Below are 72089 nucleotides of genomic sequence, written 5' to 3'. Positions count from 1 at the left end.
ACCTACAAACGGTCAAGTTATCTACCCTGAACATATCTCAAATACAAGGTTAAGATAATTGCCATAAATACTCCATTCAGAAAAGGAGAAATAAGAACAAAGTTGTCACTGGCCCATAGCAATACTAAAGTCCACTTGGGCACATGTTGCCAGTTCTTTAATTATGGCTTAGTCGTTGTACCTAGAAATAATGCTCCACAGCTCTTTGCTTTATTCCCTAAGCTCTCAATTCCACTCTCTGTATTATTCTTGCTTTTTCATAACTAACTTGGATTTGCAGATAAGTTATTTTCTCAGCTTGCTTCTGGCCCATGGTAGTTTGGGCATGCAGAGTTCTCTCTTAATTTTTTGCTTTCTCTGTCTCTTTTTTAACAAGCTTATAAAATTCCATTAAAATTTTGTGGATTTCTATGTATCAGTTTGTACTGGAATCCATTCCATTGAGCTAAGTCTCCCTACATTGGGCTCCCAGTATGCCTGCTGTGGAAAATACCCTTAAGCTTCTTGGACACTGTTTTTTAATGGAGAGGATCTATGGGGCAGACCATTAAGATTCTTAGAGGGACTCGTGATTATTTTAAATGGTCTATGAGGCACCACATTAGATCTTTCTGAATTCTTAAAAAAAGGTTTAAAGTTACACTTTTGACTTCTTTTGTTGACAATCTCTTCCTAAAAGAACCCTTGATTAGATTTCTTCCAAGAAGCTATTTCTTACTTTGGCATCATTTGCTGTCTGGAGAGACAAGGAATGAAAAACTGTTTTGTCTTTTTTTAATCCAGCAAGTCCTGGCTCTTCCTTTATGTTACAGATCTTTCTTTAGCTTATCTCTCTCCTCTCACATTTTACTAAGGCACCTAGAAAAAGCCATGGGTCACATCTATCACTCTGCCTGGAAATTTTCTTAGCTAGATAATCCAGTCAATTATGTAAATTCCCTCTGTTCTACTTTACTCCAGTCAACAGTGTTGCTAAATTTTTTGCCTTCACATGAAAAGAGTCTATTTTCCTCTAACTTCCGATAACATTTTCCTCGCTTTCTTTTAATCTTTATCAATAAGCTTTTTGAGCATCGCAAATTTCCACTAAGTGTCTTCAAGACTCTTTAGACTTCAGCTCTCTTCATTGTCCTTTCACCTTCTGCCTGCCACTTGGTCTGAAAGCTGTCACCTTGTGTTTTGAGTTTTGTTACAATCCCACTCCACTCACGGGTACAAAAATATGTTCAGTTATCTTTTGCTCTGTAAGAAATTTCCCTAATATGTAGTGACATAAAACAATAATTTGTTATGCTGATGGGTTCTATGGGTCAGGAATTTGGGCAGGATACAGTTGAGATGTATCTGGTCTGTGTTGTCTAGGATATCAGCTGGAAGGCCTGAGGTCCTATTTTAGCTGGAAGGCCTGATGTCCTACATCTGGTCTATGTAGGACATCTGGTCTATGTTTTCTGGTCTATGTTGTCTAGGACATCAGCTGTAAGGCCCAAAGGTTAGCAGTAACTTGATGACTAGGAAATTAGCTGAAAGCTTATTGACTCACACATCTGATGACTGATTCTCTTGATGTCAGCCTGCACTTAAGCCACAACTTACAATGACTTCAGATACCAACTACTCAAAGTTGAACAAACCTCAGAGGTTAAGGGCATAGTCTTCCATAAGACTATACTCACTTCAGATACCAGTCGTAAGCTTGGGACTCTCCAGATCATCTTCACTTCTGACCAGCTGGCTACAAATTCATAGGTTCCCATTAACACCCCCAGAATGGATAATTAACTTGTATGACTCACAGAGCTCAGGAAAGTGCTATACCTATAATTAAATTAAAGGATACAAATCAGAACCAGCCAAAGCAAGAGACACATAGGTGAGGCTTAGGAGAGTCCCAGATGTGAACATTTCATTGTTCTCTCCCTACGGAGTTAGGACATGTCACTCTGCCAGCACGTCCATGTGTGAAAACATGCAGAGTATTGCCAAGTGTAGAAGTTCACCCAAACTTCAGTGTCCAGAGTTTTTATTAGGATACCACTATCGAGGCATGAGTAATTAAATTGCTGGCCATGTGACTCAAGCTCCAGCTCCCATCCACTCCCCATAAGTTGACGTTGTGTGTGTGTGCTTAATTGTTCAGTCGTGTCTGACTCTTTGTGACCCCATGGACTGTAGCCCACCAGGATCCTCTGTCCATGGGGATTCTCCAGGCAAGAATCTTGGGGTTGGGTTGCCATGCCCTCATCCAGGGGATCTTCCCAACCCAGGGGTCGAACCCAGGTTTCCCACATTGCAGGCAGATTCTTTACTGTCTGAGCTACCAGGGAAGCCCGTAGGTTGGCATAATATCACCCAGTTCAAAACTCCAACCTCCTTATCACATGGTTGTTTTTTCTGAAGGGTCAGCTTCCATCCTGAGTCATCTGATTTATTCAAACTATCTAAGAGCCCACCATTAGTCACTTCATTAGCATAAGATATCAAGGAACATGATGAATAACAAAAACTGTCCTATCACTTGAGAAATTCCAAGGTTTTAGAGACTGCTTCCTAGGAATGAGGAACAAAGGCCAAATTCTTTTTTATATAAGCCATCAGCTAGAACACCTACACGTGGCCTCTCCAGGTTACCTGGGCTCCTTTACAACATGGCCATGTGGTTCTAAGGGTAAACACGCTGAAAAAGAGAGAACTAAGTAGAAACTGTATTGCATTTTAAGACCTAGCCTTGGAAGCAATGCAGTGTCACTTCAATCACATCCTATTTGTTGGGGCAGGTGTAAAGACCACCCAAGATCTTGATGGGAGAACAGCAAGACCTGGAAGAGGAGAAATAGAACTTTTTTCAAACGAATAAATATAAGGGCCTTTTATGAAAAACAAGTCTGACATAACCATCAAGTCTAAAGTCCTCCTGAAAATCAAAAGTGTTAGTCGCTCAGTCATGTCTGACTCTTTGCAACCCCATGGACTGTAGTCCACCAGGCTCCTCTATCCATGGAATTCTCCAGGCAAGAATCCCAGAAGGAGCAGCCATTCCCTTTTCCAGGGTATCTTCCTGACCCAAAGACTGAACCTGGGTCTCCTGCATTGCAGGCAGATTCTTTGCTGTCTGAGCCACCGGGGAAGCCCATTAAATCCTCCTAGAGGTTTTCAAAATCTTTGACAAATTGGCCTCCTATTACTTTTCCTTTGAGATATCTAATTGCTTTGCTTCCAGTTCAGGTAAGAGAGTCATTCCCATCTCAAGGATTCTGGACATAGCTTTTTCCTCACTGAAAAGTATCCTCACAATGAAAATCTAACCCATCCTTCAAGGATTACCTTTATCATGACATTTGTGAACCAGTTGACAGAAACCTCCTATTAAACGAGCTTAACAGAACAGAGAATTTATTGCCTCAAGAAACTGAATGCTCCAGGAAAAGGAGCTGGCTTGGGTCATGCCCCTGGACACTCCAAACTCTCCTCATCATTACTTCTAGCAATCGCAGAGAAATAGTGTCTTTCCTCTGTCTCCCAAACAATTCCTGAGATTTGCTCTAACTGTTCCACCTCGGTCATATACACAGACTGGCACTAGATTCTGAGGTCAGAGGAAGGAGTTATACTGAGAAAGGAAGAGATTTTGTTGTTGCTGTTCAGTGGCTAAGTAGTTGCTGACTCTTCGTGACCCCATGGACTGCAGCACACCAGGCTTCCTTGTCCTTCATTATCTCCAGGAGTTTGCCCAAATTCACATCCATTGAGTCAGTAATGCCGTCCAACCATCTTATCCTCTGCCACCTTGAGATTCTGAGGTCAGAGGAAGGAATTATACTGAGAGGGGAGGAGATGGTCTTTTCTAAAGAAATATGGATTACTGTTACCAGTCTGGGGAAATGAACTTCCATTTGTAGAGTGACGGTTTTTTTCTTGCTGGAGTGCTGGAAGGGACTGCAAAGATTATTTTGTTCCCCACCTTTATTTTACACATGTGGAAACTTGAAATTCAAAAAGATGGGATGACTTTCTTGAGTTGTACACAGTGAAATAGCATCAAAGTCAAGACTAAACCCTGTGTTCTGTTTTCCCAAGCCAGAGGTTCTTTGTATAACTTGATGTCTGAATAGACACCAACATTATATGCTAGCTTTCAGTTTTGCATTATAAAAAAAATAGCAAAAAAAAAAAATGCAATCACATAGGGTTCAAATTTGAGAATTTGGACAAGTGATTTAATTCCTCTAAGCCTCCATTTCTCATTTGTAAAATATAGTAAAAACAGCTATCTTGAGGAGATATTGTCAGGATTATAGACATAAAGATTCTAGAAAACCAAGTGCTCAATTAATGGTAGATAGTATTTGTATCTCTTGCCATATATAATAGGGTTTACCACATACTATGTTTTTATTCTGTACTTGGTGTTTGACTAACGTAATTCTTTTCATAGGTGGTAGATTATGATTTACACAATAAATTTATTTTGTTGAGAAGGTCAGTGAAAGTTCTAGCCCTTAATGGGCTTCAAGCAAATATTAAATAATCAAGACGGATCTAACTAATCCAAATTAGGGATAGAATTACAACCTTGGGCTTTTAAATACCCTTTTGCAACATTGCCTTTGGGAATCTAAGTGTAGACAGCAGAAATTTTATATGTTGTCAATTCCATGCGTTTCTGGATTTTAGCTTTTGCTTTTGAATTCAGGCAGGACTGACATGTGATGAGTTTAGTGATGACAGTCTAAATAGTTTGACTGCCTTTAAGCCAGTGTTTATGGGTACATAACCCAGATATGATACACATGACTCACCAGGCCATATAAGTCACTGGTATTTTATATCAAGCCAAGATTTTTCTTTAGGCATCCCATGTTTCAAGTACTCACATTGTTCCCTTTAACCTTTCCATCCTTTTGTTGTGATTAACAACACAAAAAGAGTTTTGTATGTCTTGCCTGCTTGGATAAAGGTCAGTACTTTTACTGACCCCCGAGAGATGTACACCCAGTGCTTTAAAAGTAGAGGGTCATGTATTTTATTAATTATTTCTTTCAAGAGCTTATAATTGTCATAAAATGTAACTTGAACAGCAAATTATTTCTAATTGACATTTTTAATAAAACTGATATGTTGTATTTAAAAGGCTGGCGAGTAGGAAATTTGTAATATATTACAACAGTGATTATCTATATCCTTTTCCATGTTCAATGGAGTTTGACACATAGTAGGTTTTTGACCAGTACTTGGTTTGGAATGATGGATTATTCTTTCCAGTGGTAGGTGCTTATACCATTTAGTACCAGGCTCAATTTGGCACTGTAGGCAGAAATTATCTGGCACATCAATGTGGCAACTACAGATTCTACAAATGCAATATATAATATATGTAATGTATGATATGTAATAACTATTTACAATATGTAATAACAATAATAATTTTTATTATGAAGTTATTTTTGGATATCTATTTGTTGTTGTTGTTCTTGTTTAGTAGCTACATTGTACAACCCCATGGACTGTATGTAGCCTGCCAGGCCTCTCTGTTTATGGGATTTCCCAGGCAAGCAAACTGGCATAGGTTGGCGTTTCCTTCTCCAGGGAATCTTCTTGACCAAGGGGTTGAACACGTGCCACCTGCATTGGCATATGGATTCTTTACTGCTAAGCCACCAGGGAAGCCCTGGATATCTATAATGCACTAGTCATAATATTAACCATAAAATTAGTCATGGTCCTTTCCCAAAGGCCTATTCTAAGTTTACTTGGAAAACTACTAATACATGGCCATTAAGTTAAATGAAGAAAACCTAGTAGCCAATAAGAAGACTAAACATGGGTATGTCTTTCACAGCTCCCTGAGCAAGATCAAACCTGGGTATAGTTGTAGAAGGAGAATTCATCTTTGGTGTAATTGAGGAAAATCCCTTCTTAAATTTCTTTTACCCTAGTTCACCAGTATGTGTCAAGGCAACTTTCCTCTAGAGTATTAAGACTTTACTCTGCGAAAGATGTAAAAACTTTCACATTAAGATGTAAATGTCTGCCTTAAGTTAAGGGACACCTAAACTATCATCCCCACTGGATAGCACAAGGCATAAATTAACTAGCAGAATTTTATTCTTCAGCTTTCAGGTGTGTGTTGGGAGTGGAGACGGGGAGAGTACTGAGGTTCTTAGAGGATATTTTTTAGGTCAGTAAGTATTCACCTGAAACTGAACCACTTAAAAGAGGGTCTATTTTACCTACTCTTAATGTGGCTTTTCCTACAAGGTACTCTTTGCTACATTTCACTGAACTTACCAAGTAAGGTTACTTGATGAGTCATTTGTAAAAATATCTAAGTATAGCTCCCAGGGAATGAAAACATGAGCCCCAGTAACAAGAACTCTCTAAAAGACACTCCTACCACCAAAATGTAATCACTCTGGGCCACTTAAAGCTGAAAGCTAATTTTACTTCCTCTTTAAGGATTTATGAAACTGAGATGAAAGGATTTTTCTACTTCCACTTTTGCTTTTCTGAATCTCTTTTCCATACTGTGACAAGAGCAGAACAAATTAGATCACATCACTCCCCTGCATAAAAACCACCAGTGGTTTTCCATCACACTTAAAATCAAAATCCTTACTGTGGCCTAGAGGCACCCTCTTACATAGCACTCCCTCCATGACCATGCCCCAGACATCCCAGAGTTTTGTCTGGTCCTTAACATGCCAAGCTCACTTCCACCCCCAGAGCCTTTGCTTTTATATGGGACACTCTTCCCCGAGATTTTCACATGGTGGCTTCTTCCTGTCACTCAGGCCTGGCCAACCGCCACATCCACTAAGAGGCTCTCTCTGGTCGACTGGTGTACCATCCTGCTTGCCCACATCATACTCTTCTTTACCTCCCTCATGGTATTTATCCCTCTACAACGACCTTATTTGTTTTTTATTGACCCCAGGTAAGCTGCACGAAAACTGCCTTTCTTTATCACCCCACTGTCCCCAGGATCGAGAGTAATGCCTAGCATATTCCAGGTGTTTTATTGATCAAATAAAATATATGACCTAAGTATATAATATAAAAATTAGAAATACTATAACACAAAAAATACATAGGGCTTGGAGTCCTTTTGAAGCACTATAAGAAGAACAATCTAGGGCTTCTCTGGTGGTCCAATGTTAAGAAACCACTTTGCAATGCAGGAGAGATTTCAATCCCTGTTTCAGAAAGATCTCACATGCTGCGGACCAACTAAGCCCATGAAACCACAACTACTGAGCCCATGTAAAACTTTAGGGTAAGTGATTTTTCATGGAACTTGGAAATATTTTGCCATGTAATATGTAATATAACTCCTCTCCCATCTCACCAAGACATCTTCAGTTAGAACATCATTGTTGAAATTGTTCTGTTTTCCTGGATAAGAAAATGCAATGGAAAGGACCTCAAGGAGAAGGCCCAGTCTGCTTCTATAACAGAAAAAGCAGGACTGTGGAATTAGAGGGTCCTAGGTCTGTGAACAATCACTTTTCTTAGCCATAGTTTCCTCTTTTATAAAATGGAAAAAAGGTATCTCCTTTGCAAAGTTATTGTGAGAATTAAATGACACTCACAAGGGGACTTGTATGGAGTTTGGCACATTCTAGGCCAAGATCTGTATGCAAGTCAAGAGGCAACAGTTAGAACTGGACGATTGACTGGTTTACCTTTGGGAAAGGAGTACATCAAGGCTATATATTGTCACTCTGCTTATTTAACTTATATGCAGAATACATCATGAGAAATGCCAGGCTGGATGAATCACAAGCTGGAATCAAGATTGCCAGGAGAAATATCAACAACCTTATATATGCAGATGATACCACTCTAATGGCAGAAAGTGAAGAGGAATTAAAGATCCTCTTGATGAGGGTAAAAGAGAGTGGAAAAGCTGGCTTGAAACTCAACATTCAAAAAACTGAGATCATGGCATCCAGTCCCTTCATGGCAAATAGATGGGGAAAAAGTGGAAGCAGGGCAGACTTTATTTTCTTGGGCTCCAAAATCACTGATGAAGGTGACTGCAGCCATGAAATTAAAAGACACTTGCTCCTTGGAAGGAAAGCTATGACAAGCCTAGACAGTGTATTAAAAATAAGAGACATCACTTTGCCAACAAAGGTTGGCAAAGCTATGGTTTTTCCAGTAGTCATGTACAGATGTGAGAGTTGCAGCATAATGAAGGTTGAGCACCGAAGAATTAATGCTTTTGAACTGTGGTGTGGCAGGACACTCTTCCTGAGAGTCCCATGGACTGCAAGGAGATCAAATAAGTCAATCCTAAAGGAAATTAATCCTGAATATGCATTGAAAGGACTGATGCTGAAGCCAAAGCTCCAATACTTTGGCTACCTGATGTGAAGAGCTGACTCGTTGGAAAAGACCCTGATACTGGGAAAGATTGAAGGCAGGAGGAGAAGGGGACGACAGAGGAAGACAGTTGGATGGCATCACTGACTCAATGTACATGAATTTGAGCAAATTCTGAGAGATAATGGAGGACTGAGGAGCCTTCGTGCTGCAGTCCATGGGTTCCCAAAGAGTCGGACACGGCTGAGTGACTGAACAACAACAACAAAGCCAAGTTTATTCCCCTGATACTGAGCTAAAATTGTCTTCTCTGTAATTCCCAAGCACTGGTTCTAGGACTGCTCTGCAGAACATGAGAGGATTATGTCATCTTTCAGGCAACCGAGCTCTAGTTTCCAAGATCCTTCAAGAAAAAAAAATTCATAACAACATCTCTGTGTCTAGCTGCTCTCAAGCTTTAAATGACTTCATTTCTCAATTACTGCTTTTAGTACCCAATTTAATACATGTTTAAGCAAGAATCAGAATACACTTTAAAGGTGAACCGTAAGTAGTGAACAAATCCCTCAAATGTTTAGAGAATAAGTTTACAGCTGACCATGCAGTTTTTCTACAGGCCCAGGATTCAGTCTGGTTATTAGACAACCTTACTGAACACTCACTGGGTGTTGAGGACGTACCAGCTCTTCTAGAGTATTTGGGTGCTTGTGCTTTCAGCTACAATGCATGCGTGATAAGTTGCCTCAATCATGTCTGACTCTTTGCAACCCCATGGACTGTAGCCTGCCAGGTTCCTCTGTCCATGGGATTCTCCAGGCAAGAATACTGGAGTGGGTTACCATGCCCTTCTCCAAGGGATCTTCCCAACCCAGAGATCAAACCCGCGTTTCTTGCATCTGCTGCATTGACAGGCAGGTTCTTTACCACTAGCACCACGTGGGAAGCCCTTTAGCTACAAGCCTCCGAGGAAACCCCAAATACAAAAAGGAAAGTGGCTTAAACAAGGAGGAAAATTAATATTCCCCTTAAGTAAAAATTTATAGTATGCAACTGCTGTGATGCCTCAATGGCTCAACAAGGTGCAGCATCCAGACTTCTGCCATCATTCCCCTTCTCCTCATCAGTTGGTCCTTTGCAAGACGGCCCAGAGGTTCCAGGCTCACCTATAGAGGTAACAACACACCTAAGGGTACTTTCTCTTGTTCGACTCTTTTTATTAGGGAGGAAAATCAGTCTGAGATCCATCCCTCCAAGACTTTTCCTCAGGTTCCATTGGTCGAAATTCCGTCGCATATCCCTGCCTTAAGCCAGCCCTACCCAGCTCTTTTACAGTGACAGAAATAAAGAAAGCAATGTTTTTACGACATAGAGAGTGCCTGAGTGGAATTGCTTTTAGCCAGATGGGACCATCTCAGGTTTCAGCAGCTGAGCCTCACTCAAATGTTCTGAAGGCTTAAGGGATCAATATCTTGTCACATCTGTAACCTATTTGAAATATAGCAGTGTGCACTGACATACAGGCTGGGGTGCCGCCCTAGGCCACATGGGAGACTGTGAACAAATGTATCTATATGTATCTAGAATGTATCTAGAGTTTGTATCTATATACAAACTCTAGTGAGAGAAGGGTCTGCCAGGGAGGAGGAAGAAGAATGTGGTGGTCAAGAACACCTCATCTGTTTTAAATATCACAATACATCCTGAGAGGAAGTATTTTGTGAAGAATGAAACCAAGGCTAATAGTGTAAGTGACAAGCTTAAGGTCACCAAATCTATAAGTGGCCCAGCTGGCATAGGGCAGCAGACCCAGTGGTATGCTGGTAAATGTTTAACAACCAGCTCTCCCTTATATCCTATAGAGCACCCAAATGTAGTTCTGACATCAGACAGTTCAGCTCAGTCTCCCAGTTGTGTCTGACTCTTTGCAACTTCATGGACTGCAGCACGCCAGGCTTCCCTGTCCATTACCAACTCCTGGAGCTTGCTCAAACACAAGTCCATTGAGTAGGTGATGCCATCCAACCATCTCATCCTCCGTTGTCCCCTTAATATTTTCATCTAAGATAAAAGTGACACAATAAAGACGTATATGGGAACTTGTTCACCAACAATATGACTTCTTTGCTGAGTTGAATGTTCTTGTGCCATTCACCACCTAACAGCTCTAGAGACAACATGCTTTTTATAATTAATTTGCATTATTAACAGTTCCTCTGTCACTTTCTTCTATCTGGACCATCAACAAAGCAATGTCAGTTCTTGATTTGTGACATTTGCCCATTGCCATCATGTAAATGCTCCCTCCACGGCCAGTTTCAAGCTCCCAAAGTGAAGTCACTGAATGTGGCGTTGGGAAGAGGTGTGCAGTTAACACATCATAGAGTATTTATACCATTCAGGCACAATACACGTAAGGACTTCAAGAGCAGAGACAATAGTAGGATGCATTAAGATATTTTAAAATATATGTTTCTAATATATATTATCTTTTTTCTTATTTTAGATATGAAGTATAGTTGATTTACATTGTGTTCGTTTCATGTGTACAACAAAGTAATTCAGTTATACATATGTATAAACACACACATATGTATATATTTTTTTTTCAGATTTTTTTCCCTTAGAGATTATAAGATACTGAATATAGTTCCCTGTTCTCTACAATAGGTCCTTGTTGGTTATCTATTTTTATATATAGTAATGTGTGTATGTTTATCCCAAACTCCTAATTTATCCCTCTATCCCCTCCCCTCCTTGGTAGCCGTAAATTTGTTTTCTATATCTGTAAGCTTGTTTCAATACTACATATCATCTTTGTTTAAAATATAATTGGAGGTTTAAATAATTTAATTTTTAACAGTGGCTGTGTTTAACAAACTGGCGAAATCCCTAGAAATTTAACAGTCTGCTCTCAGGAGATAGTATAAACCAGTTTTGAACACCATCATTGACTCTAAGTCCATGCTCTTTCTACCCCTGACTCTCCTGACTACTTTTATTACTACATGTAAAAGCTAGGGTTGGTCTATAGGATACAAGGGAAAACCTGGGTACCAGTCATTACTTTTGATGACCTTGGGCAATTGCTGGCTAGCTCTCTGACCCTCAGTTTTCTCTTCTGTAAAGGATGAGAGCAGTTCTTGCCTTGCCCAAGGGTTATTTTGATGATAAGATTGGCTGGTCTAGGTGACAGGGCTTTGTAAACTGTAGAGTCAGATACAGAAAAAAAAAAAATCTTTATTATGACGGTCATTTCATCACTAGTTTTCAACCAGGCATCCATTGTTCAGTTCAGTTCAGTTGCTCAGTCATGTCCAACTCTTTGCGACCCCATGGACTGCAGCACACCAGGCTTCCCTGTCCATCACCAACTCCTGAAGCTTGCTCAAACTCATTTCCATCGAGTTGGTGATGCCATCCAACCATCTCATCCTCTGTCATCCCCTTCTCCTCCGAAATATGTTGCAGCATTCAAAGGTATGCTTTAGTGTGAGATCTTCTGTAATGCCCACAATAGACAGTAAACTCCTGGAAAAACTGTTCTCAAGAAGTCCAAATTTTTGCTAAGTCTTTTTAAGAATAGCTATCTAAACTGGGAGAAAAATATTTTTTTCTAAACTTTCGTTTACTCATTTCTAGCTCCTATTGGACAGTTTGAAGGGATCTCTTTATGGTATTGCAGAATGCTTCTTAATTTCAAGAGCTGAATAAAAGTCCTTTGATTTTTAATTTTGATTTCTCAAAGCTGCTTTGCCTTTTGGGGCTAGATCAATTCAGCAAGTTATTTTTTATGAATTGTGTCCCTCTACTCAATGTGGTTTCCTAGCTGTAAACTGGATTAAGTATTCCAAATATTTTAAGTTACAATTCTAAACTTGAGCAACTTTATAAAATATTTGCCTGAGTATGCTGAACTTCTCTTCGGTCTGCAGACAACGGTTCTCTCAAGCCCTTTCCCACATCAGGCCCTTGGTTTCTGGTGATCCTTCTGCCTGTAAAGCTCTTCCCTGGTTGATTACAAAGCTGACTCCTCATCCTTCAGCTCGAATGCTGCCTTTCTAGAAAGGTCTTCCCTGTACACTTGTTTCAAGTGTATTTCCCCAGTCTGTTTCCTTACTTATTTCCTTCACAGCACTGATCACAATCTGTAATTTCCTTGTTCATTTGTTTACTTCTTTGTCTATATCTCTCATTATAACATTAGCTGCTTGGGGCTGAGACTTTTGCTCATTGATGTCATAAACTACCCCCAGTCTCCAGCACAGTGCCTGGCACATAATAGGCAGCTGTTGAACAGAGGAACTTGTCTAACAAGGTCCACATCAATGGTGTGGGGCTGGGGCCACCTACAGCCTCTTGAAGCAAGATCCTACCCTAAAGATTAGCCAGGGCTTGACCTGTGACACTCCCGGTGGCCACATTTCTCTCGGGTCCAGGAGGAGCCACAATGGCAGCTCCAACTTGCTGGCTCCTGTCTGCCCCACCCCAGTGGGGCCACCTCAGTGATGTCATACAGGACAAGATTCTCTAATCCTTTTCATTCTGTGACTGTCCTTTAAACAGCTGATTTTCATGACCTGCTATGGTCAGAGAGGATGGAGCAAGGAGGGTCAGGTGAGGGGGGTTCACCCCTCCCAACAAAATTAGTGTAGGGGGCCTAGCGGCTCATATGTATTTCTTCAGGAGAAAGTGGGCAGCAGAAACTGTAATTTCGACTAGGCTAAGGAAAAGTGAGAAAAGAAAAATGAGAAAAAGAAGAGCAAAGGAGATAAAAAGAGGACAGAAGGAAAAGAGAATAATAAGAAGGAGGAAAGAAAGAAGAGGAAGACATAAGAAGAGGATATCTGTGAGAAAAATACGCGCAACAGGTAATGAATGAGGAGGAAGGGTGTTGACTGCGTGTTCTGCTTGGCTTTGTGGCTCTTGGGTAGTGACTGGCCTCAGTGTGAAGGGATGGATGATTCAGCTGAGGGGTTCACAGGTCCTCACCTGAGGGGCTACTTACATCACTGAGATCATTTTGAGAGGCCCAAGCCAGGCTGTCTTAGGTGACTGTCTTGGATGGATTCACAATAGTAATTGGGCTTTACAAAAAATGTAGACCTTAAGAAAAACATCCTGACTGTGGAGGAAAAGACAGGAGTACTGCTAACCAGAGTAAGCTTCCAATTCATCACTGCCTGTCCTCATCCCCAAGCCTCTCAGTTATAGTCTAATGGCACACAGTTAAATCCAGGACTTGAAAAGTAACCTTTCAGAAAACCAACCTTTCAGAAAACCACCTTCCTCTTTGGTAACTGAAATACAAACAGATTTCTGAAGCAGAGTAGAACAGTTAGACAATATACCTGTAAAAATTACTGAAGTACAATTATGGCAATATATTCTCACTGATGTTTTGCCAAAACTGACTATGAACATCCCAAATGTGTGTAGGAGACCCAAGCAAAGCCTTGTAGTTGAAAAGAGAAGAAACTTTTAACCTTCTTTTTTCAATGTCACTTTCCCCTCTTCTAATAGTTTAATTTTTTTGCCCTTAGCATAATATTTAGGGAATATTTAGTACAATATTTAGGGAATATGAAATGTAGTATAACGTTAATAATAAGGAAGAGGCTATTATATCAAGCACACTTAACATCAAGCACATCTAAACATTTATTTAGATAATATTAAGATATCTTTCTTCCAAATTTTAAACTGTTAATCTTACAACCCATGAGTTTCCTCATGAATACCTGAAATACCTGAATGTTCCTGCAAGCTGTATTCAGAAATAAGAAATAGTGGAAAGGTGGAGCTTAATTGGCAGTCTATGGTACACTACAGACTCCTTAAAAATTTCTCTATGCTCATATTTCCTATTTTTCTACCTCTTCCATTAAAACTGACTCAGATTCTTCTATAAGTGTAGAACAGAGAGAAGAAAGATGTGGAAGCCTAAAGGAAGGAAGCAAAAAGACAGGCAAGACCTTTGAGCTCTTTATAGTCCAATAGTGCCACTGGTGACCCAGGTCCTGTCTTATGAATAAGAAAATTTGTTTTCTAAGGGTGCTCCAAATAGGGGTAGTCACATGGCCTTTTCCATTTTAGAATGGGAATGAGTCCACTAGCATGCTAATCATGCTGCTAGCATGTGGATGTTAGCATGGATGTTAGCAATCCATATCTGAAGCATTATGGATTCCAATTAGGTAGAATTTCAAAGAGATCTGATCTAATTTCCTTCTTTTTTCTTTTAGCAAATGTGGGGAGAATTAATTAGGAAATATGTCCTCAGATAATACTGGGACCAAATATATAAGTGAACTTTATTTTTACTTTATATACCTGGAAATGATTCATCTTCATCTTACTCTAAGAAATCCTAACCCCAAAGATACTGAGTAGAGTAACACTGAAGTTCCTTGAAGAAGTGGCCTGCCAGTGATCATTGGGTGATATTGTTTGATACTGTTATTAGGTCCCAGACCTGAAAGTGAAAGGAACAGAATCTTCCAAAAAATGTTGAAAAAACTCCAGAGGACTTTTACAGCTTTAAAAGCAGCTATGTGAAGGTTGCTCAGTCGTGTCTGACTCTTTGCAACTGTATAGTCCATGGAATTCTTCAGGTCAGAATACTGAAGTGGGTATCCCTTCCTTTCTCCAGGGGATCTTCCCAACTCAGGGATCGAACCCAGGTCTCTGGCATTGCAGGAGGACTCTTTACCAGCTAAGCCATCAGGGAAGCCCAAGCTAAATGACAGGGACAGAATAAATGGGTTGCTTTTGATCTAAGAGTTGGAGCAACAAAGTGGTTTTAGGAGATACAAACTAAGCATTTGTATTTTAGGAGATACAAAGTAGGGTACAAGCTCCTGGGATAAAATAGAGAGGCCCCATCACAAATTTACCTTTTTATCTGCCAGAACATGATTTGGATAATATTTTCAGTTGTTCTTTTTAAAGTACCTGCCTCTAATAATGAAGTGTTTGGTTTTTCTTTGTATTTACCAGAGCATCTTTTTAAATATCAGATCTCAAAATCTATCTTTTTAAAATCTCAAATCTTTAAAAAATTTTAAATCTCAGATCTTTAAATTGTTCCTGCAAATGTGGTGTAGGTTAAACCTCTGAACAGGTTAAGTCTCTGACAAGAGAAAGGAAGGACACCCCAGCCAATAGGAGACCCTGCTGGTGATGTACTGCTCCTCAGTTCTGATCATTGGCCGCCCAGGGTTTGTCATTCTATCCCCCGCGTCTGCAAACAGCGTGGGTCCGGTTTTCCGTGGTCTAGCTAGCTAAACTGGATTTTGGTCACCTGCACGTTCAGTTTCAACGAGGTTTAGCAGATCTCCAACTCTTAATATATGCAGCTGTTACGTTTTTATTGTCTTCCGGAATTTGAAAAATCTTTCGTTTCTTTAACCTCACTGGAGGTCGTCGGAAGTCCTCAGTGACAGAATCACGTGACTGTCTTAACAAGTGCAAATAAATACAACGTGGAACCTCACGAGCTACAGACTGGAAACCGGCCAGAAACTCAGAGCATGTGCCTCGTGTGCGGAGCAGCTGCACTCGCACGTGGGTGGGTGGCAGTACGGTGTGCGGGTAGCTGCCCTTCGAGATGCGAGGTGCGTGGCTGGGGTACCTGCGTGGGTCTCCAAGGGTCCCTGGGGGTAGGGTGGCTCTGGAGGCGTGGAGCCTTGGAGGAGGGGGTCTGGCGGCGGCCTGACACCGAGTTAACTTTTGAGCCGCAGCAGCCAGGCCTGGACCAGGCCGCGACCGTGCCCGAGAGAAGTCGAAAGCACGGGGGTTGTCCTCCGGCCTCTGTGGACTGTGCCTTCGCAGGGAGTGGTTTGTGTATTTGCAGACAGAGGGTAGCGCCGCGCTGGGAGGCCCGGATGCCCCGGGGGAGCGTCCGAGTTCCCGTCGGCAGACTGCCAGCCTTGGTGAGCATCTTGATTCCTGGGGCTCCTAACAATCGCACACTCCGTCCAACCCAGCGCCGGAGGATGAAGGCCCCGGTCCCGGTTCCAATCCGGGATTCGCGATGCTCCCTTAAGCCTCGGTCTGAGGCCGGGGTAGCAAGCCGACTGCGGCGAAAGATGCCGGGTAGGGCAGTGACGTCATCTGCACCCTCCCTTCCCCCCCGCCCCGCTTGCCGGCCGGCGCTGCGGTTCCTGCCCCACGACATCCGGGTCTCTCCAGCTGCTCCACCGCGCCGCAGCTGTAGCGAGGGCTGAGCCGACTGGGAGGGGTGGGGCGGGGCGGGGCAGTGAGAGGCGTGGGGGAGGGGCAGCACGGCGCCGTCGTGAGCGCGCCTGCGCGGGGACGCGCTCGAGGCGGCGGCGGCGGCGGCGGCGGCGCTAGGGGCGGGAGCGCGCGCGGGAGGGAGGGAGCTGTGGTCTCGGCGCCCGCCCGGCTTGCAGCTTCGGGTGCTCCGGAGGCTGCAGCTCGGGAACCGGTGATTGGGGAGGGGGGGTGGGGGGCGCCAGGCAGGTGGGGCGCGAAAGCTATGACTCTTCGGCTCTTCCTCCTCCCGGACCCGCTCTCCGCCTCCCGCTCCAACGCCCGGATGATCTGAGCCGCGAGGGCGCCGAGAGCCGGGGGCCCGGACGCAGCCCGGCTCCTCCCCTCCTCCGCCCCCTCCCCGGCCTGGCCTGGCCGGCCGCCGCCGCGGTGACCCCCCGGCCGCCGTCGCCGCCGCCGCCTCGGCGGACCAGGGACTTGCTCGTCCGCGGCTGCTCCGGGTAAGCGCGACGCTCGGGCCGACAGCGGGCGGGAGGGCGGGCGGCGTGGGCCTGCGCGGCGGCGGCCAGGCCTGGGGCCTGGGGCCTGTAAACAAGCCGGGCGTCTGCCCGGGCGCTCCCGGGAGGAGACGCGACAACTCCACCCCCTGGCCCGGCCTCCTCCCCGGAGCCCGGCGGCAGGCGGCGAGGGGTTAACGCTCCGCGAGGGCGGCGGCGGGGAGGCGGGGGCGGGGTGTTTGTGGCGGCGGCCGGGGGAGGGGTCGCGACCCTCCGGCCGCTCTGGCCGGGTTCGATGTTAGCAGAGGCGACGCGGACGAGGCCCGCGGCCCGGCCTGCCCCGAGAGCAGCCGGCGGAACTTTTCCCGAGCGGGAAGGGGGCGTCCGGCGCCCCCACTCGCCTGGCCACCCTGGGCTCCAACCCTTGGAGCGAGGCCGAGAGTTAGAAGCGGGGGGGAGGCTTCGTTCGGACCGGACTTGGCCTCGAAACACTAAATTTGGGGGAATTCGCTTTAGATTTTTATGGAGACCGTGCTGAGAGTGAGGTTCCTTCAGAACTCAAGTCAGTGGTGCCTCCAGTTCATTCATTATTTAGACATCGAACAAATCCATTGAAGTAAATCGAACCGATTTCTCTTTTTAACCGTATAAAAGTTCTTGATACTAGAGTTTAGTTGAGGTGTGGTTCTGCTCTGCTTGTACATGTTAAGTATTTTCTTGAAGGACAGCTGGCTGTGGAGAGCCTCTGCCAACCGCAGTTTTAGATATGTTTTGAAAATCTCATCACCTGAGGTTTTTTTTTTTTTTCAAGTACCGCGGTGCTTAAAAATCCACAAAGGTCATACTTCAGTTGTGCAAGCCAAGAAGTCTATTTGCCGCCCCCACTCCCAACTCTAAATTTTCTTCTGATTGCAGTTATAAGCCGAATGCATCTTAAGAAGTGACTGGAAGAGTATGGGAGATGTAAAAACCTATGGGAGGTGGTTTTTGTTTTCCCGGAGTAGATGATTTTGACATTACTAAAGGAAATTAGAAATTTTAAAAAGTTGTTCCGAGGAAAAGGTTTAATCTTTTCAAACTTGGACGTTCGCGTTTTAAACACAACCACTTTTTAGGTGTAAAGAACTCTGAACAGAGTCAGAGATTTTTAACAGTGCTCTTCTGAGCCTTAGGAGTTCCAGAACTCTCAGGAGTTCAGCAAGGATTGCTCCCCACCTGCTCTTTAACTCGAACAATTTCACTTTAGTGTTTTTATCTTTTTACACATTGGGCCTTTTCCAAAGTCTGTGGTTCTGTAACTCTTTAGAGATTAGGAAACTGACTAGGGCCATAGTGACCCACCCCACTCCCTGTTTTGTAAGTGTATTTTGTTTCTTTTGATTTTATTGATTGATTTTGTTTCTTTTGACAAATAATTTGAAGCACAAAGTAACATTTCTTGTTTGATGTTTTAGGTCTGTTCTTATGTGCAACTCACGAGTATCTGTTTAAACATTCAATCATAAAGTGATGATTACTTGTAACCTGCAAGGTACAGCTATACCACATTTTGGAAACTATAGTGAACTGCACATAGAAGTTAAGACATTTCTGTTTAGATATCACTAGATATTTTTCAGTAATTACTTTCAGTGAAGTAATTATTTTATGGGAGAGATATATTAAGACTGGTAAACTTTGGCTAGGTACCTCAGTATATATTTGAGAAATAAGATGGTCGAATGCTTGAGTCATCAGAATTTTTTATGTGATGTGTGTGTGTTAACATATAAAGGTGGTTTATATTTTTGTTTGAAGAACAAAATTGATGCCTATAAGTACAGTATAAACTGTTGAAAGAAACACTGCACTAGGAGACAAGAATTGTTTGGTCATGATTGTGTTCCAAACATCAGCAAAGCCAAAGGGGTAGATTATCAAATGTTTCTTATTCTCAACATTGTGTATTTTAATAGGCTTTGACTCAGTGCCTGTTATGTGCCAGGCACTTAGATGTTTCAGCATTCTGGCGCTGATTTTCTTTCAGGGTTGTGTCTTACTTGAAAGACTTAAGTCAGTGATTGTTATTTAGGAAAGATATTCCTGTGGGTAGCCTTTACCGATTTTTCTGTTGGGAATGAGAAGTCTAGAAAAGCTCTTGGGAGGAAGGCAGATGGAGATTCCACAAGAGACAAAGGGTGGTTGAGCCTACAGGTTTGAACAAGCACAGGACCCTTGGTAATTTGGTGTGAAGGGCATTTTAAGAGCACATTGTGCAGGTTTTCCTGTCAGTTCAAGCTGGGTCTTGCTTATCTTGACTTGTTAATAAACCTTCATTTGAAAATTTGTTCTCTGATATGCAGTTTTTTTCAAAGAAATTTATAGAACAGTGTATTGTCACATGGTAAATATTGCTAAGCAGTTAGTAAAAAACCTACAGTCTTTGAATTTGTTCACCTAGCACTTAGACTTTATTAAAATGGCTAATAGCATGGGTAGCTAATTCTGGTTTAACTGCACATGCTTATTTGTTTAAAAATTTAAAGCTAAAGAGTGACATATGTCCATAGGGAGCTTGTTATCCCTGAAATGCTCATGCCTGAGTGCTGGGTTAATTTCTTAAGATGTGAGTTGGTGATCATGTAGTTACAATTAAATAACTAATTGTAAGGTGATATTTTGGTGAATCCCTGAATGACACTTGCTTGGGCACCTTACTCTGAGTGGTACTCTTGACTACTTTCCATCCTTACCCAATCAGAGGACTGAGGCATCCCATTAAGAATATCTGTGCAAATGGAGTCCTGTAAGGGTCAAATAGAAGGTAAAACAAGGTGTGGCCCTGTGAAATATATGGACCTTAGGGGAAGGAAAAGGTGTTGTGAAGCAACTAGGTAAAAGTTTGTGCCTTCCTGTACCTTGGTTAGTAACTTTATTCCAGAATATGTTCTGTCTTCCATCTCATATGTTGGTGACAAACTTTTAAAGATTGAGTTGCTTCATATTCTATTTCACTGTTAGCCAGGAAATTTTCTGACTTGGGATTATTAACTACTGTTATATGAAAGTAATTTGGGTTAAACTGTATCAGAAGAAGGGGACGACAGAGGATGAAATGGTTGGATGGCATCACTGACTCAATGGACATGAGTTTGAGCAAGCTCCAGGAGTTGGTGACAGACAGAGAAGCCTGGTGTGCTGCAGGCCATGGGGTTGCAAACAGTTGGACATGACTTAGCAACTGAACTGAACTGAATGTCAAAACCAAAAGTTTGATTACCTATATTCTTTCTTTTGTTCTTTCCAATGCCTAATGTGCTCTTATGCACAGGTAATAATTTTACATTTTATTATGAATCTCTAGAATATATTTCTTGATGATTTTGACTTTTGGGTTTCCTAGCTATCTGTGTATCTTTACCTAGCTTTTCTTTTGCTGAGGTAGGTAGAAGGAGCTAGAGAAAGTAATTAAGAGAGGTGAGCTTCTGTATACCTTTATCTAAAAGGTGATAAGAGTTTTTAGAATTTTTGTAGAAAACTGAGGGAAAGATAATGAATGTTAATGTGTGTTCATGGATTGTTGATACTGTGTTTATAATATAAATTAAGAGATGTTTTAAACATTCATTGAGTAAATGTGATAAGGGAGTTTCAGTTTTTATATTTCTTAGTATGTTTATCTGGACTCCATTTTCTTAGTTTATGAAGTATTCATATTTAGGATATGGATTGAAAGTCACTAGACTTTTCATCGCTGATATGATTTGAATTAAGATCCTATGAAACCAAATTACTTCTAGATACATAAGAAAGTGAATAATAAAAGCTGTAATTTATTGACCACTTATTTGCGTGAGGCTTTAATTTTCACCACAACCCTCTAATGCATATGATATTATCTCTGCGTTGCAGATGAAGAAATGTAGGATTAGAGAGTGTAAGTAATGTGCCAGAATCAGATCTGTAAATACAGAACTCCTGAGCAGACTTTTCCCAGTTAGATTAGCCTTGTTGTTCCTAGGAATCAAAATTTGAAAAGCTGAATGTTATGCTTCTGATACAGATTCCTAGAATTAAAAGGGACCTTACAAATTTATGTAGTATGTAAGTCTTCCAGTGCATAAGTCCCTTTTAAAACATTCCATAGAGATTTAAGAAGTTAAGATCATTTTCTCATTCCCAAAGTTTCAAAAGTCAACAGAGATAAACAGTTTTATGTGTTCAACTCTCATTGTTCAGACTAAGAAAGGGAATCAATATTAATTGTCGAATAGTTGATACCTGTAATGAAGGACTTGAGGAAATGTTTCTGAGCGCATACAGTCAGTGGAGCTATGTTGAAGGTTCCAGAGAACATGGTGAAACTTACTAGTGGGGTGATCTTTTGGCAAGCTACTTGATTTTTCTAAGCCTCAGTTTTCTTTATCTGTCAAAATCAAATGGGAAAACCTTTCTCATTAGGTAATCTTTCTTTCACTGCGCTGAGTCTTCATTGTTCTCTGGCGTTCTGTAGTTGTGGTGAGCAGGGGCTGCCCTCTTTTCTGTGCGCCACCTTCTCTTGGTGGCGGCTTCTGTGTTGCTGAACATGGGCTTTAGGCACGTGGGCTTCAGTGATTGCAGTGCGGGGGGACTCAGTAGTTGTGGCGCATGACTTAGTAGGGTGTATGCAGCATGTGTGATCTTCCCAGACCAGGAAGTGAATCCGTGTCGCCTGCATTGTCAGGAAGATTCTTAACCACTGGACTACCAAGGAAGCCCTGTCTTAGGTAATCTCAAAGATTAAATGAGATGACCATGTAAAGCACATTACATGTTTTCTACTGTGAAGAAATAAATGGTCGCTGCTATTATTGAGTATATGAAATCTAGAGATTCTTAGGGGAATAGAAACTGAATGAGTATGAGAATCTTGGAGCAAAACTTTAGCAGTGAGCCTGAAAGACAAACTAGGAGACTGAGTGGAGGCTTTAGAAGAGGTTGTAAAGGTTGTGGGCATATAGACCTTGTATATGAGTACACTAAAAATTAAGAGCTAATGGAAAAGAAAGTTGAGTATGAGTAGGTTTATTTGACTATATGAAGCTGGAGAGAAATTAGGTTAATGATTAGGTGGGAGTTGATGGTTATAGAGAATCAAGAGTAAGTAATAAAGCAAAGGTGAATGTTTGGGCAATAATGATCAGTAAATGAAGGACACGGGTTGGAGTTTTAAAGAGGAGACAGTTCATGATTAGAAATGGGCAAGAGGGTTATTACTATACTCAGAAAAGATGCGAAAGAGTAAGAGACATAAATTATTCTCATTAACTCAGTTCTTATGAAACAAAAAAAATAGTCTTCATAAAAGGCATTTAGGCTTTGTATGTGGGTCCTGGGTTATTTAAGATTGAAAAATTATATTGGAACAGTTCAGGTCTTACTAATTCATACCCAAACCATGTTTAATACTCCAAAACTTGTCTTTCCTAGTAGCATCTTGTACTGCATCTCTCTCCTCCGTTCATTAAAGCATCACAAAATTCTTCCTAAAATACTATTTTCATCATATTTCTCTGCTCAATGTATTTAGTAACTTCCTTTTGCCTCTAGAATTAAGTTTAGAATTCTTAGTTTGGTTTTGACACTTTCCATAGTTGGACCTCTGGACTGATTTATTTCAGCTAAACTGGTACCCTTGCCATCTCTGGACCACACCCTGTACTTTCTCCCTCTCAGTGGGTCTTTGCTCATGCTAATTGATAGTTCAGAATTCTTATCCCTCCTTCACCAGCTTTTGTTTTCTTCTCTATCAAAGCTCATTTCTAGCATTTTCTCCCCCACAAAACCTTTCCTGATCACCAGAATGTTTCATTTCTCCTCTCTTTGTACTTCCATAGTATCATCTATTGTTTGTACAGCTTTAATCATATACTTACTGTGAAGTATTTGTGTTTTAATTATAATTGTGTGTTCAATATAATTATAAAATTCTGAAGGGGAAAACACAATATCTTTACTGTATTCAAAGCCTGGCACAGGGCCTGTGGATAGTGGACATTCAGATATTTTTTATTAGGCAAAATCTACCTGGAAGTAGGTGTGACTGTTGTAGAAGAAGTTAAAGGCTTTCTGGTGGCAGATATTTCTGGCTCTCTTCTCACTCTTTTTAAATATTATTTTGGTTGAACCTGTATTTTTTTTTTTTTCTTTTTCCTGCCACACTACTTGGCTTGCAGGATCTTAGTTCCCCAGCCAGGGATTAAACCTGGGCCCTGGCAGTGAAAACGATGAGTCGTAACCACAGGACCACCAGGGAACTCCCCGAAACCTACATTTTTAAGTGCGTGAAGATTATGCAAATCTGAATGGTGTCAGAGTTGTTATGTTGGTGTAGAAAATTATGTTGATTCTGGATCTAAGGATTTCATCTTACCTTCCTGTGTTTTGGCTTTGAGGTTTAAATAGGACTCATAGCCATCCCATCCCATCCCTTTCCAGAGTTATATGTGCAATTATTATAACCAGGCATTCTTTTAAACAGAAAGGAATTGTGGAATCACTGTAACTAGACAGTGTTACCAGTTTAAAAAGGGAGATAGAAACTTCCCTGGTGGTCCAGTAGTTAAGAATCTGCTTACCAATGCAGGAGACATGGGTTCAGGAAGATCCCACATGCTGCCAGGCAACGAAGGCCATGTGCTACGGTTACTGAGCCCAAGCTGTTGCGCCCATGGGCTGCAGCTACTGAGTTCACATGCTGCAGCTACTGAGCTGGCATGCCCAGAGCTCGTGCTTTGTGACAAGAGAAGCCACTGCATGAACGAAGCCCGCACAGTGCAAAAGGTGACTAGAAAAAGCCCGTGGGCAGCAACGAAGACCCAGTGCGGCAAAAATTTTTTTTAATTAAATAAAATATTTTTTAAATAAGTAAAAATGGAAATAACTATCGACTTTTATTTTGACTTTTAAACAAATGGCTAATATATGAATAGTCTGTGTTCATATAGATCTCTAAGCTAAACTTAAGCTTTATCAAGTTGTTAACTGTTTCTAGAATTTAGAAAATACTAAAATTTTCTTTATTGAATTTTTTGAGTGGATAATTTTATATAAGGAGTCTGTGATTGCTTAGATCTATTTATTGGAGCATGATACTAATGAGACCAGAATCACAAATTTGATTCTTTGTGTGCCTCTTTACTTTTTCTAGCCTTGACATTAGCTTGTAACATTGAGAGCTAATGTTACTGACCACTTATATGCAAGTTATTATTATAGATATTTTGAAGTATAGCTCATTAAATCTTTTATAACTGTCTATATGAGGTAGATATTGTACTATTACTACTTGTATCAACAGATGAGGAAGTTAAGATAGAGGTTAATTTTCACAGCTAATAACAGAAGCCAAATACATGTCCTTGGACTTTTCAAAGTAATTATATATGTGTGTCACTGCAGTTTCATTGCTACTGGTGAAAATAACTTTAGGCAATTGTGATGGGTTAGAAATATTTGTATATGAAGGGTGTGACTACAGTTCCATTGTACCTAGAGAGTCAGTCTTGTGACTGAGTTGCAATCTGAGGTGTAAGTATAAACTAGAGTTGAAAACTACAGGATCACATGTCATGTCAACTCCCTTTAGAACTTTTCATCAAAAACAACCATTAAATTTTTTATATAAAAAGCACTTATAAGTTAAAGCTATAATTCAACTAGTACTACAAGTCTTACAAAATTTTGTCTTATGGCTTATTTAATTCATGTTCACTTCTGTGACACCCACTGACATAAATGATTTCATCAGCCCTTTATTCAAATTAAATTCTTAGTTTAAGAAGATCGTCTTAAACACAAGGTCTCATAATAGAGATTATACTATAAATAGAACATTTCATAATAAGGTTTATTAAAGATAAATTCCTTGAAAACAGGGACCAGGTTTCATTTGTTTTAAGTATGTGCTCGATACATGGTTATTTATTCTTTGTAGTCTCCCTGCTCGTTTTCTGATGAACATGTGCGTGTGTGCTCAGTCGCGTCTTTGCGACCCTGTGAACTGTAGCCCGCCAGGCTCCTCTGTCCATGGGATTCTCCAGGCAAGAATACTGGAGTGGGTTGCCATGCCTACCCACAGGACAAAGAAAATTGAATATGAGCCAGAAATATAGCACACTATGAGACAGTATAGGTCACAGATAATCCAGTTTAAATTTAGGCTGGTGCTTTGTGTTCCTCTGTGATAATACTCTGTCAGGCAGGGATGTAGATAAATAGATTTTTTGTTTGTTTTGTTTTGAGTCATGCTGTATGTGGCTTAATTATTTTATTGTAAAATATGCTATTCAGGAACTGTTGTACTGCCTCAGAGAATAAGACCATAGTTCATTACCAACTTTGAATGTCTTGGCTTCTTAGCATTGCTCTTTGTCTTTAATTTTGAGTGGTAGAAAATTGTGTCCTATTTGGCATTATGTCTATTTGAGATGCAGGTTTCCCAGATAGGTCAGTAGTGAAGAATCTGCCTGCCAAGCAGGAGATGTGGGTTCAATCCCTGGGTCAGGAAGATCCCCTAGAGAAGGAAATGGTAACCCACTCCAGTATTCTTGCCAGGGAAGTTGCATGGACAGAGGAACCTGGCAGGCTACAGTCCATGGAGTCACAAAAGAGTCAGACATGACTTAGCGACTCAACAGCAGCAATAGCTATTTGAGATGCAGCTTGCTTATTTTGTTAACAAAATTTAGTAATGAAAATATTAACAATGAGGCTAAGCATGGAGTGGCGATGTATGTATGTTTTTGTGTGTTTTGTTTTACAAACAGAATTGCAAAACTTAACCAGACTGTTGGAAAACGTTTTTGCAGTATTCCGTCATGCTTCAGAATATAAATAGATAGTAAACAGAATTTTCACTTTTCTTAGAGCAGTAGAGTTTTTGCCAAGAGTCTTTAAGGCTGTTTTGGACATCAAGGGGCAGATCTTAGAAGTGGCAGCTTTTGTTTTGTGGTCAACCCATAATTTAATTCTGTTACTCCATATCTGTCATCTTCATTTTCTCTGTCTGTATAAATACTTCCTGATACTGTTAGCAAGTACTTTAACAGCCAGTCAGCCATATAGAGTGATCTTGTACTGGTGTATTTAAAGGATCTCTTTAAATGCAAATGGGATTGTTCATTTTATACTGTAAAACTCCCAGACTAAATTCAAGATATTTTTGTCTGAAATCACACTTGGCTCCCAGAAATTAATCCTTTGAGTTTAAGTTTCCTTATACTTTGCTTCTCACATAGAAAAGTCTTTTTTTTTAAAATGTACCCATTCATGAATGTTGAATGAGCAAATGAATAATAACCCTGGGAAAGAGAATGTATAGGCTGTAGCTTCTAATCAAAGCTACATCTTTTCTCTTATCTCCTTCAGCATATCTCATGTGGCATTTTTCAGTAATGAATGTGTATCTAATGATGTTGAGAAACTTTTAAAAGTCATTAGTGAACAGTAACCTGAAAATCAAGTTTTTGACTGGTAAATTAGCACTATGTATTCTATAGAATAACAACGGAAATGGTAGGATACAATTTGTTTACAGATCAGCTTCTATGAGAATACCTTTTCCTTGGTAGAAAACAGTTCCTAGTGCTGTTGACAAGGGAGAAGTCATGATGATGATGTCATATGTTAATCAGATGTCACTATGTAATGCTAAATATTGATACCTATGAATGAAAGAGACATGATTCCTTCCAAAATGTAATCAACTGGCAGAGGAAGGTAGCTGTTGTTTTCTGGGCCAGTGTGTGAATCTTCAAATATGCAAGGATTGAAAAACAGCACACTGGGAATTGAATCCACTTCTGAATATATAGACACGTTATCCAAAACTGAGAAATTTGAAATAGTTAACAGATGAGGCAAATTGAGATTGTGAATACCAGAACAGTCTTCGGAAACTTTAAAAACTAAATAGCTCTATGCCATCTAAATCCTTTAATATTTTGCTTATGCTATAATGTTTAGTAGAAATAGCTCAGTATCTAATTTTATAGTCACTAAATCCTCTAATTAAATTAAGCTTAGGTATTCTTCAGGCAATTGTGTACTTCTAAAGTTATACTTTAAAAAATTATGTAGTAATTTCTACATAGCTTTATAGAAGTTTAAGAAGAGTACCTTATGGAGAGTGTGATTCAGATCATAGCATATCTAGAAGATGGTGATACATTAAAAAATCATGACGCATACATCAAAAGTGGCAAGCTCTGTCTCATACTTTGTGAAATTGAAACTGCTGCTGATAATCTGTGTAAACTGACTGTAGTTTGGGTACTAAATGACTTGTGTCATGAGGTTTATGGAAATACTATTTAGCATAAGAGCTTTATCTGACTTATTTTCTTTGGTTTGATTAGTCAACTTTGATTTGCTTTTTGAAATTTAATTTTTAAGATTTTAATTTGGACTTGTAAATTAGGGTATATTTAACCCAATTAACAATATTTTGTATTAGAATTCATTTGGGTGAAATTTGGTTTGTTGACAGAGGTTAAGTAATTATTTAGTTGAAAGAGTGAAGTAAATATTGAAGCTGTAAGGTGAACAGATACTGAGCAGCTGAGAAACTTTCAGATAACTTTTTTAATCTGAAAAAATTTTAATATAGTCTCTTTCATGTTACTACAAATGATGTATGGTCATTTTTTTAAACCTTTTTATGCAAAATGAAATACACAGGAAGCCATATAAAATCATAGTAACTCTTTGTCACTTTTATTGGAGTGTAGTTGCCTTACAATGTTATGTTTGGTTTCTGCTGTACAGTGAAGTGAATCAGCTATATGTGTACATATATCCCCTCTTTCTTGGATTTCCTTCCCATGTAGGTCACCACGGAGCACTGTGCTATGCAGTAGGTTCTCATTCGTTATCTGTCTTATACCTAGAGTGTATGCATGTCAGGCCCACCCTCCCACCCTCCTAGGCCTTTATCCATTCCTCTGTTGAGAGATTTTTAGGTTGTTTCTATGTCCTGGCTATTGTAAATAGTGCTGCAGTGAACATTGATGTGGATGTAATTTTCTGAATTATGGTTTTCTTTAGGTATATGCCCAGGAGTGGGATTGTGAGGTCATATGGTAGTTCTATTAGTTTTTAGAGAAACCTCCATACTGTTCTCCATAGTGGTTGTACCAATTTACATTCCTACCAGCTGTGTAGGAGTTTCCCTTCTCTCCACACCCTCTCCAGTGTTTATTGTTTGTAGAATTTTTAATGATGACCATTCTGACCAGTGTGAAGTGGTAACTCATTTGTTGCTTTGATTTGTATTGCTCTAATACTTAGTGAAGAGGAGAAGGAAAAGGGGGCATCAGAGGATGAGATGACTGGATGGCATCACTGATGAAAATGGACATGAACTTGGGCAAATTTCAGGAGATGCTGAGGGACAGGGAGGCCTGATGTGCTGCAGTCCTTGGGGTCACAGAGTTGGACATGACTAGGCAACTGAGCAACAACAATAGTTAGTGACGTTGAGCATCTTTTCATGTGTTTGTTGGCCATCTGTATGTCATCTTTGGAGAAATGTCTATTTAGATCTTCCACCAAATTTTTTTGACTGAGTTTGTTTTTTTGATATTGAGCTACATGAGCTATTTGTATATTTTGGAGATTAATCTTTTGTCAGTTGCTTCATTTGCAAATATTTTCTCCCATTCTGAGGGTTGTCTTTTCATCTTGTTTATGATCCTTTTTGCTGTGCAAAAGCATTTGTTTAATTAAGTCCCATTTGTTTATTTTTGTATTTTCATTACTCTAGGAGGTGAGTCAAAAAAGATCTTGCTGTGATTTATGTCAAAGTGTTCTATGTTTTCATCTAAGAGTTTTATAGTTTATAGCCTTACATTTGGTCTTTGATTCATTTTGAGTTTATTTTTGTGTATGGTGATAAGGAGTATTCTAATTTCATTCTTTATATGTAACTCTCCAGTTTTCCTGGGTGATGGAACAACAACAGTACTTAGTGATGCTGGCCATCTGAATGTCTTCTTTGGAGAAATACCTATTTAGATTTCCCACCTATTTTTTTTTTTCAAGTTTTTTCTTTTTAATTGAGCTGCATGAGCTGTTTATGTTTTGGGGATTAGTCTTTTGTCAGTTGCTTCATTTATTGAAGAAACTGTCTTTTCTTCAATGTATATTCTTGCCTGCTTTGCATAGATTGGTTGACCATAGGCATGTGGGTTTATCTCTGGGCCTTCTACCCTGTTCCATTGATCTATTTTCTATTTCTGTTTTTCTGCCAATACCACACTGTCTTGATTACTGTAGCTTTGTAGTGTAGTCTGAAGTCAGGGAACCTGATTCCTCCAGTTCTGTTTTTCTTTCTCAGGATTACTTTGGCTATTCAGGGCTTTTGTGTTTCCACATAAACTGTAAATTTTTTTGTTCTAATTCTGTGGAAAACGCCGTCAATGATTTGATAGAGGTTGCACTGAATTTGTAGATTGCTTTGGGTAGTATAGTCATTTTCACAGTATTGAGTCATTTAGTCCAAGAACATGGTATATTTCTTCATCTGTTTGTGTTTTTTATTTCATTCATCAGTATCTTATAGTTTTCTAGGACTTTTACCTCCTTATGTAGGTTTATTCCTTGATATTTTATTTTTTGTTAAGTGATAAGTGGGATTGTTCCCTTAATTTTTCTTTTTTAAAATCTTCCTTTTAAAAAAATTATTTGTTCTATTGGTTGAGCTGGGTCTTTGTTGCTGCTCACAGGCTTTCTCTAGTTGCAGTGTGTGGGTTTCTCATTGTGAAGGCTTCTCTTGTTGTGGCACATGGGCTCTAGGCACACGGCCTTCAGTAGTTGCGGCACACAGGCTCAGTAGCTTGGTTCGCGCTTCAGTAGTTGCAACTCATGGGTACTAGAGTGCAAGCTTAGTACTTGAGTCACACAGGCTTAGTTGATCCGCATCATGTGGAATCTTCCTGAACCAGGGTCGAACCCATGTCCTGCTTTGGCAGGCAGATTCTTATCCAGTATACCACCAGGGAAGTCATGAGATTTCTCTTCCTAATCTTTCATTGTTAGTGTATATAGGAATACAAAAGATTTCTGTGGGTTAATTTTATATGCTGCAACTTTACCAAATTCATTAATGAGCTCTAGTAGTTTTCTGGTGGCATCTTTAGGATTTTCTTTGTATAGTATCATGTCATGTGCAAACAGTGACAGTTTTACTACTACTTTTCCGATTTGGATTCCTTTCATTTCTTTTCTCTGATTGCCATGGCTAGGACTTCCAAAACTATGTTGAATAATAATGGTGAGAGTGGACATCCTTGTCTTGTTCCTGATCTTAGAAGAAATGCTTTCAGTTTTTCACAATTGAGAATGTTGTTTATTGTGGGTTTGTCATATATGGCCTTTGTTATGTTGAGGTATGTCTTCTCTATGCTTACTTTCTGGAGAGTTTTTATCATAAATGGGTGTTGAATTTTGTCACAAGTTTTTTTCTGCATCTCTTGATGATCATATGGTAAAAAATCATAGTAATCTTTTTAAATGGTTTTATTAAGATGTAACTAAAATAACATAAGATTCACCCATATGAAGTTAACCACTCTGTAGTTTTCAGTGTATTGACAGAATTGTGCAGCCATTACCACAGTTTATTTTTAGAACATTTTCATCACACCCAAAAGAAACCTTGGTTTTCATTAAGAGTCACTCCCCATTCTCTTCTCCCCCAGCCCTCATCAACCACTCATCTCCTTTCTGTCTCTGTAGGTTTGGATATTTCATATAAATGGGATCCAGATAACTTTTTGATCAGTGATTGCTAGCTTTGATAAACATCTTGTGTATCTCATGAGATAACCAGCTAGAAATAATTTAACCTCTTTTTACAGCTTAAATAATGACTGTTTCCTCCTTCTATGACCAGGAAAAGTTATTCAGTAATTGTAAACACTATCCAAATTTAAACCAAAAATCAGGCTCTTCACTAGTAACTTCAGGGAATATGTAGTCCTCACCTCCAGTAGTACTTTTCACTGTGGGTTGCTCAGTAGCCCCTTAGCTTCCCTAATATGTTGATTTAATTGCTATTTCTCTCTTACTTTATGAACTCAGACTTTCATGAATTCATTGAAATATTTTCCTTTGCAGCAGGCTTGCCTGTACCCTGCCTTCTTACTCTGTCGTAAACACAAGAATGAGGAGGAATTAAAAGCGAGAAAGGGAAAACAGATAGATGCTCAGGCTTGGGAGGGACAAAGAGCAAGAATAGAAATGGTGTAAAATTTTCAAGGAGATTGAATATGTGGGCAGAAGAATAAAAAAATTTGAGGTTGCTTAGAAGAGAGTAAGACCTGGAGGGAAGAAACAGAAGTCAAAAATGTTATATTAAAAGATAAGAAAAGTGAAAAGTATAGGAAATTTTCAGTTCTAAATTTTGAATTTTAGTCATATGTCTGTGAAGCACAAATGATGAATCCATTTTTTGATGAAGTATAATGCCCTTATTTTCTTTCCGCAACTTTGTAGAAATTTTGAAGTTGAACCATAGTCATAGGTTTCTTTTGGGCTGTTCGAAGATCCTCAAGTTTGAACCTGTGCAGACTGGGAAATTCCTATCACCTTGGAATTATTCTTTAGAGAAATCCCACAGAGAATAAAACTCTCACTGTGCCCTTGGGCTTTCTGGATTGAAGGAGCAGAATCCTATTGTGAGTGCTCCCCTATTGGGCTGCTTCAGAGTTCTAGAATTAGCCAGAGAATAGCACTAATTGAGAAATTGCTGCTGCCAAAGAAAATCTTACTTGATTTGATAGAGCAGAACTTCGGGTTGAATTAGAATTGTTAATGAGATTTTAGGGGTACTCAGTTCAGTTCAGTTGCTCAGTCGTGTCCGACTCTTTGCAACCCCATGAACTGCAGCACGCCAGGCCTCCCTGTCCATCACCAACTCCTGGAGTTTACTCAAACTCATGCCCATCGAGTCCGTGATGCCATCCAGCCATCTCATCCTCTGTCGTCCCCTTCTCCTGCCCTCAATCCCTCCCAGCATCAGAGTCTTTTCCAATGAGTCAACTCTTCACACGAGGTGGCCAAAGTATTGGAGTTTCAGCTTCAGCATCAGTCCTTCCAGTGGACTGGTTGGATCTCCTTGCAGTCCAAGGGACTCGCAAGAGTCTTCTCGAACACCACAGTTCAAAAGCATCAATTTTTCGGCAGTCAGCTTTCTTCACAGTCCAACTCTCACTTCCATACATGACCACTGGGAAAACCATAGCCTTGACCAGATGGACCTTTGTTGGCAAAGTAATGTCTCTGCTTTCTAATATGCTATCTAGGTTGATCATAACTTTCTTTCCCAGGAGTAAGTGTCTTTTAATTTCATGGCTGCAGTCACCATCCGCAGTGATTTTGGAGCCCCCCAAAATAAAGTCTGACACTGTTTCCGCTGTCTCCCCATCTATTTCCCATGAGGTGATGGGACCAGATGCCATGATCTTAGTTTTCTGAATGTTAAGCTTTAAGCCAACTTTTTCACTCTCCTCTTTCACTTTCATCAAGAGGCTTTTTAGTTCCTCTTCACTCTCTGCCATAATGGGTGGTGTCATCTGCATATCTGAGGTTATTGATATTTCTCCCAGCAATCTTGATTCCAGCTTGTGCTTCTTCCAGCCCAGCGTTTCTCATGATGTACTCTGCATATAAGTTAAATAAGCAGGGTGACAATATACAGCCTTGATATACTCCTTTTGCTATTTGGAACCAGTTAGGGGTACTCAGTCTGAGTTAGGGGTACTCAGTCTCCCCCAAAGATCTGGACTCCCCCCATAGAGCTTTAAAGTCAGTAAAATCCTGTAACAAAGCAGGAAATTTTGGGGGGAAGGGAGCACAAACGAATAGGAACTGTTAGTACCTGTATTTGACCACTTGGCTGATATGTTTAAACTCCTATATCAGAAACAAGCTTATAATAAAGCATATGAATCCTTATCAGAAATATGCTTATAATGTTTTATATATACATTTTTAAAGAAACAGCTGATGAAGATAGGTTACGTTTTCTTTATAACAGTTGAGATTTATTATTTAACAGATAAAGTGTGTTATCTGATTTATGTGAATGATTTTAATTTTGGAAACCAAGTTTACAAAATGATTATGTGTATAATTTGCTTTAATAGCAAGTATTCTTTTATTTACAAAGAATTACTGTATATGTAATATATGACTGTTTTGTAGATTATACTATGGAAGGAGAAACTTTAGAGTACTTGTTGATTTAACTACTAGTCTATAAATTGAGCTTTATTACAAAAATATTTAACCAGAGAAACCTGTGAAAATATTTTTAGTCTTGAGCAAGACTGGAGTAATATTCTAAAGACCTTGATCTGTGAACTGCAAACTGATGTACCATGTACAAAACTTGTATCTTTAAAGAAAGATGTGAAAATTTAGATTGCTATGATTTAAGTGTATTTAGAAAATATGGGATACCAGAAGAGCATTTGTTGAATGAAATTAAGCCTTACTGTATAGTATAAGGTACCATTATTTTGCTGATGTCTTCTGATCCTTTCAGTGAAATAAATGTTTGTAATAGGGTCTAGGAAACTCTACAACTCCTATGTTACAGGTAGTTGACATGAACAGAGAGATTAGTTAATAGTTTCTGAGTTTCCAGGAGCACTGCAGTGTCCAGGTCTTAAACTTCTTAGAGGACTATTTATATTTATACTAATTATTGTTGGAGAATTTAGTTTTCTTTTTCACCTTCCTCTTTTCTCTCATCCATTGGTTGTAGGTTTTTTGAAGTGAATGTAATTTTTCTCATTTCTTCAACTCAATGAGCTAATTTACTGCATTTCTTTATAATCTGTTTTTTAAATCATCCTTTGAGTTTTTAATATCAGTAATTTTTCACTTTGATTTCTTTTTTTAATTTTATTGAAGAATAGTTGATTTAATCCTGCCCCCTCCCACCTCTTCCCCTTGGCAACCACAATCTGTTCTCTGTGTCTGAGAGTCAGTTTCTGTTTTGTAGATATGTTTGTGTCATATTTTAGATTCCATATATCAGTGATATCATATGGTATTTGTCTCTCTGAGTTATTTCACTTAGTATGATAGTCTCTGGGTCAATCCATGTTGCTGCAAATGGCATTGTTTCGTTCTTTTTAATGGCTGAGTGATACTCCATTTCGTATATTAATGTATGTGTGTCCCACACCTTCTGTATGGACCTTGGTGTGTTTCCTTGACTTTGCTGTTGTAAATAGTGCTCCCCAGTGGCTCAGATGGCAGAGTCTGCCTGCAATGCAGGAGACCCAGGTTTGTGGCCTGGATGGGGAAGACCCCCCTGGAGATGGAAATGGCAACCCACTCCAGTATTCTTGCCTGGAGAGTTCCATGGACAGAGGAGCCTGGCAGGCTGTAGTCCATGGGGTTGCAAAGAGTTGGACACGACAGTGACTAACACTTAACTTTCATGAACATAAGGGTGCATGTATCTTTTCAGATTATAGTTTTGTCTGAGTATATGCCCAAGACTGAGATTGCTGGATCATATGGCAACTCTTTATTTTTAGTTTTTTGAGGAACCTCCATACTGTTTTCCATAGTGGCTGCACCAAATTCACATACCCAACCGATTAAAAAGCAATCTTTAAAACTTCTAAAAGTGACATTGAATTCTTTACCAATTTGTTTGGTAATTTTTTAATTTCTTATTTTTCATTTTCTGTTTTTTAAAAAATCTTATTAAACATTTCATGTATAGTTATTTTATATCTTAAATTCACTAATTCTATTATTAATATGTGAAGTCCTTATGAAACAGGAAGGAAGCGGGCAGGGCACAACCATTAAAAGAATGACAGAACCACTAAGAACAGGATGCCACAAACACTGGTTGGAACCTAGTAGGCCCAAGAGGGTAGGTAGAAGATTCAACTTCCAGAGACCTCGAGCCTCGTTACATGCTCATTGTAATACATTAGCATGTGCTAAATGATACACCTACAGGCACGGTGATAGTTCTGAGGGGGACCTTAAAAGCCAAATAGTGGATGGTACCCCAGTTCCTAGAAATATCTGCGTCTTCTCAAAGATAGATAGAATATTCCTTCCACTTCTTAGCCTATGAAATTATCCAGCACATAAAAACTGGCCACTCCCACACCTCGAGGCAGGCAGTTCTCACCTTTTCAGACTGACCACATGCTGTCTGTGGAATGTGTATCTCGAAGAGCAGCTCTCACTTTCCTGGAGGACCCCATGCCTTGGGGCTGCCTCTCTCACCCTCAGGGACTGCCCGTACTCTCTGTGTGGAGTGTGTATCTTTCTAAAGAAACCTAACTTCCGGCTCATTCTTGAATTCTTTACAGTGAGAAGCCAAGGACCCTTCACTGGGCGGCCTGTCCCATGGACTCACTCAAGACCTGGAATATGACCATCCTCTCACACCCCATTTTTCCTACAGCACTAAGGGAGTTATATATGTTATGTTAATTCCTACTCATGACAACTTGATTCCTTATATGTTTGACTCTTTTATGAGCTTATGTTTGGTTAAACACCAAACATTCACTCCATCATGTGTATAATTGCGTACAATTTTATTTCCCCTTTTGTAGCATAAATTTCATTTCCTTATTTATAGGGCTTCCTTGGTGGCTTGGACTGTAAAGAATTTGCCTCCAGTGAGAGAGACCTGGGTTCGATCCCTGAGTTGGGAAGATCCCCTGGAGAAGGGAATGGCTACCCACTCCAGTATTCTGGCCTGGAGAATTCCAGGGACAGAGAAGCCTGGCAGGCTACAATCTATGGGGTGTATTTTACCAGATTTTGTACTTACTGTTCCTTGTATTTAAAAGATTTACCTTTCTTCTTGCTGAAGTGTATCCTTTAGTAATTTTTTTAGCAACAGAGTATGGCTTATAAATGTCCTTAGTTTTTGTCTGAAAGTATATTTTACACAGTTTTTTTTTTTCCAAATAAAAATTCTTGATTAATAGTTTTTTCCCCCTCCTATCAGCACCCTCAAGATATTATTTCATTGTATTATGAAACTTGGCAAACTTGGAAGTCTGAAAGTCCGGTCTCTACCTAATTGTTATGCCTTTGTATGTAATTTTTTCCTCTGGTATTTTTAAAAAGTACTCCTTTTCCATATTCTGTCACCACTATTTACTTGGTGACCTTGGGCAAGTTCTCAACAGAAGTCATGAAGTAGTATATATCATAGGGACTGTCATGATGATTACGTTAATAGAAAGCAGTTAGAGCCCTGCATATTTCAAGTATGATGTAGATGTTAGTATTTGTTGTTTGTTTTACCATACTTGATGTTCTGAACACATTCCCATGATATGCCTAGGTGTGTGTATGTTGTGTTATCTGTAGGCATTCTTTTAAATAAATTGTTGATCTGAAGACTCATCTTTCTTCAGTTCTAGAAAATTTCTTAGCCTTTATATCTTTACATACTGCTTTTTCCTAATTCTCCTTAATTTCTGTGTTATGTTCTAGGCAATTCCTAGGTACATTTTCCAATTTACTAATTACGCTTTGACTTTGCTCAGCTAATTTATGTGACCTTGGTTGTTTTTACTTCTCAGTGAATGCTTTCTCATGTTCAGGTTCTCGCTTGCTCTCACTCACTGCCACCTATTCTGGTTTGGTTTCTGGCTGTTTTTTATCCTTTTTCCCCCTTCATGTCTGTTGTTTTTGTTTGTTTTTTAGCTTTGGAAGGATACTAAACATGCACATTTTAAGTTATTTTCTGATTGCTACTTTTTCTTCTGGGTTGAATTCCTGCAATTGTTGGTGTGTGTCTGCTGTCCATCTTAGTTCAGTTGTCCTGGTGTGTTTCGGTTTCGTATTAAGTGGAATTTTTTGTTTGTTTGTTTTCTTTCTTTTCACCCTTATCTAGTGTGTTTTGCATGTTCCAGTCTGAAACCATGTCTTATATTAGAGGGTTGGTTCTCCTGATTCTTGATAACATCAGGATCAGGCTTATCTCTCCAAGAAACACAAACCAAAAACCAAAAGAAGGTCTATTTTTCTGTTGGAAGAGCATGTAACTACATTTAGACTAAATTTCCCACCAATGGTTAGTAAGTAGCTTTTCCCTGCTCCTTTTATAGGCAAGGAGCCCCGCCACGGCAGGCATTTGTTTCAGTGAGCCTGGTTTCTGCCCCAGCCTTGCACAGGGCATTTGTGGTTTTCCATTACTGTCCTAATGGGATGGCGCCTTCTGTGCATCTGTTACTTGAGCCTGGGAGACTCACAGTTTCAGCTTCACCAGGTGCTTTGTATTGCAAGAGTTTATCTTTAGCAGGTGGCTTGGCCGTCTTTTCTGTTTTATAGCAATGTATTTAAAAACACAACTGGAACAGAGGAACACTTCAAAGGGTGAATATACAAAATGATCTTAATGGAAGTATCATTTAAAATTGATGTATATGGTGCGTATCTTTCAAAAAAGTACCAGTTTGCTCTCCTACCTATGAGAAGTATATATTTTTACTCCTTTGCCAATAGTTATGAATTTTTGATCTTTATTAAAGTAATGTGTGAAAAGCAAATTTATTTTTAATGGCTAGTTAAGAGTTATCATTGCTCCATATATTTATTGGCCACTTAACATTATTTCATGAATTTCATTGTCCATGTTCTTTGTTTCTTTTCCTTTTTAAAAAATTTTTATCTATTTTTATTTACTTATATTTGGTTTGTTGCAGCATGCAGCCTTTTCTCTGGTTGCAGAGAGCAGAAGCTACTCTCTACTTGCAGTGCATGGACTTCTTATTGCGGTGACTTTTCGTTGCAGGGCATCTGCTCTAGGCGCTTCAGTAGTTTCAGTGCACACGCTCTGCTATATGTGAGATGGATAACCAACAAGGACCTATTGTATGGCATAGGGAACTCTACTCGATATTCTGTGATAACCTGTATGAGAAAAGAATCTCAAAAAGAGTGAATATACATGTATTATGTCTAACTGAATCGCTTGGCTGTACACCTGAAGCTGACACAGCATTGTCAATCAGCCGTGTGTGTGTCAGTCACTCAGTCAGGTCTGCCTCTTGGTGACCCCGTGGGCTGTAGCCCACCAGGCTGGTCTGTCCATGGGATTCTCCAGGCACGAATATTGGAGTGGGCGGCCATTCCCTTCTCCAGTGATCTTCCTGACCCAGGATCAAATCCCGGCCTTTCACATTGCAGGTGAATTCTTTACTGTTTGAGCCTCCAGGAAAGCTGTGAATCAACTATCCTCCAATGAAGTTAAAATATTTTTTAAAAAAGAAAATGAAAATTTAGACAAAACATGCCAAAAATAAATGCAGCTGGCCTCAAACTTCTTTGCAATGTCGGATGATAAGCAGTGATGAAGTAATACCTGTAAATGCTGAGGATAAAGAAATCTAGATCCTGCAAAGTTGGCATTTATTATGAAGATAATTGAAAGATATTACCAAATATACTAGCACTAAAAAGGGGAATTATACATGTACCATTCCTATAATATCTGTTTAAAGACAAGTTAATGCTATCAGGAGGTTAACCAAAGCAAGAAACTCACTGGAGATGCCCCAGTACACAGAGCTTTGTGGCAGGCAAAATATACTGAACAAATAAAAAAGAAGTCAAGGTTGAGATTTTAATATCAGACAAAGGCAAGCATAAGGAATAAAACAAGAGGATGAGCATCTTTTTTTAATTCTTGAAGGTGGTGTTTAAAATGATAATTTACACATATTTATGTGCTATAAATATTTTTATGCCAGATAATGACAGAAAACTTATCAAAAATACTATATGCTTAAACCAAAACTATGTATTATATTCAACCACACTTGAAACATTAAAACTCAAGCATTTATTGGATAATATATTGAAAAACAAAGGCTTTACAGCTTTCCTAACACCCTCCTACACACCTCACCCTGGGGACTAAAAAGAAAAAGGAACAAATGATACCATATTACTTGACTTTAATACAACAAAACAGTAGGTAGCCTCTCTATTTTTCCATCAGAAAGTCTTACTTTTTATGTTTATATTTATTCCTTGGGTGTACTCTTTCTACTTGCAAACTTATTATTTGCATCTGCTTTTTTCTTTGGAGTGCTTTTATTGTTTTTATTGAAGGTCTGCTGTGTGCTCCATGCTGAAGGAGCTGATCCAGGGTATTTGAAGGAGTCTCTTCCGAAGACCTAATACTTGAGTTAAGATATAAAAATGAGTAGGAGGGAAGGATTGGCTTTTTAAGTAGAGGGAGTGGCATTTGTTTATGTTATTTTGGAGGAAGGAACAGTGAAAAGTGCCAGGTACTTTAAGAAAGCCATATGGTTGGAGTAGAGAATGTTGTTGCAGTGGAGTGGTTATGGAGTGGGGAGTATTATGAAGCAAGGTAAGTTTGGAAAAGGTTGATGAGCTCCTGACCACTCAGAGATTTCATGTGAGCCATAGTAAGCAGTTCATTATCCCCCCTAAAGAGAGGATAGTCATTGAATAACTTTTAATACAGAATGATATGGTGAAACTTGTAGTATCTTTTTCTTCCACTCTTATTCATACATGATTGACATACAGTACCATGTAAGTTTAAGGTGTACAACATAATGATTTGACCTACATACATCATGAAATGATTACCACAGTGATCATGTTTAGCTGAACATCTGTCATCTCAGTTCAGTTCAGTCGCTCAGCCATAGCGGACTCTTTGCGACTCCATGAACTGCAGCACGCCAGGCCTCCCTGTCCATCACCAACTCCTGGAGTTTACTCAAACTCATGTCCATTGAGTTGGTGATGCCATCCAACCATCTCACCCTCTGCCGTCCCCTTCTCCTCCCACTCCCAGCATCACGGTCTTTTCCAGTGAGTCACTTCTTCACATCAGGTGGCCGAAGTATTGGAGTTTCAGCTTCAGTATCAGTCCTTCCAGTGAATATTCAGGACTGATTTCCTTTAGGATGGACTGGTTGGATCTCCTTGCTGGATTCAAAAAAGAAAAAAAAAATTTTTTGTGATAAGAACTTTTAGGATTTACTATCTTAACCACACACACACACACACATGCATAAAACACAGCAACATTCATTATATTAATCATGTTGTACCTTACATCCCTAGTACTTATTTATCTTGTAACTGTTAAGATTGTATCGTTTGACTGCCTTCATCCAGTTCCCTTTCTTACCACTCCTACTAACCACAAATATCTTTTTTTTATGAGCTTGTTTTTTGGTTTTGGGGTATTTTGTCTTATTTTATTTTGTGTTGTTTTCTTTAAAATACAATTGACCTATAACAATATGTTGGACTTTTGTGGTGGCTCAGATGGTAAAGAATCTGCCTGCAGTGCAGGAGACCCAGGTTCAATCCCTGGATTGGGAAGATCCCCTGGAGGAGGAAATGGCAACCCACTCCAGTATTCTTGCCTGGAAAATTCCATGGACAGTGGAGTCTGGCAGGCTACAGTCCATGGGGTTACAAAGAGTTAGACACAACTGAGCACACACTACCTTGAAGAAAAATGCATTGAGAGATAATGATAGCTTGAAGATTCCAGTGTTAGAGAAAAAACTGGGCAGATTTGAAAATATATGTAAATAATATATCTAAAATATATTTAAAATAATATAAGTAGTACAATCCATGGAACTTGATGATGAACTGATGGGAGATGAAGTAGAAAGAGATGTCAAAGGTATGTCCTTGGTTTCTATTCATTTTGATGAATGATGGTGACATTCACTGGCAAAAGCTGTGAAAGAAAAAAAGATGCAGAAAGGTACCTCGGGAGCCAGCATAGAGTGAGAAGAGAACCCAGATCTAAGCCTTGAATGCTTATATTTAATGGCGTGAGAGATGAACATGGGCTTGCAAAGGAGACATGGATGGAAAAGCTAGGAGTAGGAGGAAAGCTCGGAGTGTGTAGCGTCTTGAAAAGCCAGTGGGAACAGCGTTTGAAGAGGGACTGTTGTGTTGATTGCTGCTGTAAGCAGCCAGCCAGATGTCCATTGGATTAAGTTTGGAGAAACTTGTTTTGATGGAATGGCCAGACCAGAGTTTGGAGTGTCAACACTTTTTAAAAAGAGTTTCAACTGTAGAGAAAGAAGCAGGAGGTATCTAAAAGGAGTGAGTCACCTAAATACTTACTTTTAATGGATAACATTTGAGTGTCTTTAGAAGTTGTACTGCAGTAGAAAGGGAGAGGTTGAATATAGAGGAATAAAAGGGGTCAAAGAGAGTAACAGTGTTGGGTTCCTGGGAAGACATGTAAGTCATGTAAGAGTCCTTTGAAGCCTTGTCTCCAAAACTATAATAGAAGGATTTAACTCAAGTGAGAAGATGGAGTACTCTAATATAAGAGAAAGGTCTGAGGGTAGGATGGGTACATACATGGGTGGGTTTGTATGTTTGCAATCAAGATGAGGGAAGAACTTCTGAGTTCTAAAAGAATTTCTTGAAGTGATCTCATTTATTGGTTTTCTGTTTATTGTTTTAACTGTGGTATCTAGCTATTCATTGTCTCTATTAAAAATTTTAGTTCAGTAATTGTTTTTCATTTCCATGAACCTACTTTCAGAGTGGTTTGTTTCTTTTTGCTTTGGTTGACAGCCTGCAATTGTTTTACTCATTCAGTGTCATTTCATAAATTGATGGGTGTTTTCTAGTTTGGAGCTAATGGATGCTGAGTTCACCATCCTCTCCTTCTGCCCATTCCCACCTTTAACTTGTGAATCTTTAAAAATATGTCTTCTTATTGTTCTTTGCTTATTAATATATTTTATTTCGTTTAAGTATTTGAGATTGGCATTGCCAGAAACTGCGATTAGTGCACTATTATTTGCTGTTAGTCCCAAAAATAAAAGTTGAGATTTCTTGCTTTTCTTCCTTTATTTTCTCTTCTTCTTTACCTCTTCTCTCCTCTTTTTTTGGTCATTTACCCTTGGTAGTTTAGAAATTTAGAAAACAAATTATATAGAGTAGGCACAGGAAAAAATGAAATGACACTAAAAGAAGTTTCTGCTTTCTTTGGTGACTATCTTCCATGCCTATCTGCCTTTTATGTTGTCTTTTTAAAGCCCACATTTTAGCCTACTAATTTTATTTAGTCAGCTCTGAGCACATGCTAGGTTGCATCACAACACTAGCGTTATTAGCCGATGTGAACATTTCGATACAAAGTACTATGACAGTTATGAAGTTACTTATATATAATTTCTGATAAGTATTATTTTTATATAACTGCTTCACCAGGCTTCTGCAAATTATTCAGAATTCAAGGAGGTAAGATTTCTAAATGGCTATTTTTAAGTATGTGAAACTCCAGACAAAATTATTGGTTAATAATTATTAATTGGTTAATAATTATTAATTATTATTATTATTTTGACTGTATTTTTGCATTTGCAGTAGAGCTGGACCTAAAATTTTTTCATATGATTGACTTGGTCTGTTACATTTTTATATTCCTAATATATATTTTTTCAAAAGTTTCAAAGAATTATTTGGTAGTTTCATGTGTATATTTAGAAAATTAACTACTGGAATTTTCTATAAAAGTGTAAGGTCCCTATTAGGTAATAGCAGAATCTAGATTGGCTGTGTATGTGAGAATGTAGTAATAATTAAATAGTTTCCATTTGCAGAGTTCCTCATTTTTGCTATACTCAATGTAACTACTTTGCAGCCATTACCTCATTTAAACTTTTGCAGCAGCGTTCAGAGGTAAGTGTTAATATGCCCACTGTACAGATGAAAAAAGAATGCTAGATTAGTGATATCAAGTGTCTTAAGAATACAGTTGTCCAATATTATTTGCAGGGAGTGATTCCAGGAGCCCCCGTGGATACCAAATGTGTGGATGCTGAGGTCCCTTCTATAAGTGTAGTACAGTGAATATGATGAGCCCTTCACATTCATGGATGTGAAACCCCAAGATCTGGAGGGCTGGCTGTAACCCTTCCCACCTCCCCTTTAGCCTCACAAAAGGAATTGAGGTACAGAGATGAGGCAACTTGCTGTTGACCTTCAGCAGATGACTTAACCTCACTACAGCTCTATCATCTTCTATCTTCCTATCTAGGCTTTCCATCTCTAATCTTTACCAGTGGTACACAGATGCCTAGGTTGCAATCCTACTGTGGAAATTCTAATTTTTTTTTAATTTTGATTTTTTCAAAAAGTCCACAGATAAGTTCTTTTGTACAGCCATGACTGACACCATTGCCTTAGTAGTAAATGGTGCTTTAGAGTGAGGCAGACTTGAATTTGAGTCCTAATTCCCCTAAATTTTTCTCATGAGTGACATTGGCCAAGTTTTTTAGTCTCAATAAAGTTCATCTATTAGGTTGGTGCAAAAGTAACTGCAATTTTGCTTTGTTGAACTTTGCCATTGTATATTGAAATACATTCTTAAATAAATGTAGTTATGTTACACATTGTTTTAATGCACCTTTCTCACTTTGTTTTTTTGCTAATGACTTACTACTTGCTGTTTATTTTGGACTATAGAAATGATGTTAGACAAAAAGCAAATTCAAGCAGTTTTTTAATTTGAGTTCAAATGGGTCATAAACCAGTGGAGACAGCTCACAACAACTCATTTGGTTCAGGAGCTGCTGACAAAACGTACAGTGGTGGCTCAAGAAGTTTTGCTAAAGGAGACAGAACCTTAAAGAGGAGGATGGTAGTGGCGTGACGGTGACAGTGACCAACGGAGAGCCATTGTCAAAGCGATCCTCTTAAAACACATGAGAAGTTGCCCAAGAACCCAGCTTTGACCATTCTGTAGTCATTCAGCATTTGAAGCAAATTGGAACAGTAAAAAAGCTCAGTAAGTGGGTACCTTACGAGCTGACTGAAAACCAAAATCATTTTGAAGTGTTGTCTTCTCTTATTCTGTGCAACAACAATGAACCATTTCTCCACTGGATTGTGACATACAATGAAAAGTGGACTTTATATGACAACCAGTGACGACCAGCTCAGTGGTTGGACCAAGAAGATGCTCCAAAGCACTTCCCAAAGCCAAACTTGCACCAAAAAAAGGTCATGGTCACTGTTTGGTGGTCTGCTGCCCATCTGATGCACTGCAGCTTTCTGAATCCTGGTAAAATCAGTACATCTGAGAAGTATGCTCAGCAGATCTGTGAGATGCACCGAAAACTGCAGTGCCTGCAGCTGGCTGGCACTGGTCAACAGAAAGGGCCCAGTCTTCTCCACAATGCCTGACTGCACATCACAGAACCAATACTTCAGAAGTTGAATAAAGTTGGGCCTCATCCGCCACATTCAGTTGACGGCTCACCAACCACCACTTCTTCAAGCATCTTGACAACTTTTTGCAGGGAAAATAGCTTCCACAATCAGCAGGAGGCAGAAAATGCTTTCCTAGAGTTGATTGAATCCCCAAGCATGGATTTTTTATTATTTATCTATTTTTGACTGTCCTGGGTCTTCTTGGATGTGAGGGCTTTTCTCTAGTTGCCTAGAGCGGGGTCTTCTCACTGTGGTGGTTTCTCTTGTTGTGGAGCACAGGCTTCAGTAGTTGGGTCACATGGGCTCAGTAGTTGCAGTTTCTGGGCTCAAGCCCAAGCTCAGTAGTTGTGGTGCGTGGGCTTAGTTGCTCTGAGGCATGTGGGATCTTATTGGATCAGGGATTGAACTCATGTCTCCTGCATTGGCAGGCAGATTCTTTACCACTGAGCCACCAGGGAAGCCCCCAAGCATGGATTTTTGCACTGCAGGATTAAACAAACTTGTTTCTTGTTGGCAAAAATGTGTTGATTGTAATGGTTCCTATTTTGGTTAATAAAGATGTGTTTGAGCCTGATTACAATGCTTTAAAATTCAAAGTTCGAAATCACAGTTACTTTTTCATCAACTTAATATAAATTGAACAATATTATAACCTGCCTCAGAGTCTTTTTGAGAATAAATTGAAGTAATGCTTGCAAAACTTAGAATGATTTAGAGTTCATCTTACACATTGTCTGCTATTAAGATGTCATTACTATTGTATCTTTTGTCCCATTAAAACACTCACCCTTGCCATATTGTGTATCGATTTGATGAATACTACCTTAAGAAATGAATAAAGACTAGTTTTTGTTATTTAGCTTCCATTAGTGGAACTGTAATGGAAGTGGACAAGTAGGCCGGAGATCATTTTATCATACCAATCAGCCAGACTTCTCTGCTGTGTATTAGTTTGGCCTTAGTAGGATAAAGAAGGAGGGAGAGGTTGCCGGGAAATTTTCCCGAGTTGTTTTTCTTCTTCCTCTTTCTCTTCCCAGCTTCTTCCCAGAGCTTAGCATCATAGCATCACAAATTCTCAATTTCCTGAGTTCATTCTAATTTACCTAGGTACTTTCCCCACTCCACCCATCTCTCTTCACCTTCATTAAATCTCATTCTGTCCTCCTTTCAGATTGCATTCAGTTGTTGACTCATTTGATGACTTGGACCCCAAGTCTCTACATTCCTAGGCTATTACTCAAGTAAAGGCCAACCTGAATCCTGAACACTGTCTTCCTGCCTTGTAAGCCCATTCCCAGCCAGGGGTTTTAGCTTTTGATTATTGGGAAAGGTTAGCCAAACTTTCAGACTTGTCCACAACACTGTCCTAGACCTTTTGATCTCCTTTACTGTTTATACCGAGTGATTATAAAGTGCTGTCATAATGATATGTGTTATTACCACTAGGTTAGGTTACAGTAGGTAAATTTTGTTATATGTGTGTATAATTGCTTTGCAGCTTGAAAATTGAGGCTGAACCACTTAGAGTAATTTAATAACTTATTGGCTTATCAAAGACTGAAAAACCTATGGAAAACATAGAATTTGAGCTAGAACTTAAAGGACGGGTATACTTATATAAGGAAGGAGGAAAGGCAGGAAATCCCAGTTAAGGGCACTGACATGAGGAAAGGCTTAAGAGAAGGAGCATGCAAATTTGGATCATTGTAAGTAGATTTTTTTTTTTTAACTTTTTCAGAGGGTTCGTGTAGTAGGAATAAAACTAGATATTTGAAGCCAAACTTTGGAAAATCCTGAATACTCAACTAAGATATTTAAGCTTTCTTTGTATTTCCTTTACTCTTAAAGAAAAGTTGTTGGATATGTATTGATAGTTTGTTTATAAGATAGTTATTAACTTTTTTGTTTCTCTTCCTTTGCAGACCTAGAGAATCAAGACATAATGGGAGCATTTTTAGACAAACCAAAGATGGAAAAACATAATGCCCAGGGGCAGGGTAATGGGTTGCGATATGGGCTAAGCAGCATGCAAGGCTGGCGAGTTGAAATGGAGGATGCACATACTGCTGTGATCGGTTTGCCAAGTGGACTTGAAACATGGTCATTCTTTGCTGTATATGATGGGCATGCTGGTTCTCAGGTTGCCAAATACTGCTGTGAGCATTTGTTAGATCACATCACCAATAACCAGGATTTTAAAGGGTCTGCAGGAGCACCTTCTGTGGAAAATGTAAAGAATGGAATCAGAACAGGTTTCCTGGAGATTGATGAACATATGAGAGTTATGTCAGAGAAGAAACATGGTGTTGATAGAAGTGGGTCAACAGCTGTGGGTGTCTTAATTTCTCCTCAACATACTTACTTCATTAACTGTGGAGACTCAAGAGGTTTACTTTGTAGGAACAGGAAAGTTTACTTCTTCACACAAGATCACAAACCAAGTAATCCGCTGGAAAAAGAACGAATTCAGAATGCAGGTGGTTCTGTAATGATTCAGCGTGTGAATGGCTCTCTGGCTGTGTCGAGGGCCCTTGGGGACTTTGATTACAAATGTGTCCATGGAAAAGGCCCTACAGAGCAGCTTGTTTCACCAGAGCCTGAAGTCCATGATATTGAAAGATCTGAAGAAGATGATCAATTCATTATTCTTGCATGTGATGGTATTTGGGATGTCATGGGAAATGAAGAGCTCTGTGATTTTGTAAGATCCAGACTTGAAGTCACTGATGACCTTGAGAAAGTTTGCAATGAAGTAGTCGACACCTGTTTGTATAAGGTAGCTAGACTTTTTTTTTTTTAAGATGAAATGATTTTATGTCATCTTAATTACTACTCTAGTATAAAATCATCTTAGAGCCTATAGTTTGGAAATAAGTTTTTGGTACAGTTGCTGAATACTTTTCATCAATTATGAAAATAATATAGGAGTACTTCTTAGAAATAAATTGTCCAGTTACCATAAATGCAAGAGTTATAATCTGGATGTTTAGTCTTTTCTAGTAACCATAATTACTTGAGTTTTTTGATATTATGCAGTATTATCAAAGGTGAAAAGACTGTATCAAAGTGAATGTTTTCAGAAGGGGAATGGAGAGAGTTAAGCCTCATTGTCTATAAATGAAAGGCATTTTAGAATTTTAATATTTTATTTTACCATGTGATATCTCAGTATATTTATGGAAATACTTTGAGACTGGTGTAATGAATCTGTAGCACCAAAAGAGGATTTAGTGATGATTTGGTGTTACATAATAGAAATAGCCTTGGACATGGAGTCAGAAGCACTTGGTATGAGACTGTGCATGACTTCAGGTAAGCTCTTTAAACTATCTGGAAAATCAGTTTCTTTAATTGTTCAAGAGAGAGATATTATTACCCTGTCTTATGGGGTTGTCTGGATAATCAAATGGGATTGTGTAGATGAGCAACAGAATGTTCTGCGGACTTAAGAGTCAGAGGTGGAATCAAATCTTACCTCTGTTACTTTTGTACTGTACAGTCTTGAACAAATTGTTCAACCTCTCTCAGCTATTTGAATGTAGAAAATAATATCGAGCTCATAAGACTGGGGAATGAAATTAATGAGCTACTGTATACATATGAAGTACCTAGTTTAGCAAACTGTGTAGTTGATACAAGGTGCTCCCTTTTTAAGAGAAGTTTAAAATGTTACACAATTTACCCCCTTAGTTGCAGCACTAACACTAGAAGCCGAGCCCTTGACTTGGGTGCGGTGTTCTTTCTACCACACTGTTGTATTTTGTCAATAATGCTTACTAATTCTTTGTGGGTTTTCTTTTGTTTGTTTAAAAAAATTCTGATTTTATAAAACTTCAGAGGCTATATGTTTGATTTTCTTTTAAAACTCAGAAATAGTAAGTCAATAGAATACTGTTTGTAGTTTTATATGCACAACTGCCAGCTATACTTAAAATCTTAATTAAAAATCAGGTTTATGTGACATCCAACACAAATCAAGTTTATGTAACATCTAACAAATATGTTAAAAATCAATAGAACAATAACTTGATAGTGCACACTATTAATTTTTGAATTTAGGAGGAACAAAACAATGATGCTTATGTTCTTTGTCCCTTTTAGTATAAAAAAGGGACAAAGTGGCATTCATTTGTTAGGTTTATCCTTTAGCACTTGAGAATTAAATACTTTGTTAACTAAATTAAAAGCTGTTTTCTTAAGAGACTTATCAGATTCAGATATTAGTAAATTATGACTCAGATTACACTTTATTCTGCATTATGCTCTATAGAAGTTAACTCCCAGTTATTATTAATAATAGGAAAAGGAAGTGATTTGTGGGGAGGCCAAAATTGATTCAAGTATTGTAATTATAGTATTTTGAATATGTAGTTGTCTTTAAATGAATGTACTTCCTAAAAGTTAGGCCTTTTTTAAAAAATTATGAAAGTTAAAAGTTGGTTTATTAACTTTATATATGTAGTTTTATTTCTAATTCCATATTTCTGCTTATTATGAAGCAAATCAATTAGTCCCACAATTTATTTTAAATGTAAATTTGTCAGGTATATGTGTAACTACAGACGAAATCATGTTGTAAAGAATATCACTAGAATTTTCTACCTTGTTGAATTCAATGTATGTGTGTATGTGTATTTGTGTTAGGTATCACTTCATGTTAAGCAGGCCACCAGTAAATGTTCAGAAATATTTATTTTATAGAACTTTAAAAAATTATTGTTGCAGTAGAATTTAACCTGTAGTGTTTCTTTCCTGTCTTTTGGAGTATTGGTGATTCTATATACCATAGGTACTATATATGTATTTGGGGGATGCCCTTCCACATGTGCATATATACTTTTCTCTCCTTATAAACAATATATATTCTCACTAGAACAAGTATAATTGACATGGCTGTAAACGTTCTCAAGGAAACGTTTACAAAAAGGAAACAAAATGTTTTCTCAAACTTTTTTCTTCCCAGGGAAGTCGAGACAACATGAGTGTGATATTGATCTGTTTTCCAAATGCACCCAAAGTATCGCCAGAAGCAGTGAAGAAGGAGGAAGAGTTGGACAAATACCTGGAAAGCAGAGTAGAAGGTGGATCATTTAACAAAAAATAAGTAGCTCTATTAAAGAAAAACCTCAGCATAATCAAACTTTTATAACATGTTAACTTTTAGATCTTTACATACATGGCTTCGACATTTGGTGTTTAGTGTACAGAAGTGGGAAAGAGCATTTCTGTAGTAGCTGTTGAGGTATTTGTTACTGTCCTATTACAGTTATATTAGAAATAACAAGTATGGCCCAGTACATTCTGTTCAGGATACTTGGTAAAATGTTTGTATGCTTTCAAATTCTTGATTAATTCACTGGCGTGAATAATTTTATGCCAGGAAAGTCTGATTTATGGTTTATTATAAATAGATTATTTATGATGGTGATAATTTGAATGCCATCTTTTGTGTAAAGCTGTGTTTATGAATTTAACATCTTTGGGACTTTTAAAATAAGAACTTGAAGATCATAGCCTGGTTATTAATACCTTTCATGTGCCACAGCTTTTAAAAATTTAGTTTAAACTATTTCAAAGCTTCTTGCCTAAGCCATAAACTGCCTCACCTAGACAACATAAACCTGAATAGAAGACATACTAGGTCTCTACCTGGCAGAAATGTAAATGCTGAATAAAATCAAGAAATTAAGTTGGAAATTACGGAAGTGTATTTATCATAATTCTGCAGATTACTTTGAGACAATTAGAAAGGCATTTGTAACTCTCAGGTGTGATGCCTTTAAATATTTGAAAAATGTTAAAATAATTATTGATGCAGCTGCTATTTGGTATAAATATTAAGTATCCCCAGAGAATTACAGTTTATTGCATTATGCAATAAGCTTGTAGATTATGCAGTTTCTTTAAGCAGGAAAAACTTGACATGCCTATGATAGTGTTAAAATGCATTTTTTTTGGCTCCTAATGTTATTACTTTGCACGTTAAAGACCTTTAATAGCATGTAAACATTGATACACTATTAAAGACCTTTAATACCATGTAAACATTGATATACTATATACTTAAATCCTGTTGTGCCTGCATTATTAAAATTAATATGCACTTTAATTTTGTTTTCTCTCCTTTTATTGTTTGATACCAGTTATAATTAGTCTGGTGTTAGAATGGTGATTGGTTTTGATTTTCAGTACTGTCTTAGAGTTGCTATTTTGTTTTTTACTTCTCTCCCCTTCTTGATAGTGATATATCTATTACTGGTATATACGTAGTATTTAGTATTTCACTTACTAAGCATACTATTCAGTGAGTTTGTTTCCTCACTATTACCAAGGGTCTTGGAAATTCTTTGTTTTAAATAATTCATTTCAATATGAGTTATTAATACATAATACAGTAAGAAAATATTTAGAATGCTACCAAGTTATAGCACATTGGTTCACACTGCTTGTTCTTGGAAAAATACAAAACCTGAAGAAGAATATATATTGGGATATGTTGATATTTAATTTATTGGCATTTTAACTTGAGTGTACATGTTTTCTTATTGATTTAAAGAAATACCTACTTTAGTTTTATTTACTAAGAAATGGAGTCAAATTTTAGAAATGAATTGCTGCTTTTTCTCTTTAGTGTGCACTCTTTTAAGTTTTTGATGCAATTATAAATAATTGCTTTAGATAGGTAATTTTATGTTATAATATTAAGTTTTATGTTGCCTATTATCAAGCAGGAATTGCCATCTGAACAAACTTTACATTAATACTCAATATTTTGGGTATGTTGAAGTTTTGTTATACTTGTATTGTTCAATTGGAGATTATTATGTCAGAAATACAATATCCTTTACCAAGGTAGATTTGATGAGACTGCATCTAAATATTACATTAATTAAAATCACTACTATATTTAAAAACATAGAAAGAATGTAGCTATTTGCATTGTAAAAATTGTTATGTGTCTTAAAAAGTGATAAATACTGCAGTCAGCTTTTAAAACAGGCACTGAATACCTTTTCCTTTTTTTCTTTCTTTAAATACATGCCTTCGCTAAATTGCTATGACCTACTAAACTTCATTTTATTTGCATTGAATACTTGTGGCTTCTCTGTCCACACCACAGAAAAGGACAAAGGCTTTTGGCTCTCCTCCTATGATCTACGAAATACTTGACTCTCTAGGGTTGTGAAAAGATGGAACTCATAATTTAAACTATACCACTTAAGGCTGTGGTCCTTCTAAGCCAATTTAAGAGGATACCTGTGTTGTTTTTATATTTTTATTTGCTACTGACTGCACAAGCTTTAAAGTTGCTAATTTGGAGATAACTGATAGAATTTCTCAGACTTGGCAGAGGGAAGTGGGGAGGAGCAGCATATATGAGCATGTGAAACGTAGATCTTCTATACACATATATTCTTTAATAAAAGCATTCAGTCTTTTTATAATTCTAATTGAAATGAATAGTCCAAGAGCAGTTAAAGGAATATTTCTTTTTTTTTTTTTTTTTTTATTATTATTTTTTTTTTCCCAGTGGGTTTTGTCATACATTGATATGAATCAGGAATATTTCTTAAAATTTCTTTTTCTTTATTTTTTAAAGCAGAAAGAAGCAAGGCTAGTGTAGTGTTAAATGCTCAGATAGATTAAATGTATGGTCCCATGTGGAATAGGAGATATGACTGTTTTTAAAGTCTTATTTTTTTAAAGAATTTGTCTTCCTGTAATTTTCTTCACAATTAAAATATCCTGATTTTTATATTTTAACAAAGGAGGTATATAATACATCTAATATAGATGATTCGAGGTAATGTTTTTAGACCTGAAACCATCAGTTGAATTTATCATCAGTGTTCATTTATATTGTATCTAGTTATCTGTCCAATAATTGTACTGGCTTAGCAGAGACTGTATGTTAAGTGTATTACAACTTTAGATTGTGAAATTGTGCAGTTTAGGTAAACATCAAATTCCTTTATTTTTGTACAGCAAATTTCCAGCATTAGAATCATGTAGAATAAATATACTAGATGTTAAAGATTATACAATAAAGGAACTTGGCAAACCAAATCTGAGATGCTTGCTTTTTGTTCAGATTTAAGACTGGTTTAAAAAAAAAAGATGGTAAAATTTGGCCTTAATCCTAAAAAGGACAATTTGAGCCATTTAAAGAAGTATGGGTAGCAGCGTCTGTCTTTTAATATGTGCCTTTAATGATGAATTAATATTTTGAAACTTGATGGAAGGATGAAAAATCTTTACATGCATTGTTATTTTCAACGGTATTTACAGATTGAGAACTAGAATGATATCCAGTGATGACAAAGAAAATTTCTTAGTGTAAATAATTGAAAACAAAAAATTGAACATATAATCACAAGTACTCTTGGCATGATCTTATGTTTAGAATAAATATGCTAGAACTCCAGGTAAAGACTTCTTGGACTTAAAGTGAATAATTTGAGCACTCTTTAAGTTGTCTGTGCATAATGGGTTGGTATTCTGTGGTATGAATGACAATATGCATCTGCATGGCAATACTGTAGATCATATCACTCTCCCATTTAATAACAATGTTTTAAAATTAACAATTTTAAATACAGTTGTATGGTTTATCAAATTTTTTCTTTTTAAAAACACTTAGTAATTTAGACTTTTTTCCATTCTGTAGGCCTTGTTCAGATAATCAACAGGAAATGGTATATATCTGTTTATTGCTTAAAGATACTTTAGACAGAAGTTAAGCAGCAAGTGGGGTTCAAGTGTATGACCTATTCTGCCCATGCTACTTAAGTATCATTTTGTAAATATAAACATGTAAATATGATTTGTGTTAGTATATCATCAGTAAATCCCACATACTTAAAGGGTTTCTTTTTTCTTTTTTAAGATCTTGAAATTGTTTATTTTTTTTTAATGTGTATTGTATTTTCAGGGCAAAATTCAGGAAACATGCTTCCAGTCTAATTAGAGGAGTTAATCCCCTCAGAAGTAACTAGCTGGCATCTTGAGAGGAATATCCTCATTTGTACACACGTATCCCTGATTATGTAATATATTGATTTTAATATGAAATTTTTTCATGTTTTTATCTTGTTTATATTTGGTCTTTGAAGTTAATCTGGAAAGTATTGTATCTCTTGTATCATTTTGTACATCCTTTTGTCATCAATTTTCAAAGTTCAATTTGATTTTTTTCCCTTGTACTAGTTTAGAAAATCTCAGATGTATATGCTGTCTTTAAAAACCTAAGTTATCTTTGTTTCATTTTTTAATTATTATTATTAAATTTGAATAACACTTACAAAAAAAGTACTTCTGATTCCCAGAAATCATAAAGAAGCAGGGGGAAGGCGTCCCTGACTTAGTCCATGTGATGCGCACATTAGCGAGTGAGAACATACCCAGCCTCCCACCAGGGGGTGAACTGGCGAGCAAGTAAGTTACATTTTGAACACTCTTAGCATTTGTCTCAGTACATGAAAATGTTTGGTGTCCGTAGGTCAGACGTGTGTTTACATAATTTCTAAAGTGACTTCAGAATGTTTAACTTGTGGTTCATTGTTTTCCAGTGTTAATGATATACAGGTATCAGAATATCATTGTAACTAATTATACTGAAGTCTGTCTTCAGTGGAGGCTTGGATTACACTGATTATCTCATATAGTGTAAATGAGATAATACAGTAAAAGAAAATTTTAAACTCAATTACATAGTACTATAAAATTCCAGGTGTCAGTATTATGCCTACTATAATTTGATTTTGTTAATCCCTGGATAACTGAATACCCCATGGATGAGCATCTGTCTCTTCCTCCTCCTCCTCTGTATCTCTGATTTTCCCGATGTTTTTGGTTGTCGATGCTGGTTGCTTGGGTTTTGGTGTGAAGGAAGATAGGTAGATGCATTTCTTGTTTTTTTCTCCTTGCACTTTAGTTCATAGAACTGGACTAAATCTGTGTTACATATTAACCTTAGATCTTTGTAAACTGCAGTGGAGACTTTATGCAGTTTTACAATTCAAGGCTTAAGACATTTTTACGTCAGATATTCATGTAATTGATCTACAAAGATATATTGACAAATTTCCTTGTTTCTCTACTTGTTCTGTTAGTGTAGCCATGTTTTTAAAAATTTCATGTAATTGTTCAAAACTTCCTGTTTGAAGCATTTATATCTTGGAAATTGTTTCTCCCGATATGATATTCTGTGAAGTGATTGAATATAAAATTGCTTCAAGTCAGTTTTGTAAGTAGGGAGGCTATAACTCAGAAGTACCACTACTGATTCTTATTTTTAATAAAATATTATTCAAAAAGTAATTACTAGACTTGCCAGGGAAATATCATATTTGACATTTCAGTTTTAATAGAGCTTTTTTAAAGGGACATTATGAAAAGCAGAAACCTATATGTAAAATATCTAAATTACTTTATCATAACAGATGTTGAAGTTATATCTACTTCAAAACATTCAACTCTTAACCAGAATATATTATTTCTTAAGAAATGTATCATTATTTTTGACTTATAAAAACTAAATGCCAGTTCAAATAGACATAGACCATATAGATTGATTTTTTTTTTCCAACCATGACTTTTTTCTTCTATTAGTAGAATGGTACATTTTATTTTATTTTATTTTATTTTTTAATTTTTTTACGCGCGAGGAGCGCAAAGAGCCTTGCTCCCAGCCCTCCTCCGGCCGCGAGAGAGCTTCCCGCTCCGCCTCTCTCAGAATGGTACATTTTAGAATAAATTCACCTATACTTTAACAATGGGGCCCAAATATCTTAAGATAAGGCTCAGTTATTGACAGTAAGAAATAGAAGTAAAATAATTTGTGCATGATTATCCTTGACATTTTAATGAACACCTGGCTATGAGTTATTAAGTAGTCTCGTGCTCTGAAGAATTAACTTTCTGTTTTTTTTTTCCCTAAATTTAGGCGGAATGTAATTGAAGCCGTTTACAATAGACTGAATCCGTACAAAAATGATGACACCGTAAGTAACATTTTAGCTCCTTCTGCTTTCCCTTCCCTTCCACTCTAAATGCATATCCTTCATACCTGTTTTTGCAGAACTGTTTATTGCACCCATTCTCTTACACACACCCCTGATTGATTGCTCTGAATTCTGCCTGCATCACAGTTTTAGTGCTTGAGGACATTAATCATGGTGAGTGGCCATTTAACTCAAACAGGAGGAAAGTCCCTTTTAATTATTTTTTTAAGCCTCTTCAAGCAATCAACTTCAGAAATTTTTTCCCACTAAATTTTTTTTTGAAGTTGGGAGTACCTCTGCTCAGATTCTTGAATTAATTCTGAGTTTTGTAAGCAGCTGCAACAGAACCTCAGAATGCCCATCTCCATTAATAGCCATTCTTTGCCAGGAATGCTACACATTTCATTTAAATACTAAAGTAGAGAATTCTGTTTATATAAAGATGTTTAGAATGCCCCTTTTCTCCAATTAGGGCTTCCCTGGTGGTTCAGCAGTAAAGAATCCGCCTGCCAATGCAGGAGATGCAGGTTTGATCCCTGGGTTGGGAAGATCTATTGGAGGAGGAAATGGCAACCCACTCCAGCATTCTTGCCTGGGAAATCCCATGGACAGAGGAGCCTGATGGGCGGTAGTCCATGGGGTTGCAAAAGAGTCAGACACGACTGAGCAACCGAGCAACAGCAACATTCTTCAATTAAGTTTTCATCACAGTTCGATTGTACTGTTGTGATTACAAAAAACTGGTTACTTAAAATCATTTTGGCCTAGCTCTGAAATATTTCATATACTGCATTATGGAGCATCCTCAAATCTCTTGTTATTTGAGGTTTTTATGCAATGAAAATTTATAAAGATAATATTCTAAAAATGAATTGGGTTTATTGAAGAGAAAAATACAATTCTTTCTGGTAATTTATTGGTTTAGAAATACATTTGGTCAACCTCATCGTAAAATCTTTTATTAAATGTTTTACTCCAAAACCAAACTGAAAGGTTCTTATTGTTTAGTCTGTTAAGTTGTGTCCGACTCTTTTGCCTTGTAACAATTCTTGGAACAGATTATATATTGATATTTCATAAACTCATGTACATATATACTATAGAAACCATTTATATCCTAAAGATCAACCTTACAAAACCTTATCTTTCTGCATTACCCAGAAAATAATGCATCTTTAAGTTTTAATTTAGTTCATTGTTTTGCTTTGTTTCCTTCTATAAAGGACTCTACATCAACTGATGACATGTGGTAAAACTGCTCATCTAGTCATGGATTTACCTTCACCTCCAAAGGAGAGTACAGCTCAACTTCAGTGAACCTTTTAAACATCCATCCTCAACTTCTAAGAAGGGCATATATGACATGGGTGAGAGTGATTACACCAGAGAACTTCAGCAGTACAACAGCTAGCCCAGAACTGATTTTTTTTGTTGTTGTAAATTTGAGACTCATGTAAACGTGATTTCAAACCATAATTCATATGTTGTAAATCAGACTCCAGCAATTTTTGTTGTATGATTTTGTTTTTTGTAAAGTATAATTGTCCTTGTAAAAAATGCTCATATTTAATTATGAACTGCTTTAAATCACTATCGAAGTTACAAGAAGTATTTGGCTTATCGTGTGATGCAACAGATATATAGCCCTTTCAAGTCATGTTGTGTTTGGACTTGGGGTTGGGACAGGAAGAGCAGCAGCCATGTCAGCTAGACACTCACATATGCACCTGATTATGGAGAATTATTCCAAAATATTATTACAAAGCTGAATATCCAGGGAGTTAATTGAAAACTATTTTAATGTTCTTGGCAGTGGGATTGGAATTGTTGATAAAGTCGGTCCCTTCATTTAACTGTCTTTTAGGTTCTTTCCTTGTTGCCATGAGTATTGCAGGTAATAGAATATATTCATAAGAATATCAATCTTGGGGCTAAAATGCCTTGATTCTTTGCACCTCTTTTACAAGTCCGTACATTTAATTACTAATTGATAAGCAGCAGCTTCCTACAAATGGTAGGAGACTGCCACGTTTTTGCTATCATGATTGGCTGGGCCTGCTGCTGTTCCTAGTAAGATATTCTGAATTCCATTTTATCAATAAAGCTTGATTTAACAAACAAGAAATTTAATCATGTATGTGTAATTCCTCCTTTACTCCGCCCTTATTTTAAAACACCGTACCATTGTAAATGAGAAGTTTCTCATGGAGAAAGATGTTAGTCTCTTAATTGGAAAATACTGTTACTCAAGGCATAGATGGAACTGGTTCCCTTCTATTAGAAAGACTATAAAAGATTTAAGTCTATGTTGTTCCTTGATCTATTTTTAAGTGGGTTTCTTTCTGGCTACTTATTTTTTCATTAAGATGTGTATCAGCTTGAATTTGCCTACTGTATAATTAAAATATTTGTCAAAGCTTGACAATCTAACAGTGGTGGGGGCGTGTGCATTTGTGTGTGTGTGTGTGTGTGCGCGTGCGCACCTGTGACTTTAAGTGGCCCATGTCTTTAGAATCCAGGTAGTTATGATGTATTTAGTGATTTGAAATACAGCATGTTGATAATATTTAGCAGTTGGCCTTTAAAAATAAGTTCCAACAGCTTAAAGAGTTGTATATATAAAAATAACCTAATTTAGGTTTCAATTTCTCTGATTAAGCATGTGAAAGTAAGTTTTAAAATCTGTCACATTGAAAAGACTACTGCTGTGCCCTTCTGTATTTTTGTCTCTTTGGGTTGAATGTTGTATTTACTCACCATTTAATTTAATCATTCGGTAAGCAGACTCCCCACTCAGTTCACTTCAGTCACTCAGTCATGTCCGGCTCTTTGTGACCCCATGAACCGCAGTATGCCAGGCCTCCCTATCCGTCACCAACTGCCGGAGTCTACCCAAACCCATGTCCATTGAGTTGGTGATGCCATCCAACCATCTCATCCTCTGCCGTCCTCTTCTCCTCCTGCCCTCAATCTTTCCCAGATTCCCCACTACAAACCTCTTAAAATGTAAGATTTAAGTACAACACCGAATATAAAATCAAAACTGTATATAAAAAGTAGTATAATTTTGTTATATTTGTTTTTTTTCCTAACTTGGAAATATACATATTTGTATATATAACCTTAAAACTAATGTAAGGTTAGAGAAGTATTGGAAACAATAATGTGAAATGTCTCAGACTTAAGTAGTTACATACCAGCAAAATCTTTTCATTATCCTTCTTATTTGTGAGGTGATTAAATGTAACAATTGTATTTAATTTATGTCTTAAGCCAGCATGAAGAAAAACAAGTATTATTTATATTTAGAAATCCGTAACAGTTGAAATTACAGAACCAATTCTGTACTTTACTTACACGTAAATGCTTAATGTCTAAATCTGTGGTAGGGTACAAAGTATGATAATGTTCTAAGTTACAACTTTGTAAGCATCCTAATGTACATTTAATGAACACCAGTGCTTCTAATATAGATTACGAGTACTGAAAACTAAATTCCTATTATAATTCCTTAATTTTTTAAGTAGACTCAAGTTTTTAGTTATGGAAATTTCAAAAACTTGAACAGGATTTTGAGATGCAAAATCTTAAATCATAACTAAAATATGTGATGGAAAGCTATATTTCAAGCCATTGTAGCATATTTAGTGACTTTTTGAGAGTCTTCTAAAAAGAGGAGGTTAAAAATTCCTGTTAGAATTATTAGTACTGAAATTAGGCCTGGAAGTGAGAGAAAAATGTATGAAGTATTATCTAAGAAGACTAAATCTTTTCCATGTGAGTCTATGTTGCCATACTAGATAGAATTTTTCATTATAAAAGGACAGGAAGGAAGTATGCATTGTAACGGCAGAGAGTGTGTGTTCTTGATTCCTGGGGCTCATGGTGTGTGGGGAACCAGCACACTTTTTAAAGGCACTTTTGCACCTCTGTTGTGCACTTCACTTTTGTACCACTTAAATTTCTGACCTCCTATCCCCTTTTGTGTGCTAATTAGCATCTCAGGGCAATGCCTCTGTTTTTTGATATGTTTGATATTTTCTTTGGAGGGAAAAAGTTCTTGTGTGATGATAACATACTATTCAAATGTACTTTCATTTAAATGTTTTAACTTTGCTGCTTTTAATAGGACATTCATTTTGTATGGCAGATTCTTGCTGCCCTAACATTAGTAATTTCACTGATCTCTTGCTATATTTTAGCAAGGTAGGCTCTCTTAATTTCCACTTTGTTAGGGAGTATACTTTTACAGATAACAGAAGCAGTTCTCAATATTGGCATTAATTTAAAAAATCTAAGTGGTATTTTTCTTACACAGCTTTAGAACTGTTTCAAACTCATTTTTAATTATGATGCATTAATTTGTTTTTAGAGTTCTGTGCAATTAGTGTACTGCTCACTTAATTTTTTTTTTACTACATAAAATTAAGAAATTTGGGTTAAAGAACAGATCAACTATATAATTCAAATAATGTGAATTATAGCAGTAGTTTCAGTGACCATCCACTCACTTTTTCTACAAAATTAAGTGTTAATTGCAACATGCTCTTCTAGGGTAAGCACCTTGGAACTATCAAGAAATGAATAGGTCCTTGCTCTCAAGGAGTTTACATTTGAATAGAATTTATAATCTAATGTATGTTAATATCATAACTGGATCACTCATCCAAAAAATAGCTACTGCCCACCTGCTCTCTGCCAGATACTTTCCTGAACAAGGTGGGGCTCTGCCCAAAGAGCTTATTTGCAGTTCCTTAGTCACTTGAAAACTCTTTTGTTTTATTCTTCTCAGAGTTAAAAATCTTATTCAAAAGAAAATTTTACTTAGAAATAAAATTGGATTGATGAGGCTCATGTCTCTTCAGTGTGCTTGACTGCCTTTCACGAATGGCTTATAGACTTCCTGCTGACAGCAGCAAATCATAGAAATAAGGTTAGTGTATTTCTTAGAAGTATCCAACCCTGGGAATAGGAGTTTAAGGCATTTGAAAACATATATCTAGGACTTCCCTGGTGGTCCAGTAGTTAAGACTCCAGGCTTCCAATGCAGGGTGCGTGGGTTCAATCCCTGGTCAGGGAACTAAGATTCCACATGCTACATGGTGCAGACAAAAAAGTTTAAAAAGTCAAAAGTAAAAACGCATCTATCTAACCTTATTTTACCAAAAGTCTGTATTTTCTTGAAAAAACACTGCCAATGTTAATATCCAATTTTAGCTAAGTGATTACTGTGCTTTAATTTTTCTTAATAATTTTACTGACCATCTTTACAGAACAAATTCATATGGAAATTCTATTTGTAGTTTCTGAAGGAACTGATGAAACTGGTTACAGGGTTTTTTGGTTTTAATTTTGAATTTCATGGTGTTGTATACTTCTAATTCATAAAGTTTGAATGAGAGGTTTAAACCTTTAATGTTTTGATTGCCATTTGTACAGTATTATGTTAGGATTTGGAATTAGAAAATACTATGTAAATATTTCCATATATAAATGTTTCTCATTTGAGATTTTTCTTCAAATGAAACTTTCAGGAGTTGCATATACTTTTGCTTTCAAATACTGCTGGTGAGATGACCATTTTTAAATTAAGTGATCTAGTCTTCTAATTAAGTTTTTCTTTTAGGCATTAGAAAGACTATAGTTTAAAATTTAAGAAGCTTAATTTTACTTCTTTCTATAATGTGGTATGAGTTTAGAGTTGTATTTAATTTTTATATACAATACTTCAGAATATGCTTGAAAGATTTAAGAATACATTTTCTAAATATTATTAGTATAATACTGTATTTTTTCATTGGGTCAGAATATAAGTCTCAGTTACGTGTTATTACCAATAGAATGCTACACGGAGATAATCAAAGGCATTGGCTCCACTTCTGTTCCTTTTGACATAGATTCTTTCCCTTTTCCCTGTTTTATATATTTAGTGTCCTCTGCTCTCGTATTTTCCTAATTATATTACCAGCAGGTAGGAGTATGCCAGTTAGAAACACTGTATTAAAACTGAAATTGTAGCTGACAGCTTACACTTTTATAAAGGCGGGGGTGGGTTGTTTAACTTGATACAACAACAGAGTGACATTTTTTCTCCCCTATCCTAGAGGAAATGTTGCTTCATTTCCTCTACTACCCTCTTGGTGGCTTTTTTTTTTTCAAACCAAAACAGGCCAATTCCATTTTCTTGAGCAAGAAAGCTTAGTGCATTACCTCACCAAGCCAATTAATAACTGTGTAAACCTGGGCTGAAAATAGGAAAATGTGGGAAAAGGAGTGGGAAGATGCCAGTGAGGAGGACAGAGGAAGGTTACTCTTAATTATTTAAAAAGCCATAGAAAAGTCTTCCTTGGACCTAGCTGTATATTAATAAGAACTGTTGCATCACATAAACCAGCAAGAACCAATCTTTTCTTTTGCAGATTGATTTTTCTAGCAAGTCAGATGATAAAAAAAAAAAAAATTACTGCTTCTCCAGCATAGAAACAAATGAGAAAAAAGTCTTTCAGTTCTTTTCATTGTTCCGAAAGCCAGTGTTCTATAATAGCTTTCTCACTGAACTGAATGTTTAGAAAATTGTTTAAAAAAAAATTTTTTTTAAATAGTCCTCCTCATCCAGTAAAGAACTTTTAGTAATATTTGTATTTGTATGGTACTATCTGAAGTTAGATTTGTGTAAGAAATTGGGTAGCTGCAGAACAAAATTAGTACTATTTTAATTAGGTATAATGAATGGCACAAATTGTTGCAATGCTTCTAAACCTTTTAGGGTCACAGGCCCTTTGAGACTGAATAATCCTAGGAATTTGTCACCCAGGAAAATGCATAGAATGCAAATAACTCCTCAAAGTTTCCAGTATTGTAGTGGTTCATGGGGTCCTGGTTGAGACCCTATACTACAGTACTACAGGGCACATCAGCCTTTTTCCTTCAGAGCCCATAAAAAATACATCAAAGATGTCAAAATAATTTGAGGCTATTTTAAAGAATAGTTTCCATATTTAAAAGGTAGAGGAGGTAGGGGTCTAGGCTAGAATTAATTAACTGATATTAATTATGTTAATATCAGTATTAACATATTTTTAAAATTTGTATCTTGAGGGCTGGAAAGAGAATGATTAGTATCCGGGCTAGTTTTGGAGGATAACATTTCTAAATTTGCCACTTTTGAATCTCAACAGACAAGAGGTAAAACAGAAATGTTTATGGAACATTTCTGACCTGTGTAGTATAGATTTAGTATATTCACAAGCAGCACATTTGACTGTCAGATCTCACTCAGGTTTTAAGATTTCAAGCTTCCTTTTGTCAGAGTTTATTAAGTATTTAATTCACTTCAAATTCTTAGGAATTAGGTATTTACTGATACAGAATGTTAAAATAGGTACATACAGCCACCAATATACAGGATTACGAGATTTCTTTTAAGCATAACTACCATGAAAAAATGGATTAGCTTGTTGCATTTGTTGCCAAAATTGGATGTTTGGTTATAGTATATGTAATTCCCATTTGTGGGGATTTTGAAACAGAGACTGTTGTCTTATCTGGTTAGCCCTTACCCAAGTCAACAGCGTATCTGCAGCAAAATAGCTTATTTATAATAATATGCCCGAATACTGGTTGGTTTCACTCTTGAAATTATTTCAATTAATTTGTATAAATGTTATGAGTGGAGAGACCGTGTTAAAAGCATGTTGCATTATATATTTTTCAAAATCCATACATGTAAAACTAATACAGAAGTATTTCCTAAACACAGTGTATAACAAAATTCTCCATAGTAATTCATCTACTGTTTGTAGTTTATGTGATCCAAACTCTTAAAGAAATTCCATTAATGTATATGTTGTATTTTGTACATTTCCTGGTCCAAAGAAAGTATGTAAATTCAGTTCTAACTTTTAAGAATGTACTTTTTGTTTTCAAGTCCATTGAAGAAATCACATTCAACTTGTGAGTGGATACAGATGTATGAAATGGAAAGTAGAAATAATTCTCGCTTGCAAAACTGGTGCCACCAAATAAACAGGCAATTGCATAATGTGTGTGTATCTATGATTGTTTGATACTGCAAGCATTTTTGATTTGCCTAGAAACCTGGAAATTTTGAATTTATTCATTAGGAGACCTTAAGAAAAATTTTTGTTCAATTGAACTTGGTTAATATGCTTAAAAGAAGATAGATCTGATAGTTAATGATTTGAACTAGAATTGTCCCTCCCTGATTTCAGGAAGACGACTGAAAGCCAGTAAGTTCAGATTGATGGTTATTTTCATGAAAACATCCCAGAAATAAAAAAAAGCCATAAGTTGTTCCTCTTGACAAGAACATCTCATTTGTCATGTTACTCCCTTAAAGAGTTGAGACTGCATGGGGAGTGGCCTGGAAAAGGACTTCTCCACCTAGCTAAGTATCCCTGGGGTAGTGTAGTAGACACTTCAGTGTTTAGGATGCTCACTTCCTCTGCTCATTCTGAGAATTGGTTGCACTACTTCTGCCCTGTATTCATTCATGTCTGAAAGTGTGACTTATTTTATAAGCTTGCATAATTAGAGGGATTTTAGAGTACATTGAACTGATGATGAAGTAAGGTTCTATGAACTGCAAGAGCTTATTTTGTTCATTTGCAGTTTGTAATGAAAACACAATAATGAGACATAAGCAAGGGCAGCAAGTCTTATAGCTAAGTAAAATTGAAGTAAATAAGGATTAATTTGGTTTATGCATAACTAGTATCTGTTCACTTGTCAAAGTGTGTTCTGTAGTTTTGTTTTTGTTTTTTGTAGTTTTTCTTTTGAATGGTGAACCTAGGTTTTTGTGGAGTCTTTTGTTTTTTTAGTAAAAAGTGTTGATTTCAGTTGTCTGTCTTAATTGGTCACATACTGAGAAATTGATACTGGGATACTCCCTTTTTTTTCCTTTGTTATCACTTAATAGCTCAGAGTTGAAATTCCCATCAAATGACAAAAATTTTAATTCTAGTTAAAAAGTCTATTCTTAGATGAACTACCCTGAAAACCTTGGCATGAATGCCCTCTGTAGAATTTGGTTTACTTGCCTCAAAACCAAACAGTTAACCAGAGACTGGTAAAAGATTTGTGTTCTGCTGCCTACTGTCTACGTGAGACTCATATATATTCTCATGCCTAGTATAAGGCTATTCAGAGTACCAACAAAGCTTTTTATAAGATTGTGTTTCATGTTACTGTTACCTAAATAGTGCATTAGCTAAACACACTATATGTGTATCATTCTTTGCTGTAGTTGGGATACCAGGTTGGGTCTTTCAGATACATCATTTTCTCTATGGCTTTCCTTATAGCTACACAAATGTTTTTCTAGACATTTGATTGGTGAAATTGCCAATATTTGATCATTTTTTATCTACCAAAATGGCCATTTTTATCTGGCTGGATTTAATAGTTTCTTAAATTACTTCCTAAATTATCAGATTGCAAGTCAGTATAGTTGACCCTTGAGCAATGTGGCAGTTAGTAGTCGTGACCCTCTGTACAGTTGAAAATCCAAGTATAACCTTACAGTTGGCCTTCCAAACCCTCACTTCTGTGTTGGCAGACTCAACCAAGCAGATTGGGTAGTAATGTAGCACATATTTAGTGGAAAAAAATACGCCTACAAGTGACCTGTGCACTTAAACCTGGTGGTGTTCAAGGATCACCTGCACTTCTCATTTATATTTCAGTTAAGTCATGTCTCCTTAGAATTGATCCTTAGAACTGGATGACAAGTTTTAAAGAAAAGCTATAGCTTTGAAAACATTTGCAAATACGAAGTTGGCTGAATATAGACAATACCAAATTTATAATTTCTACCTTGAAATTAAATGAAAGCTCTTAAGATAACATTCATATTACTAACTTATTGTCACTCCAACTTTTCATAAAGCCCCTATAGTTGTTCTAGGATAGATCCAACTTGCTGCATAGACATTGGTATGAGAAATGTTATTCCAGCAGTGACCCAGAAAGGGAATAAAATTGAATTTAAATGTTGAGGCAGAATTATAATAAAGCATAAAATATAAGGTGGGGAAATAATATTACATAATTGAGATAAGTGAAGAGTTCCTTTCAAACATTTTATTAAGGCTGTTGAAATGTATGGATCCAACTCAGTCTTTGACTGTTGGATCCATACAATCAATCAGTTAAGTTTCTGAGAGTCATACTCTAAGTTCAGTCCTTGTTAAAGGTGGATAAAGGCTCTAATTTAGTTCTAGGTGATGATCAGACTCTGACTTAGATTGTAGTCAAGCTGTGCCCTTCCTAAGGATCTTTTAGATTTTGCTATTTGTGTTTGTTTTGTTAAAAAGTAGCTAAAATTGCCTAGTATTTAGAAATCAAAAGGTTTGCTAGAAAAGTTTTTGTTCTAAGTCAAAGGGATTGTGTATTTTCCTCATATTGGCATCCTGAAACCATTCTGGGATTGTCTTTTAAATTCTCAGTGTTAACATTTTGAATGTATAGTTCGTTCTATTTAATGAAGAAAACAATGTTTACCTCTATGTCATTGTCTTCCTTGGTGGCTCAAAGTGTAAAGAATCTGCAAGGCAGAAGACCCTGGTTCGATCTCTGGGTTGGGAAGATTCCCCAGGAGAAGGGAATGGCTACCCACTCCAGTATTCTTGCCTGGAGAATTCCATGGACAGAGGAGCCTGGTGGGCTACAATCTATGGGGTCGCCGAGCTACAATCTATGGGGTCGCAGAGAGTCGGACACGACTGAGCAATTAATACTTTTCACTTTTCCTTTCATTATGAGAGCAGAGTTATTCTCAATTATTTTAGCCATTGGTCTTTTAACTGCCTACTAACAAAACTGTATGGTTTTTTAAGACTAAAAGTCTCCAGAACATTCCTAACAAAAACTTAAAATTTTCTAGTGATTGAAGTAGAAGCACATGGGAAGTAATTTTTTAAACTTTGCATTAGACAAATAAAAGTTCCCCTAATGGACATTCAGTTTTTATAACTGTCTGCCTTTTTTTGATGTATTTTGCCAAACTCTGCAGCAATGATCCTTAATGGAAAGAGGTCTTTTTAAGGGTAATGAAACTGTTTCTGTGCCTAGGTCACAGAAAAGGAAGCTTGCTTGATGTCCTTCCTCAATATTTCCTTTTCTGTCTGAAACCAGAATGATTGCCTTGTTTTTTCCCTTTGGTTTTGTCTTAAATATCCTAAGTTCCTAGCATGCATTCTACTTTAGGACTTCTGTAAATATTTTTTAGAAATATCTGAAAGCTTTGAATTCTGTATTCTTGGATATCATAAAGGTTTATCATGTGCTCTGATTTTTAAAACATACAGACTGGACTATTTAATGATAGTGAGATTATAAATGTGTTATATATGCATGTATAAATATCCTCGTTCAAGGTCCACTGCACAGTCCCCATCAGTACTGTTACTGGTTCAACCTGACCAGAGAGGTTTGCCTGCTTCACCATCAGATGGATTTGACATCTGACAGGACCACAGTGTCAATAAATGCTTCATCTCGGGAGGATCAGAGCTCCAAGGAAAGTTCCCAGAGGGCAAGTCTCCATAATTGGAGATAAGAATGAAGTAGCAGTTTTTGAGGATCACATATTTGGTGCTCTAAATCTGTTGGAACTGTCTTGACACTTTAGTTTCTTGGCCTGAAAGTTAACACTTTTGTTCAGAAATCATTCGTTCAGGTAGAAAAATTGGAATACTTCATGTAAAAAGAATTATAATTTTTAATCTTAGAATCTGATTTTTCTTAAACATTAACTTGCAGTCATTTAATGGAGTTGGCATTTTTCCTTTTGGCATGGGAGGAGGAAGGGAATGTGCAGGAGGGGCAGAAAAGGAGATAGATACTAAAGGCAACAAGAGGAGGTTGTTTTGAAGTAAAAAAGTATCTTTTTTAAGTTAAGAAAATTTTGTTTTGAAATTCCAAATAGAATTAATCAATTTAGTCCCTATAAATCATCTGTTTTATAGTAGTCAATAATGCATTACAGTTGATGAATTAGTCAAATCTCTTTTTGCTCTCCATTAAATCCCTCCAAAGGCCCTGTATTAGGAGAAGGGAATGAACCAACTTCAGGTGTTAACTGTCACTTGTAGGTTCCATTGGGAAAGTAATCAAAATGAGGTTTATGATAAGGATTGCAGGTTTCCCTCCTACAGTATTATCTGTTCTTGGCTTTTCTGAAGCAGTGGATCGCAATCTGCCAGCAAGATAGAATTACTTGGGAAGCTTAAAAAAATCCTTCAGCAGCGCGGGTTAGGTTGAAAGGTTCACGCTTAAAATTGTCCACCACCACCCCCACCCCCACCTCCCCCATCCCCAGTCAGTGGCTCCCATTTCACTCAGTAAGAATCAAAGGCTTTACATGATCTCCCTACAAAGCCCCCTAAATAACCTGGTCCCTGTGACTTCTCACACACCTCTCCCTCCCTCTGCTTCCATACTGGTCTCCTGGCTGCTCTAAATCATGCCTGTCTCATCCAAACCCTAGGGTCTTACTTGGTTTTTTTATCTGTTCCCTCTACGTGGTTTGTTTCATTGACTAAAATGAGTCACATCTAACTTCAAGGGGACCTAAAAGGACCGAACCAGAATATTATGAACAACCCTACTTACCAACATGGGGCACAATATAATATGGATGAATAAGCCTGTACATGTGTGTGCGCCTGCAGAAAATTAGGTTGATGTTACATACACTCTAGGAGGTGTGGTCTCTTCTGAACTGTGCCTTTTGAGAGGGGTACTGGTAGCAGAATGGCTGGGGCCACATTAGCACAGAGAGTAATATTTTAAGTGTTCAAAATTACTACGAGTCAATGCTATTGCACCTTTGGGGATGAAGTTGGAATACATAATGTTAAGGATAAGATTAGATATCTGTGCATGCTAAGTCGCTTCAGTCAGGTCTGACCCTTTGCAATCCCATGGACTGAAGCCTGCCAGACTCCTCTGTCCATAGGATTCTCCAGGCAAGAATATTAGAGTGGGTTGCCATTTCCTTCTCCAGGGGATCTTCCCAACCCAGGGATTGAACTCAGGTCTTTTAAGTCTCCTTCTTTGGCCGGCAAGTTCTTTACCACTAGCGCCACCTGGGAAGCACAAGATATCTGTACACAAAGCTAAGTAGGAAGAATCTTCCAGGGAAGGGAACAGCAAAGGAAAAGAAGTGTCAGGAAAGGCAGCTGAAGCCAGAGAGAATGTTGGTCTTAGTGGGAACTTTCCCTGCACATCCTGAGGGGGATAAGAGTGAAAGTGAATGTCACTCAGTCGGGTCCGACTCTTTGTGACCCCGTAGACTATACAGTCCATGGAATTCTCCAGGCCAGAATACTGGAGTGGGTAGCCTTTCCCTTCTCCAGGGGATCTTCCCAACCCAGGGATCGAACCCAGATCTGCATTGCAGGCAGATTCTTCACCTGGTGAGCCACAAGGGAAGCCCCCAAATACTGGAGTGGGTTAGGGATCTTTCCAACCCAGGAATTGAACCAGGGTCTCCTGCATTGCAGACGAATTCTTTACCAACTGAGCTATCAGGGAAGCCCAAAACAGCCAGACATCCTGGAATGTGAAGTCAAGTGGGCCTTAGGCAGCATCACTACAAAACTAGTGGAGGTGAAGGAATTCCACTTGAGCTATTTCAAATCCTAAAAGATGATGCTGTGAAAGTGCTGCATTCAATATGCCAGCAAATTTGGAAAACTCACCAGTGGCCACAGGACTGGAAAAAGTCAGTTTTCTTTCCAATCCCAAAGAAAGGCAATGCCAAAGAATGCTCAAACTACCACACAATTACACTTATCTCACACACTAGCAAAGTAATGCTCAAAATTCTCCAAGAAAGGCTTCAACAGTACATGAACCATGAAATTCCAGATGTTCAAGCTGGATTTAGAAAAGGCAGAGGAACCAGAGATCAAATTGCCAACATCCATTGGATCATTAAAAAAATAAGACAGTTCCAGAAAAACATCTATTTCTGCATTATTGACTATGCCAAGGCCTTTGACTGTGTGGATCACAATAAACTGTGGAAAATTCTGAAAGAGATGGGAATACCAGACTACCTGACCTGCATCTTGAGAAACCTGTATGCAGGTCAGGAATCAACAGTTACAACTGGACATGGAACAACAGACTGGTTCCAAATAGGAAAAGGAGTACGTCAAGGCTGTATATTGTTACCCTGCTTATTTAACTTACATGCAGAGTACATCATGAGAAATGCTGGGCTGGATGAAGCACAAGCTGGAATCAAGATTGCTTAGAGAAATATCAATAACCTCAGATATGCAGATGACACCACCCTTAAGGCAGAAAATGAAGAAGAGCTAAAGAGCCTCCTGATGAAAGTGAAAGAGGAGAGTGAAAAATTCGGCTTAAAGCTCAACATTCAGAAAACTAAGATCATGGCATCTGGTCCTATCACTTCATGGCAAATAGACGGGGAAACAGTGGAAACACTGGCTGACTTTATTTTTGGGCTCCAAAATCACTGCAGATGGTGATTGCAGCCATGAAATTAAAAGACGCTTACTCCTTGGAAGGAAAGTTATGACCAACCTAGGTAGCGTATTAAAAAGCAGAGACATTACTGTGCCAACAAAGGTCCATCTAGTCAAGGCCTTGGTTTTTCCAGTAGTCGTGTATGGATGTGAGAGTTGGACTATAAAGAAAGCTGAGCGCCAAAGAATTGATGCTTTTGAACTGTGGTGTTGGCAAAGACTCTTAAGAGTCCCTTGGACTGCAAGGAGATCCAACCAGTCCATCCTAAAGGAGATCAGTGCTGGGTGTTCATTGGAAGGACTGATGTTGAAGCTGAAACTCCAGTACTTTGGCCACCTGATGCGAAGAATTGACTCATTAGAAAAGACCCTGATGCTGGGAAAGATTGAGGACAGGAGGAGAAGGGGACGACAGAGGATGAGATGGATGGATGGCATCACCGACTCAATGGACATGGGTTTGGGTGAACTCCGGGAGTTGGTGATGGACAGGGAGGCCTGGCGTGCTGCGGTTCATGGGGTCACAAAGAGTCGGACACGACTGAGCGACTGAACTGAACTGGAGGAGGTGACCAAAGAAGACAAAGGAAGATAAAAGAGGTTTAGAGAAAGATAGATCTCTAAGAAAGCCAAATTCTTGGGTCCTTTGCTTCTTGAAAAGAGCTTCCATGAAATTTATCTTATGAGTACGACATTGCTTATCTCAAATCAGCTTTATTCAGTGGCATTTCAGTAACACACGGAATTGTCCTCTCTTACACCACTCAGGGCAGTGTTGCCCCGAACCTCAGTCTTTAAATAATTTTGGCTGATTGTCTAGTCAGAAAAATCTATCTTGTTATGTCTTTCACCCAGATGGAGTATTCTGGAGTCTCCGGAAGAGAGATGGGCTGCGGAGAGCCTTGGCAGTAGCTCTGGCAGCCCTTCGGATTCATGTCAAAGGCGTTCTTCACAACCTTAGCCAGCCGGGCTACTACCCGCCCAGCATGAGCCAGGAGCTGTGGTCTAGTTTGAACCGTGCACTCTGAGTTGGCGGGCGCAGGGAGGCGGGACCACATGAAATGCTGTTTGAGGTTTCCTGTTTGCTCTCGCTCTGCTGCTGCCGCCCTTTGCCACCACCTCCCTCCAGGCCAAAGCAAAGTAACACTGACATTGAGAATGTGGGGGCAGTCAAAAGCAGTCAGCCATCTGATAGTTTATCATTCTCCAAGTTTTTAAGATGGACAACGTACAAAAATTAAAAAACATTATAAAACAATCTCCAGTGTGTCAGCAACTTATCTCTGATGTGACTATCTTAAGGTGTATAATTATGTGCATATTTTTGAGCTGCTTCTAAAGCTATTACCCAAGTCAATTCACGATGAATGTGATCATTTGTATGTCAACACTGCTTTATTCTCTCAGAAAGCTTCCCTTCACCCACGGTGCTCTGCTTGATTTCATTCTAAAGCAGTTGTTACTCTACCATTTGCGGCTCGGACATAAGGTAAACAGTGATATATTTTTCTTCTTAGTAAATGTAATTTGTTTAGGAGAAATTCTCTGAAGGTAAGTAGTAAGCAAGAAAAACAAAAGCAAAACCTCACAGCATGGGCTCTGCTCACCTACCGGATGCTTCATCTCCCTGCTGCTCAGACGTCCTGCCCAGTGTTGCTGGGGAGAATTATTCCCCAACCTTAAATGAATCCCTGCCTACAAAACCGTGAAATACCCTAAAGCTGGTCCTGTCAAAAGCCCCTCCACTGAGGTCCACACCTGTGACTCTGGAGGCAGTGCACTTGGAAACCATCTGCCGTCTCCACTGCACGTTCCTGGGCACAAGCAGATATTTGCGGAATCATCACCCAGAGGTGAGACGGAGGCCCATCTCTCTGAGGTGTTTCCAGGACCACCAGATTGTGTTTCATGTTTGCCGCAGGCCTGTGTTTTGAGTTAGAATATACTAAGCCTCCAGACTTGGTGAGTCTTTCCAGTCATTTTCTTGTGGTGCAGGGAAAAGATAAATCAAATAGAAGTTCTCAGGTATATGGATTATTTTATAAGTGAAAGAATATTAATTAAAATATAGTAGATTTACCTCCTACCATGATTTAAAATAACCTATTTAAAAAAAAAAATCTTTAAGCTGGAAAAGAAACCAGTATTTTTTCAAACTTTGGTTGATATGAGCCACCTGGATTAACCTATCAAAGAAGACTGCACCACCTTTATTATCTTTTAACAAATCTGTTACTGTAAAA

At 38.0% G+C, this 72089-nt stretch overlaps 1 protein-coding gene across 2 annotated transcripts; it reads left to right on the top strand.

Annotated features, from left to right (window-relative positions):
• Positions 1–15787: 15787 nt before the first annotated feature.
• On the top strand, positions 15788–57454 carry PPM1A (protein phosphatase, Mg2+/Mn2+ dependent 1A). 2 transcript variants are annotated; one of them, XM_061156937.1, is made up of 6 exons: positions 15788–15938; positions 46244–47097; positions 49285–49402; positions 53648–53756; positions 55267–55324; positions 56548–57454. In XM_061156937.1, the coding sequence occupies exons 1-6, from the start codon at positions 15932–15934 to the stop codon at positions 56575–56577; spliced, it is 1176 nt and encodes a 391-aa protein (XP_061012920.1). In that variant the 5' UTR covers positions 15788–15931; the 3' UTR covers positions 56578–57454. The 2 variants fall into 2 exon arrangements, with proteins under 2 accessions (XP_061012920.1, XP_061012921.1); XM_061156938.1 differs by lacking the exon at positions 15788–15938 and adding an exon at positions 16661–17057.
• The last annotated feature ends 14635 nt before the right edge of the window (positions 57455–72089 follow it).

This window comes from Dama dama, chromosome 12 (assembly GCF_033118175.1).
Source record: "Dama dama isolate Ldn47 chromosome 12, ASM3311817v1, whole genome shotgun sequence".
Lineage (NCBI taxonomy): Eukaryota > Metazoa > Chordata > Mammalia > Artiodactyla > Cervidae > Dama > Dama dama.
This window is presented reverse-complemented; position numbering and strand designations above follow the sequence as displayed.

Excerpts from the sequence above, each read along its gene's own strand:
- PPM1A (XM_061156937.1), top strand. Across the intron at positions 49,403-53,647 it reads CCTGGAAAGCAGAGTAGAAG|AAATCATAAAGAAGCAGGGG; the intron begins GTGGATCATTTA and ends TCTGATTCCCAG. Across the intron at positions 55,325-56,547 it reads CGTACAAAAATGATGACACC|GACTCTACATCAACTGATGA; the intron begins GTAAGTAACATT and ends CCTTCTATAAAG.